At 47.0% G+C, this 71,236-nt stretch overlaps 3 protein-coding genes, 3 non-coding genes and 1 pseudogene across 6 annotated transcripts; 2 read left to right on the forward strand and 5 right to left on the reverse strand.

The window, feature by feature from the left end:
• Window positions 1-11,306: 11,306 nt before the first annotated feature.
• Window positions 11,307-12,294, reverse strand: LOC135873526 (olfactory receptor 52P1-like; annotated as a pseudogene).
• A 6,702-nt stretch (window positions 12,295-18,996) lies between these two features.
• On the forward strand, window positions 18,997-20,067 carry LOC135873535 (olfactory receptor 52P1-like). Its single transcript, XM_065398130.1, has one exon. It carries the CDS (start codon window positions 18,997-18,999, stop codon window positions 20,065-20,067), a length of 1,071 nt encoding a protein of 356 aa, XP_065254202.1.
• Window positions 20,068-24,972: 4,905 nt separating this feature from the next.
• On the reverse strand, window positions 24,973-30,655 carry RPS11 (ribosomal protein S11). Its single transcript, XM_065423530.1, has 5 exons — window positions 30,561-30,655; window positions 29,710-29,841; window positions 29,001-29,076; window positions 27,342-27,471; window positions 24,973-25,144 (listed from the first exon to the last, which is right to left on the reverse strand). The coding sequence occupies exons 1-5, from the start codon at window positions 30,573-30,575 to the stop codon at window positions 25,021-25,023; spliced, it is 477 nt and encodes a 158-aa protein (XP_065279602.1). The 5' UTR covers window positions 30,576-30,655; the 3' UTR covers window positions 24,973-25,020.
• LOC135873159 (small nucleolar RNA SNORD35) lies at window positions 26,347-26,441 on the reverse strand. The gene has a single exon (XR_010561095.1). It is a non-coding gene; the product is annotated as a small nucleolar RNA SNORD35 (small nucleolar RNA).
• Window positions 28,482-28,572, reverse strand: LOC135873160 (small nucleolar RNA SNORD35). The gene has a single exon (XR_010561096.1). It is a non-coding gene; the product is annotated as a small nucleolar RNA SNORD35 (small nucleolar RNA).
• LOC135873161 (small nucleolar RNA SNORD35) lies at window positions 29,255-29,348 on the reverse strand. Its single transcript, XR_010561097.1, has one exon. It is a non-coding gene; the product is annotated as a small nucleolar RNA SNORD35 (small nucleolar RNA).
• Window positions 30,656-58,351: 27,696 nt separating the features above from the next.
• On the forward strand, window positions 58,352-59,344 carry LOC135886286 (olfactory receptor 52E2-like). The gene has a single exon (XM_065414104.1). The coding sequence runs from the start codon at window positions 58,388-58,390 to the stop codon at window positions 59,342-59,344; it is 957 nt and encodes a 318-aa protein (XP_065270176.1). The 5' UTR covers window positions 58,352-58,387.
• The last annotated feature ends 11,892 nt before the right edge of the window (window positions 59,345-71,236 follow it).

The following is a 71,236-nucleotide window of genomic DNA, read 5'->3' on the forward strand; positions in this document are numbered from 1 at the left end:
GAGATCACTTGATCATTGCCTGTTAGGTTCACTCCCTCTGGGGCACCTGGCATTGGCCACTGTCGGTAGACAGGATACTGGGCTAGATGGACCTTTGGTCTGACCCAGTACGGCCGTTCTTATGTTCTTATAAGTGCATTTTACAGATCGGGAAATTGAAGTACAGAGAAGATAACTGACTTGCCAAGTGCACCGAGCAAATCAGTACTAGAGCGCAGAATAGAACCCAGGAGTCCTGACAGTTCCCTGCTCTAACCAGAGCGCCTATTATTATTATGAATTTGTTTTCTAGTACCCAAAAGTCTACCTGGCAGGTGGCAGAAGATGATTACATAATAGTGGTGCATTGGGACTGATTGCTATTTACTGTGCATAACATGATAATTCTACTGTTACCTATTCATCCACCCACCCCCTTTTGACTCATTTTTTGTCTGTTTCTTCTGCCTCTCGTGCCTTATCTTTGTCCCAGAGGGTGAGCCCTTTGAGGCAGGGACTGTGGTTGTGCGGAGCCCAGCCCAGAGGAGGCCTGATCATTGCTTGGCCCCTCTCGGCACTGCTGTAATACAAATAATGACAATAATGCAAGGCTCTTTACAGTACATATAGCAGACAAGGACCCTGCCCTACAGAGCTTGCAGTCTCAGACACCAAACCTGTAAAGACCACAAATAGAGGGGGAAATAGCTGAACTTTGAGGGCCAAATTCAGAAGCCGAGGTGTAAGGCAGTATAAGTCGGATGAGATGTGTAAGTTACACTGCTCAGGCCAAGTAATTCAGGGGCTTAACATTTGCCCACCCACAGTTTGTACAGTAGAGGCTTGAACAGCAGCCAGCTGTCTAAAGGGCTGCCTGGTGGTTTGCATGACTGCCCTGGCAGAGTGCTCTGCAGTTCTTTGCATGCCATTGGTGCAGATGTCACCCACACACCTTCTGGGTGTGGTGCTTTGTCCCATCCAGTGGCACCGAGACCACTTAAAGAGAGTCAAAATGAGTCTGCTCTACCGCCTTAGCTAACAGCAAGTTGGCTTTTAGCTCATGCTGTAGAGACTCATGCACTGAACTCCGGAGGTCCCTGGTTTGACCCTGGATCGGTCTGTCTGCATTACACAGACAGTTCTACCTTTAATTTAATCTGCCCCTTGCATTTCAGAACTTCCCGCCCGGCCTCTGAACGTGCTCAGCCAACCAAGCCTGTCTATGACGCTGGCTAAGTGTGTGTCACATTCCCTTCTAGTGGCTGGCCGGCTGCAGGATAAGAGCCTACTATTGGTCCCGCCTAACAGAGTTACTGCTTCAGTTCAGATGAGAACTGTTCTGATGAGCCAGGCAGGGGGGTGTTATACCTACTTTCCTTTCATCCACACCCCAGTCCTTTTCGGTCTTGTCTACACAGGGGAGTTAATTTGCACTGAGTTTGTTCACACTAAATGGTGCATATTAGATCGTACACACTGACTGTGTGCACATTGTCAACTGTTTTCTTATTCAGTATGTATCGGTGCATCTAGATGGCTGGGCAGCGTAAATGCTCAGCATTCTGGGTGAGTATCCCATGGTGCTTTGCTTCACCGCTGGGCTCTTTTCTCTTTGCACGTTGTGGGATTCATAGCAGCAGTTTGCCAGAAGGGAGTGGAATCCTTAGACCTCCTTCCACCATCCCCCATGGTTGCATGCACGTCTCTAAAAATAGCAAAACCACTAATGAGGGCAATATTTAAATAAACTAACAAAGTTCTGGTGATTAAAAACTGGGGTATAGAGAGATTTAGGGACTCACCCAAGGCCACACAGGATGTTAGTGGCAGAGTCCCAACTAGCGCTCAGGCAGTCCAGGCTCCTAGTCCCTTGTCTATCAATCAGAGCAAGAGACTCTGCGGCTATTTGTGTTGCATTGAAAGAAATATCCTATTCCTATCCTAACTTTACTGTGAGGACAAAAAACAAACAAACAGATAATGTGGTCACATTATATGGTAACACTCTTTGCATTCCACTAGAATCTCAGGAGGACATTAAACAGCAGATGCTAACCACAGAAATGTTTAAATCAACAGCTTCACATAACTTGCCATCAAGAGTTTTAAAAAAGCTGGCTGAGGAGTTCACTGGACCATTAATATTGATTTTCAAGATGTCTTGGAACGCCAGGGAATTTCCAGAAGACTGGAAGAAAGCGAATGTTGTGACAATATTTAAAAAAGGGTAAATGAGATGACTGGGTAATTATAGGCTTATAGGTCTGACATAGATCCCGGGTGAGATAATGGAGCAGCTGATATGGGATTCAACTAATAAAGGAGTTTAATATAATTAATGTCAATCAACATGGGTTTACACAAAACAGATCCTGTCGAACTAACTTGATATCTTTTTTTTTTAGTTTGGCTGATAAAGGTAATAGTGTTAACGCAATAGACTTAGACTTCTGTAAGTCATTTGGCTTGATACTTCATGACATTTTGATTAAAAAACTAGAAAGATATAAAATTAACATGGCACACATCAAGTGACTAAAAATCTGCTGAACAAATAGGTCTCCAAATGTAATGTAAACAGGGAATCATCATCAAATGGGTCTGTTTCTAGTGGAATCCCACAGGGATCAGTTTTTGGCCCTACGCTATTTCACACTTTAATCAATGGCCTGAAAGAAAACCTAAAATTATCACTGATAAAGTTGGCAGATGATACAAAGATTGGGAGAGTGGTAAATAATGAAGAGGTCAGGTCAATGATATAGGCTGATTTGGATCGCTTGGTGAGCTGAGCGCAAGCAAACACTAGATGTAAATGTATATATCTAGTAACACAGCATACAGGCCATACTTACAGGATGTGGGACTCTATGCTGGGAAGCAGTGATTCTGAAAAAGATTTGGGGGTCGTGGTGGATAATCAGCTGAACATGAGCTCCCACTGCAACACTGTGGCCAAAAGGACAAATGTAATTCTCGGATGCATAAATGGGAATCTAGATTAGGAGCAGAAAGGTTATTTTACCTCTGTATTTGGCACTGGTGCAACAGCTGCTGGAATCCTGTGTCCAGTTCTGGTACCACAGTTTAAGCACGATGTCGATACATTGGAAAGGGTTCAGAGCAAAGCCACATGAATGATTAAAGGATTAGAAAACCTGCCTTATAGTGATAGACTTACGGAGCTTGATCTATTTAGCTCAGTGGTTCTCAAACTATGGAGCAGGCTGCGGGAATGTGTCAAGGGAGGAGCAAGCTCTGTGGGGTTTTTTTATAGCTCTGGCTGTCAGCCCAGGGTGGCTGGGGCTCATGCAGAAGAGCCATGCACAACCAGGAGGTGGGGATGAAGGGGACAAACAGAGCCCCACTACCCGGGTTCTGGCTCTTCTCCCCCCAATCACTCACCCCCCAGGTGGTGGAGCTCCAGTTGTCAGCCCCGGGGGGGCAGCAGGAGTGCAGAAGTAAGGGTGGCAATGGAGTACTAAGTCTGCTGTGAAAAATTTCACATTGCCACCCTTACTAAGTGATGCAGCACTGCCTTTGTAACGCGGATGGACCCTGGTCGTCTGCGGGCAGGATCGAACCGGGGACCTCTGGAGCTTAGTGCATGAGCCTCTACAGCATGAGCTAAAAAGTCAACTGTCTGGTAGCTAAAGCTGTAGAGCAGACTCATTAATCTCTCACTGTAAGTGGTCTCGGTACCACTAGATGGGACAGAGCACTGCACCCAGGATGTGTGTGGGTTACACACATCCCCTAGCTGAGGAAGTGCATCCCGAGCTTCAGAGACTTCCCAGTTGAAATCCCGGACGAGCCCCCACTTGTAACGCGAACAGACCCCCGTTGTCAGGATCAAACCTGGGGCCTATGGATCTTAGTGCAGGAGCCTCTACCGCATGAGCTAAAAGCCAGCTGGCTATTAGCTCAGACTGTAGAGCAAAGTCGTTAATCGCTCTCTCTAAGTCTGGCTTCTACTCTCCGCTCTCTAAGTGGCCTCAGTGCCACTAGATGGGACAGAGCACGAGACCCAGGAGGTGTGTGGGTTACACCTTCACAGCTGGGTGCCCAGCCAGCAGCCACTGCTCTCCACTCTGCCTTCACAGCTGGGTAGGAGAATATGTACTTGGGGGATGGGCATGAAGGACTACAGACACAAAGAAGGGGAGCCCGATCAAACGAGTTTGAGAACCACTGATTTAGCTTCTACTTTGAACTGGAACTTCCAATGGTCCCAAAATTTGACTGTCTGTTTGGGTCAAAAAGAGGCAACGTTATTAATCAGCCTGGAAGCTCCTCCGAGCAGGGACTGCGTTCTCTCTCGCATGTGTTTGCGCAGCACATGGCACAAGGGGCACTAAGCCCAGCCGGCACCTTTGTTAATATAAATGTTAAATGATAATGAGCAGGTCAGAAAACGGCTGTGTGTGCCAGGCACTGACACTACATTATGTATCCTGGGTGGGCAAGTGACATGCCCCAAGCTTTGGTCCTAGACGCTGCATTTCCCGAAGGCATTTCCCTCCCCTCTGTAGATCCCTGCCTCTCTAATCACTATCCCCATCCTCCCGAACCCTGCTGAATGCTGGAGAGCTGCCCTGAACCCAAGCGTTTCATGCAATCGACTCACCAGGCTCCTGCCCCAGCCGGGAATGAGGAATCTCTGCCTGCGATCTGTGCGGGGAGCAGCAGGTGGTGAGGAGTCTGCTCTGACCAGGGCTGAGACACAGGGATATTTATACTCCCGCCCTGGGAATCCCAGCAGGTGGCTCAAAGCCAGTAGGGAGCCCCAGGGTCAATATGACTTTAACCCTGACTCAGGTGGTGAAGTGTAGCTGCAAATTAACTGTTTGAGTCTGAACTCCCTTTTCACGACCCGCCTGACTGCTAGATATCTCCTTGGATTATAACATGGAACATGAGGAGCAGGCCCCAGAGTCATCCCAAAGCATTACATCGTGCTGTGCTTCACATCTGACATGATGTAATGTACAAGCTGAAAGTGAGCAGGTGACATTGCCTTCCTCCAGCTGGGCCCACAGAGAGGCTATTGGACCTAATGTTATCATGGCTTGCAGGGGATGTTGTTATTTTTTCACCTTATGTAGTAGAGGCCTGCGATTTGGAGCCAAAGGGTGCCCGGTTCTAGTTTCAGGTCCCCAAGTGTGTAGGTGCAATTGTGTCTGTTATCTGCCGCATGTGATTTTGTTACCATGGGCTTGTTGGTCTGAAGGTTCAGCTTGAAAGAGAATGTTGTTAGGACTCTTTCTGCTTAAGAGACACTGCTGTGAGCGCAGAGATGAGAGAAACAATACAACGGAGACCCAGGGTGGGAAATGGAGCACTGAGGTCTGGACCACGCAAGAAACAAATACAGAGAGGTTGTGCAAAAGGAGCAGAGAGCAATTCTGATGAAAAAGGAAAGAAGCCCAAATCTGGATTCCTAATGTTAGGCATCTAAAACCCGGTAAAAAAGGCCTGGTTGCTGTAAGCTCAAATGTCATACTTCTTACTTTCTCAAATTGAATCAGAAGATGGTGAGTTTATATTTTCTGGAAACAAAATTGCAAAATTAGGTTTGCCCAAAGAATCAAGCTGTTCACAGAGCTTTGAACTCCTTGTAGTTTGTTTATTCCTAGCTCAGATCAGCAGTAAAACACTTCTAACAGCTGTGTAAATGTTTAGCAGAACAGGATTCTAGATGTAGATGTAGAATCACAGAATCATAGAAATGAAGGGATGAAAAGGACCTCAAGAGGTCATCTAGTTCAGCCCCTCGTGCTGAGGCCAAGAAAACCTAGATCATCCCTGACAGGGGTTTGTCCAACCTGCTCTTAAAAACTTCCAGTGACAGGGATTCTACAATCTCCCTTTGAAGCCTATTGCAGGGCTTATCTGCCCTTAGAATTACCAGGTTTTTCTAATATCAAACCTAAATCTCCCTTGCTGCAGATTAAGCCCATTACTAATTGTCCCATCTTCAGTGGACATGGAGACAATTGATCAAAGTCCTCTTTATAACAGCCCTTCACATACTTGAATACTGTTACCTGGTCCTATCTCAGATTTCTTTTCTCAAGATTATATATGCCTGGGTTTGTTTTAACCTTTCTTCACAGGTCAGGTTTATTTAAAACTTTTATCATTTTTGTTGCTCTCCTCTGGAATCTGTCCAATTTGTCCAAATCTTTCTTAAAGTGTGGCTCCCAAAAATGGATGCAATACTCTGGCTGAGGACTCACCAGTGCTGAATAGAGTGGGACAATTACCTCCTGTGGCTTACATACGACACTCCATTAATACCCCGCAGAATGATACTAGCCTTTTTTGCAACTGGGCCACATTATTAACTCATATTAAATTTGTGATCCATTATAGCCTCCTGATCGTTTTCTGCAGTACGACGGCCTAGCCAGTTATTCTCCATTGTGTAGTTGTGCATTTGATTTTTTTTCCTTCCTAAGTTTAGTATTTTGTGCTTCTCTTTATCGAATTTCATCTGGTTGACTTCAGATCAATTCTGTAATGTGTCAAGGTCATTTTGAATTCTAATCCTGTCCTCCAAAGTGCTTGCCACCCCTCCCAGGTTGGTGTTGTCCATAAATTCCAGGAGCACACTCTCCACTCCATTATCCAAGTTATTTATGAAAAAGTTGATTAGTATTGGACCCAAGACAGAACCCTGCAGGACCCTAGTAGATATGTCCTCCCAGTTTGACAGTGAACCATTGTCTTTGAGTGCAGTCTTTCCACCAGTTGGGCACCCACCTTAGAGTAATTTCATCTAGAACACATATCCCTCGTTTGCTTATGAGAATGTCATGTGGATTGTACAGAAGCATCCAGAGGCCCCAAATAAAAAAAGGGGCCCCCTTGTTCTGGAGGCTGTCCAAACATCTAGTCAAAGACAGTCCCTGCCCAGAAGAAGACAAGACAAAGTGTGGGAGGGGAAGTGACGTGCCCGATGTCCTGCAGCCGTTCAGTACCATAGTGAGGAATAGAACCCAGGTCTAGTGCCCTTAGCCACCCTGATTTCCAGCCTCCTTTTTCCTGGTGTCAGTCTTTGGCCTTAACAAATGCAATCTGACCCCCACTCAGCTCCATTCAGAATGCTGCTGCAAAGATCTTTCCCCTAGCCTGTTGCCCTTACCATGTTGCCCGTCTCTGCATCTGTTCACCAGCTCCCACTTCGCTATGGCGTCAAACACAAACTACTTGTCTTCACTTCCGCGGCCCTTCACTGGCTATTCCCACCCAGTGACAGAGATGACAATTTCCTGCAATATCCTTGGAATAAACCATTTAGGTAGCTTTGGAGTCCGTCATATTAGAGGCAAAGTTTCTGTGTGATTGTGGAGTGCGATTGCATGTAACCTCTCTAGGGGGGAGATGGGATGTGGACCCTGGAAAGCGCTATGACTTCAAAGGAGTATATTAAACAATGGCCCAGATAAGAATGGGTTTTGGGGGCAAACAGGGCTGAGTGGTTTTCTGGGGATCTCTACCAGGAGGTGAATGCAGATTTCCCTTTCCTGATTATGTGAAAACCCAGCGTTTTGAAGCTATGCCCTGAGGAGGGGTCCATTGTGTGCTGATTGCCTGATCCCTGAGGCTCAAGGACAAAGGCCCAAGCTGTATAAGGGAAAGATTGAGCTATTCATGGGGTGCGAGTTCTGAGCTAAGGCTGTTAACTGGTAACCCCTTTGTGGGCTTTGAAGTGTGATCAAAGGCTTGGGGGCTGGAGTATGTGATCTTTGATATGCTTATTATTATCATGCCTGGGTTTTTAATGTTTTCTCTGTGACGCTTTCACCTTAAAAATAAATGTGCTTGCTCACAAAGGGCCATTTGGTAACTTGTAACTGCTGGCAATTGTCCCTGTTTATAGCCTTCGAAGAGGAAGCAACGCACAGACGCTGGCCTGTTTTAATTTATGCCCCTTTCTTTTGGATTCACTTAGGCTGGATTTCCATTTCCAAATCACATGCACTGATTCCGTGGGTGCTCTGGGGCTGGAGCACCCATAGGGAAAAAAAGGTGAGTGCTGAGCACACACCGGCAGCCGCCCTGATCAGCACCTCCCCCTCCCTCACAACACTTCCCACCCACAGCTGTTCCGCGGCGTGCAGGAGGTGCTGGGAGGAAGGGGAGGAGCAGGGGCAGGAAGAGGCGGGTGAGGGGGAGGAATGGGGGTGGGAAGAGGCGAAGCAGAGGCTTGGGGGAAGGGGTGGAGAGAGGGTGGGGTCCGGGATCGAGCAGGGGTTGATCACGCACCGGGAACCAAAAAGTCAGTGCCTATATTACAAATGATACTTATTTGGCTTGACTAATCCCTTGAACCTTACCATTTACACACAGTACAACCTGTGGTTTGTCGGCTGAAAGAACTAGCTGATGGGATCTACATATTATACACAGACAAAAGAAACTCCAAACAGTTTCTTTGTCTTGCAGGTTTCCTGATAACATTTAACATGCACAATTTCTAAGAAGAAAAAACAACCCCACAACACCTTCTCTTCTGTTCTTTTATTTGCTTTATGCTTCATTTTCATGGTCCAGTGATGCCCAGTTTGAGATGATGCCTTGTGCCCTTTGGGAGAAGCACTCCCTTTAACAATACATTAATACATGCTTCTCCCACAAGTGTTCCAAGAAGTTCAGTGTGAGGCATGAAATGAATATGGTCACAAAGGCTCTGAATCTGCCTTTTAACGGTGTGGGGGACTAGCTTTGCCAAACACAAATCTCGAACAGCATGGCACTGCAAAGAACCCATCACAAGGCAAAATTAGGGGCCCATCCTGCAACCAGGTCCTCCCGTGTGTATAAGGTGGAGCCCCGACCCCATTGAAGTCAGTGAGTCAATGACAGGACTCCCATTGACTTCGAAAGAGCTAGGACTCCCTTGGCTACTCCCAATGGGACTCCATACGGATGTAACTATACCTCTAAATGTACATCAACTACCCTCAGGTGCTCCACATTTAGCCTTACCTAGTTGGCGAGTTGCTCGCAGTCATCATGGTTGCTTGAGGAGTGGTCTGAAGGAGGAGAGGGTAATAGTCCTGTCGGGTCAGTCAGAAGCCCAGTTCAGGAAAGCGTCCCTATTTGAGGGAACACTTAAGTATGTTTAACTTGATGAACTTGCCCGAATTGCACTAAAATCAGGGGGGCTTAATGACGTGCTTAATCCTGTCATGCGTAGAGAGGAGCTGCAGAATGCACTCACAGAGGGGAAGTGGCCAGTGGTTAGGGCACTTGCCAAGGCCTTTGTTCTCCGCTCTACCACAGGCTTCTTGTGGGATCTTGGGCCAGTCCCTTAGTTAGCCTCTGTGTGTCTCAGTTCCCCACCTGGGATAATAGCCCTGCCCTGCCTCACAGAGGTTTTGAGGACAAGTATGTTGCAGAGCTCAGATATGACAGCAATGGGGCCATACATGTGCTCTCCTGGATCAGTGTCTATCTTAGCAACTGGTTTGGGCAGCACTGTCATGAAAGCGGCCATGGCGCATGAGGAGAGATTAATAAGACTGAGACTTTTCAGCTTGGAAAAGAGACGGCTAAGGAGAGACATGATTGGGGGAGGGATAGCTCAGTGGTTTGAGCATTGGCCTACTAAACCCAGGGTTGTGAGTTCAATCCTTGAGGGGGCCGCTTAGGGATCTGGGGCAAAATCAGTACTTGGTCCTGCTAGTGAAGGCAGGGGGCTGGACTCAATGACCTTTCAAGGTCCCTTCCAGTTGTAGGAGATAGGATATCTCCATTAATTTATAAAATCATGACTGGTGTAGAGAAAGTAGATAGGAAGTGTTGTTTACTACTTCTCATAACACAAGAACTAGGAGTCACTAAATGAAATTAATAGGCAGCAGGTTTAAAACAAACAAAAGGAAGTATTTCTTCACACAACACACAGTCAACCTGTGGAACTCTTTGACAGAGGATGTTGTGAAGGCCAAGACCATAACAGGTTTCAAAAAAGCACTAGATAAATTTATGGAGGATAGGTACATCAATGGCTATTGGCAGGATGGTCAGGGATGGTGTCCCTAGCCTCTGTTTGCCAGAAGCTGGGAATGAGCAACAGGGGATGGATCACTTGATGATTCCCTGTTCTGTTTATTCCCTCTGGGGCACCTGGCATTGGTCACTGTCAGAAGACAGGATACTGGGCTAGATGGACCTTTGGTCTGACCCAGTAGGGCCATTCTTATGTTCTTATGGCTGAGTCGCAGAGGGCTGCTAATGAGCTGCTTCGTTGGTGCAGATGAACCCCAAAGTCCTGCCACCTGCGGCCCCTCGAGAGGCTCTTTAGCAGAGCCAATGGTTGGAAATTGAAGCTAGAGAAATTCAGCCTTGTAATAAGATGCAATTTCCTGAGTAACTGAGACATTGGAGCAGCTTCCTGGGGAGGTGGTGGACCCACCAGCACTTGGAGAATGTAAAACAAGATTTGACGTCTTTCTGAAAGACGTCAGTGCGCCGCAGATGGAGCTGCCTTGCTAAAATGATCAGCTGGCTTGGGTTAAAAATCACACTAGCGTTTGAATGCAGGGTAATGAAATGTTATCCTTATTGTATGAGTGAAGGGCAGAAGACTTGTGCTTAGCCTGTCCTGATTGAGGGGGTTACCCTCAACCAAACCCCTCCCGCTAAGCAAGGGGTAGGGATGCCAAATCCCAGTGAACCAACCAACCAGCCTTTGACCAGTGTTTAATGACAGAGCTGATTAGACTCAGTTGTGAGCCCTTGCTTGTGGTTGGTGATTCTGAGAGCTGTCCTCACGGCTGAGCAGGTCTAGGGGCTAAGCCTTAGATCCTGTGTGGGGACAGTGAAAAACAACACAGACACTACACTGGCCATGAGCTTCCCCGCTGCCTGGGAGTGATGGCAGAGAAGCAGTGGCAGCAGAGAGACAGCAGCAGCAGCTGTGAGCCAGTTGCAGAGGTAGCAGCAGAGGTGTGGCTCAATGCTCCACCCCCACCCTCCTGGGGTAGGAGGTGAACAGCTGTGAACACACCCCTGGGTCTTCACTAACTAGGGGCAGCCAACTGTGGGTGCCGAGCAGCAGAGGGAGAGGGGAGTGATGTGCTAAAGGGACATTCATTCATTGGACTTTCCCATCGCAAGGGGGGAAACTGAGGCAAAAGACACTGCCCAACGCACTGTGGGGTCGGGTTTGCTTATGGCTGCATGTTTTGAACGTGGGTGTGGTGTTTTCCCAAACTCATCCTTGGTTCCCTTTCCCTTTAAATGAAAGTTCTCTATTGAACACACAGACATGCAAGTGGGGCAGTATTGGAGACACAGTGATAACAGTCCAGGCTTTAAGGCTTTGAAGCTATCTTCTTGCCATGGTTGACAATGCTGCTCACCCTGTCACGGATCTTCTTGGTCTTCACGCCATACACCAGTGGATTTACCAAGGGCAGCACCAGGAGGTAGAGGCTGGCCAGCAGCATGTGGCTATAAGGGGGCACGTCTCTGTCGAAGCGGTGGGTCAGGAAGGTGAAGAGGGCAGATGTACATAAAACCAGGAGGGTGCAGAGGTGGGCTGCGCAGGTTGCCAGGACCTTACTGTTCGCCTCACTCAACAAGAGCGTGAAGACAGCCCTTAGGATGATGGAGTAGGAGGCGGCAACAAGTATCATGTCCAGCCCCACCACCAGCAGCGCCACGGAGATACCGTAGACCCGGCCCACTCTGGTGTCCGCACATGCCAGCGTCACCCCGGCTGTGGGCTCGCAGTGGGTGTGTGGGATGACCTGCTGGAAGTAGTAGGGCAGCCTCAAGGGCAGGGAATCACCAGGATCACTCCCCCTGCTGTTGCTGCTACCAACCCCATCTTAACAACAGCTAGGTTGCTGAGGATGGTGGCGTACTGGACCAGGCAGCAGATGGCAACATATCAGTCACAGGCTGTGGCCAAGAGGGTGCCAGACTTGATGATGGGGAAGGTGTGAGTGAAATACATCTGCAGCAGGCAAGTGTTGAAGCTGATCTCCTGGGAGCCCAGTTTGAGGATGCTGAGCATTTTGGGCAGGGTGGAGGTGGTGATCACTGGGTCATTGATGGCCAGCATAGAGAGGAAAAGTACATGGGCGTGCGGAGGCTCACCTCTGTCTTGATGATGAGCAGCATTGTGCAGTTCCCTAGTAGGACCAGGACCCACATGGAGCAGAGCCGGATGGCAATCCAGCAGGGAAAGGTCTCCAGCCCAAGGATGCCAACTAGGATGAAGATGACCTGTTCTAGGTCCATGTCATTGCAGGTCATCAGGAGGCGCTGCTGGGGACGAGTTCCAGTTCCCCGCATCTGGGCACATCGACCTGCACACAGCCCACATCAGGGATGTGGGAAATTATGCTGAGTATCATGAGAAATAATCTGGCAGTGAGTTGGGGCAGCCTAAAAAATCTTCTCCCAAGGAAATCCCCATTGCCACAAATACTTAAAATTAGGGTAGGCAACACACTGGAGGAACAATCAATCACTGGCTTCTGGGAAATGGGCAAGCTGAGCCCTGGTACATGTTTTCCATCTCCATCCAGGAGAGCAACACAAGGATAAGATTTCAGAGTGGTAGCCGCGTTAGTCTGTATCAGCAAAAACAACAAGGAGTCCTTGTGGCACCTTAGAGACTAACAAATTTATTTGGGCATAAGCTTTTGTGGGATAAAACCCACTTCATCAGATGCATGGAGTGGAAAATACAGGAGGGAGGTATAAATACACCGCATATGAAAAGATGGGAGTTGCCTTACCAAGTGGAGGGTCAATGCTAACGAGCCAGTTCAATTAAGGTGGAAGTGGACTATTCTCAACAGTTGACAAGAAGGGGTGGAAATCACTTTTGTGGTGCTAATGAGGCCAATGTAATCAAGGTGGCCCATTTCAAACAGTTGACAAGAAGGTGTGAGTATCAGCAGGGGGAAATTAGTTTTTGTAGTGACCCATCCACTCCTAGTATTTATTCAGGCCTAATTTGATGGTGCCCAGTTTGCAAATTAATTCCAGTTCTGCAGTTTCTCGTTGGAGTCTGTTTTTGAAGTTTTTCTTGTTGAAGAATTGCTATTTGTAAGTCTGTTATTGAGTGTCCAGGGAGACTGAAATGTTCTCCGACTGGTTTTTGAATGTTATAATTTTTGATGTCAGATTTGTGTCCATTTATTCTTTATTCTTTTGTGTAGAGACTGTCCGGTTTGGCCAATGTACATGGCAGAGGGGCATTGCTGGCACATGATGACATATATCACATTGGTAGATGTGCAGGTGAACGAGCCCCTGATGGTGTGGCTAATGTGGTTAGGTCCTATGATGCTGTCCTTTGAATAGATATGCGGACAGAGTTGGCACCGGGGTTTGTTGCAGGGTTTGGTTCCTGCATTAGTGTTTTTGTTGTGTGGTGTGTAGTTGCTGGTGAGTATTTGCTTCAGGTTGCGGGGCTGTCTGTAAGCGAGGACTGGCCTGTTTCCCAAGATCTGTGAGAGTGAGGGATTGTCCTTCAGGATAGGTTGTAGATCCTTGATGATGCACTGGAGAGGTTTTAGTTGAGGGCTGTAGGTGACGGTTAGTGAGAAAAAGGCAGAGACAAACACCTTCAGGATCTCTATCAAGTGCTCTTAAAACTACAATAACCACCTGGTGAAGTGAAAAAACAGACTGACAGAGCCAGAAGGGTACCCAGAAGTCACCTACTACAGAACAGGCCCAACAAAGAAAGTAACAGAACGTCACTAGCTAGGGTGGGGATTGTTTTCTTGTGTGGGTGTGAAGAGTGCCTAGCCCATAGTAAATAATGGAGAATCACTGTTATTATTAGCTATTAGCTGTATAGTGCCTTGGCACACAGTAGTCATTCCAATTTCCGCCAGTAGAGGGCTGTACTGCCCATATGAACTGGCCAACTCATTAATTAATGGACAGGTGATAAGCATCATTCACTGTGTTCTTCTCTTGCAGCAGTATCTTTCTTTCCCCTCCAGGATTTTTACAGCACAGTGTCCCCTATGTAGCAAGAAGATATTTAGGCTTTCCTTGCCTGGGGCCACAGGGTGGGATGTGTGAGTGCATACGTGTTCTTTCTCTGCATGTAGGTACTTACAGACTGTGATCAAATCAACCCTTAACTTTCTCTTTGTTAAGCTAAAAAGATTGGGCACCTGGAGTCTCTCACTGTAAGGCAGATTTTCCAGTGATTAAAATTCTAGTGGCTCTTTGAATCTTCTCCAACTTATCAACATCCTATTTGAATTGTGGACACCAGAACGGGAACCAATATTATAAGTAGTGATAGCACCTGTGCCAAATAAAAGAGGTAGTATAACCTCCTTACTCCTACTTGAGATTCCCTTGTTTATATGTACAAGGACTGACTTGAGTCTTTCATTATCAAGCATGTTTTTCAAGACTTCAAATTACGGATTCCGATGGTTAACTATCCTCACTCTTAAAAAATTCCACCTTATTCTGTCCTGAATTTGTCTAGCTTTAGCATCCAGCCATTGGATTTCCCTACCTTTGTAAATCTGTGCTAGCTCTGCAGTGCAGCCGTGTGTGTCCCATGAGATCTGCACAGACACTGGGGTCCCCAGCATGTACCTAGAGACAGAGTTCCCCATAATTCCCCAAGCCCGGAGCCAATCTCAAGAGGAAGCACTGAGCACTGGGGAGACCTCAGCTGGTGAGGATGTTCCATAGGGATTTCACATGGCAGTTATAAATATCTCTGCTACCGAAGCCCTGTAAAGGGGAGATTTGTCCAGATGGTTTCCTCTAGGAGAAAGGCGTCTGTCGCCCCACAAACACCTTTCCTTCCCTGCTGCTGCCTCAGAGCCTGGTGAGTCCTTTGTACTTGGTTACTCGGCTAGTATTTAATTCACTAATGCTGTGGATTAACTGTGTCTCTGCTGCAGTGTCCAGAGAGGGAACCATTGTTTAGAGGGCAATTTCCCGATCATAAGAGAGACAGAAAACCTCCCAAGGCAAGGGCCGGACTGGTCCCTATTACATATCTTAGTGCATTGACCAGCCTAGTTTAAACTGCCCTGTGTTATATGGATCCCACCACTTCTCCTGGGATATAATCCCACAGCTCGATTGATCCCACTTGCATCAAGTTCTCATTAACTTCAGCTTACATGTTCTCTTCCCTAATTTCACCCTATTCCTCCCAGGCACCTGCCTTGAACCCCTGTAAATAACCCCCCTCCCTCCTTGTTATTTGCACCTAGGTAAGATCCATCTCCATCAGTGGCATTCTGGGTGTCCTAACAATACACCAGGCCAGACTATTGTCTCACTTCCACTGTGTGACCCCTTTGGAGTCAGTGGGTGACATGGTATAATTAAGGACAGAATTCAGCCAATTAATGGGGACAGAAAATCCACCTGGGCTGACACCCAGGGAACTAGCCCCCATGATCACACAGAGAAGACGGTGTGTGTCAGGGGGCGGAAGCCGGGGCTGGGGGTGAGGACTTGCTTTGGTGAGGGTTCTCCTTTTTCTTGGCACTGGATACAGGGAGGGAACTTGCCACTGAGAACAGGCTGTATTACCCTGGCAGCCTCTTTCCTGGTGCCCGGATACATCATACACACCCCTCTCCAGGTCCTTTCAGGAAATCACACTCTGTATTTGAGGCCCTTTGCGGGTGCAGCTGTAAAAGCTGACAGCTGAGAGCCCCAGCAGAGCTGGAGGGGTTGGGCAGGACTGTACCTGCACCCAGGAATGTTACCGGAGGATATTAAACATGGAGCTCCACAATGCACACAGCACATAGCATCATAGAATCGTAGGACTGGAAGGGACATCAAGAGGCCATCTACTCCAGTCCCCTGCATTCATGGCAGGACTAAAGTATTATCTAGACCATCCCTGGCAGGTATATGGCTAACCTGCTTTTAAACATCTCCAGTGATGGAGATTCCACAACCTCTCAGGCAATTTATTCTAGTGCTTAACCACTCTGACAGTTAGGAAGTTTTTCCTAATGTTCAACCTAAACTGCCCTTGCTGCAGTTTAAGCCCATTGCTTCTTGTCCTATCCTCAGAGGTTAAGGAGAACAATTTTACTCCCTCCTCCTTGTAACAACCTTTTATGTACTTGAAAACTGTTATCACATCGCCCCTCAGTCTTCTCTTCTCCAGACTAACCAAATGCAATCCTTTCAATCTCCCCTCATAGATCATGCTTTCTAGAGCTTTAATAATTTTTCTTGCTCTTCTCTGGACTCTCTCCAATTTGTGCACATCCTTCCTGAAATGTGACACCCAGAACTGGACACAATATTCCAGTTGAGGCCTAATCAGTGCAGCATAGAGTGGAAGAATTACTTCTTGTGTCTTGCTTACAACACTCCTGCTAATACATCCCAGAATGATGTTTGCTTTTTTTGCAACAGAGTTACATTGTTGACTGATATTTAGCTTGTGGTCCACTATGATCTCTAGATCCCTTTCTGCGGTACTCCTTCCAAAGCAGTCATTTCCCATTTATTATGTGTACAATTGATTGTTCCTTCCTAAGTGGAGTACTTTGTATTTGTCCTTATTGAATTTCATCCTATTTACTTCAGACCACTTCACCAATTTGTCCAGATCATTTTGAATTTTAATCCTATCCTCCAAAACACTTGCAACCCCTCCCAGTTTGGTATCGTCTCTAAGTGTCCTCTCTAAGACATTATTTAAATCATTGATGAAGATATTGAACAGAACCAGACTCAGAACCAATCCCTGCGGGACCCCACTGGATATGCACAGCTTGACTGTGAACCACTGAGAGCTACTCTGTGGGAATGGTTTTCCAACCAGTTCTGCACCCACCTCATAGTAGCTCCATCTAGGTTGTATTTCCCTAGTTTGTTTATGAGAAGGTCATGGGAAACAGTATCAAAAACCTTACTAAAGTCAAGATATACCACATCTACCACTTCCCTCCACCTACAAGGCTTGTTACTCTGTAAAAGAAAGCTATTAGGTTGGTTTGACATGATTTGTTCTTGACAAATCCACGTTGACTGTTACTTATCACCTTATTATCTTCTAGATGTTTGCAAATTGTTTGCTTGATTAATTGCTCCAGTGTCTTTCCTGGTACTGAAGTGAAGCTGACTGGTCTGTTATTCCCCATGTGATCCTTATTCCCCTTGTCTCACGTCTCATCCCTTCCCTGCCATGTTCTATATAGAAAAGAATAGAGTCATCCCATGCCACACAGTCTGGTCAGTGACACCGCAGTTCTAGAGCAAGATCTCAGCAGGTGTTACCACCCTAAGTAATTCCTCTCCCTGCGTGGGGCTTACTCTATATGACCAGTTACAGACTGTGATCACATCCTCCTTCCATCAGCACTTCACTAAGATGAACAGAATTAGCCTTTTCATTCTGTCTTCAGCTCCCGCCAGTTGCTTCTGACCTCAGTATCCCAGGCACAGTCATGCCAGACTCATATAGAGGAACCATGACCTCTCCTCCCTCTAACTCATTAGCTGTCTGCTGCCAACTGCCAACTATCTCCATCCATCCTCCCACATAACCCTTTGTTAGCTACCAGTTCAGGTTGCTAATCACTGTTCCAAAGCAGAAGAGCCATCACATATATCATTAAAAATAACCCCAAACATGCAATATGCTGCAGTGATATCTGTGCAGTCCCCAGCTGGAGAACTGAGAATGTGCTGAGAATGGAACAGCTTCCGTATTAGGAGAGATTAAAAAAGACTGGGACTTTTCAGCTTGGAAAAGATACGTCTAAGGGGGGATCTGATAGAGGTCTATAAAATCATGACTGGTGTGGAGAAAGTGAATAAGGAAGTGATATTTACTCCTTCTCATAACAGAAGAACTAGGGGTCACCAAGTGAACTTAATAGGCACTGCAGCAGGTCTAAAACAAACAAAAGGAAGCATTTCTTCACACAACATTCAGTCAACCTGTGGAACTCCTTGCCAGAGGATGTTGTGAAGGCCAAGACTATACCAGGGTTCAAAAAAGAATTAGATAAGTTTATAGAGGATAGGTCCATCAATAGCTATTAACCAGGATGGGCAGGGATGATGTCCCTAGTCTCTGTTTGCCAGTAGTTGGGAATGGGCGACAGGGGATGGATCACTTGATTCCCTGTTCTGTTCACTCTCTATGGGACACATACCATTGGCCACTGTCAGAAGACAGGATACTGGACTAGATGGACCTTTGGTCTGACCCAGTGTGGCCGTTCTTATGCTTTATGGAGCATGGGCCGTATAAGTGGGTTTGTATACACATCCTTCAGCCTGTGTTACATTTTACTGTTCATTTCTGCTTCCCACCCAATTCTGAGTTTAATGGCAGGAACTGCTTCCTTGGGCAGAAGCAGGGAAGACATAGCTGGCTGGCTCAATGAGCTCAGGACAGGTATGAGGAGAAAGGGAGAGCCTGCATCAGCAAGCGGGGGCTAATCGAGTAAAGAGCAGAATTAGCCAGGGAGGGGAAGGGGAAGCTGAGAGGGGGCAGAACCCAGGGAGGCCAGGTGAGGTGTGTGTGAGCCCGACAGCACACACGCCTGAGCGCTGAACCCAGCAGGTCTCAGGTAGGAAGCCTGGTGCCAGTGAAGACAGCACCAGCCCAGGCCCCCGTGCCAGGGGAGGGACAGGATTATGTTATGGATATTCATGCAGCGTGGCTCACACTCACTGCAGAGTGACACAGGGGATGGGACCCTGCACATGAATGAGGCTAAGAGCAGGTCTAGCTGCTGGGTTCCTCCAGCATCACCCTCGCTATGATGAACCTCGCTGAGACCATAGAAACTAGGAGACCTGGTGCTGCTGGGCTCAAACTCCTCTGCCCTTATTCTTGCTTCCTCCAGGGACAGCAATGCCAAGTGCACAGGGTGCCGAGAGCAGCACTGGGCAGCGTCCATACAGAACCGGCCTCTCCCTTGGCTCGGTCTCCCCTCCCTGATTTATTGTGTTCTTATTCACAGGCAGTGTGAGCTTCAGTGAACACAGCTGGAGAACCAGGGGCCGGCCATGGCTTCTGCCAACCTGACGTCTTCGAACCCGGCCACATTCCTGCTGCTGGGCATCCCCGGGCTGGAAGACGCTCACGTCTGGATCTCGGTGCCCGTGTGCACGATGTACGTGGTGATCATCGTCGGGAACTGTGCTATTCTCCTCGTCATTGCCACAGAGCCAGACCTGCACCGACCCATGTGCTATTTCCTCTGCATGCTGGCAGCCATCGACCTGGGAGCCTCCACCTGCACCCTGCCGAAATTGCTCTGCATCTTCTGGTTTCAGGCCAGGGAGATCAACGCTGGGGCCTGCCTGGCCCAGATGTTCTTCATTCACTCCCTCTCCATGATGGAGTCGGCTGTGCTGCTGGCCATGGCCCTGGATCGCTACGTGGCCATCTGCGCTCCCTTGCACTACAGCTCTGTCTTCACCGGCCGCCTCGTTGCCAAGCTGGGCGTGGCGGCCGTAGCCAGGGGGACGCTGCTCATGAGCCCCTGCCCCTTTCTGATTAAGTGGCTGTCCTTCTGCCGGACCAACGTCATCCCGCACACCTACTGCGAGCACATGGCTGTGGTGAAGCTGGCCTGTGGAGACACCAGCATTAATCATGCCTACGGCCTCAGCGCAGCGTTGCTAGTCATAGGTGGGGACCTGCTGTTTATCGGTCTTTCCTATTTCCTGATTGTCCGGGCCGTTCTGCGCCTCTCATCCCGGGAGGCCCGGCTTAAGGCCTTTGGTACCTGCAGCTCCCACATCTGTGTCATCCTGATCTCCTACACCCCGGCCCTCTTCTCCTTCTTCACGCACCGCTTTGGCCAGCGTGTGGCTCCCCCTATCCACATCATCCTGGCCAACCTCTACCTCCTGTTCCCACCCATGTTGAACCCCATCGTGTATGGGGTGAGGACCAGGGAGATCCGGGAGCGGGTGCTCAGGGTGATCCTGCGGGACACAGGTACCTCCAAATCTAGGCCGGACTGGGGCTCCCTCCTCCGAAGGCCATCCAGCCAGTTCCCCCAGGCAGAGATTCCTATGCACACGGTGTCCCCTCCTGGGGGCTTTGTCTCAGCGTCTGTAAAGCAATAACCTCCGATGGCTCCCTGATAGTTTGCGCCAGCCAGGAGGGGCCCAGATTCCGGCTGCGAGGCAGGGCAGCCCTGAGTTCTCCCAGCGCTGCAGAGAGTGAACCTGTCTGGGACTCCAGGGGAGAAGCCATTGCCTTTGATTCCCCGCCTGACCCGGAAAGAGCCGCAGGGCCACAGACACAGCATGGGAGACTGTATCCTGGAAAGCAGTGACTGAAAAGGACTTACGAGAGCGTGGGCAAGCAACTCGACATGAGCTCCCGGTGCCATGCTGTGGAACAAAGGGCTAATGTGGCCTTTGGATGTATACATCGCAGAAGCGAGTAGGAGCAGGGAGGTGATTTTTACATCTGTAGGGGGCTTCGGTGATGGATACTGCATCCAGTTCTGGGGTCTGTATTTTACAGAGAGGGTGATGAATTGGAGAGGGGAAGAAAAGAGCCACAAAAATTATTTGAGGGCTGGAGACATGCCTATATAGCGAGAGACTTAAAGAGCTCAGTCTGTTTAGCTTATCAAACAGGAGATTGGGAGGTGACTTGGTTACAGTGTGTAAAGACCTTTCTGGGGAGAAAATCCCAAGTACTAAAGGGCTCTGTAATCTAGCGGAGAAATGGTCCCTTCTGGCCTTAAACTCCATGAATCTATGAAGCAGTGGCCCAGCGTGAATCCACGCCACCTGCTCCATAGGCAAAACACATCACAGCAGGAGGCACTTGGTTCTACCTTCAAAGGGAGACAGCCTGATGCCCCACTCACATGCATGCCAGCCCCAAGCATAACTGCTGATATCCTGATATCCTCTCCCCACTTTCATCACTCTGAATTCACTCGTGTTTGTGACAAAGCGGGAATTTTCTGTAATATTTTTTATGACTCCTATATGTGCCTCAGTTTCCCCTATATGCTGCATGGTTACCTAGGGGATGGAATAGGATTGTTTGTCTTCAAGGCAGGTTGAGACACAGGTGTGAATGGTGCCTAGTTGTCCGGGACTTGGGCCCCATATCAATGGAGCTTTTGGATATGTTTACACAGCAACTAGACACGCACGGCTGGCCCATGCCAGCCGACTCAGGCTTGCAGGGCTGTTTCACTGTCCTCTTCATTTACCTCTTCCCCAATTTTTGCATTTTCTGCAAACTTTATCAGGGATGATTTTATGTTTGCTTCCAGCTCATTGATAAAAGTGTTAAATAGCGTAGGGCTAAGAACTGATCCTTGCTGGACCCCACTAGAAAAATACCTACTCAGTGATGATTTCCCATTACATTTTGAGACCTATTTATTAGCCAGTTTTGAATTAATTGAATGTGTGCCATGTTGATTTTGTATTCTTTTAATTTTTTAATCAAAATATCACACAGCACCAAGTCAACTGCCTTACAGAGGTCTACGTATATTGCATCAACACTATTACCTTTATCAACCGAACAGTTAATCTCATTTAAAAAAAAATCTAGTTTGACAAGATCCATTTTCATAAACCCACATTGACGGGCATTAGTTATGTTACCATCCTTAATATCTTTGTTATCTGAGTCCCATATCAGCCATCCCATTGTTTTGCTTAGGGTCAGTGTCAGGCTGAGACCCTTCTAATTATCCAGGTGTGGCTTTCGGTCACACCAGTTCGTCCAGTTTACAGAGCAGAAGCTATGCTGAGCTGCTGGGCTCTTTAGACCCCCAAGAATGGCTTTGATTGCTGAGGGGAGAGAGCTTTGTCTGCAGCAGCTAGGACTGGATGCAGCCCAAGGCCGGCACATGGAGTGGACAGGCACAGGGCTCCAGCCCAGCTAAAATCCCCTCACTGCAAAAACATTGGGAGAGCTAGCACTGCTGGGCATTCTCTTTCACCTGAGCCAGCCTTGGGGCCCTCAACAATGGATCAGGCATCGGGTCTTTTGTGATAACCGGGCCTACAGATTTATCCTAGTTGTGAGCTCAGCTGTGAAAACTAACTGTTCTTAATATGTTACAATAACCTTTAACAATAAACTGTCATGGAAGAAGGTGCAAAAAGGACTTAATTAATTTCAACAAAAAGGCTTCCTGATATAACTCAAGGGGTGTGTTAAGACTGTGCTTTTTAAACAAAAGTGGGAGACTGGAAATCAACATAGCAAAACTGGTTTATCAGAAATTACACCTAATTGGTGAGCAAAATGATGAATGGATGGACTATTCCCCCCATGATCACTCCCTTTCAGAGTCCTTAAAGAAACAAAAAAGGGAGTTCGGGAGGATAGACACAGGGTCACGTTAACACCCTTGACTCTTTAGGCCCACATAATCCCTCTAAAGCAGTGGTTCCCAAACTGGGGTTCGTGAACCCCTGGGGATTTGTGAAATGTTATAGGGGGTTCCTTGGAAAAAAATCCCTAATGGTGGACAGAGCTGTCCCTAGGGACCGCGGGCAGCACGGGGCCTGCAGCCCAGAGCCCCTGGACTTCCAAGAGCTAAGCAGATCAAAGCAAGTTTATCTATCACACTGAGATTTAAACTTCAAGACTCATAAGAAATGGAAAGGGAGGATATTTTTTGCTGTTTTTAAAATTAAATTGGCAGCTAGTATTGTTTTTAAAATTATGAAGAACAAGTTTAAGCTTTGTTGTAATGTGCGCTGTTTGCCTGGACTGCTCAAGACCGGAATGCTTGTGTAGGAGAAACTCTTTGAGTTGGCTTCTTAAATACCTTCATGCTGCTTTACATCTGATACTCCTTGCTGAAACATAGGAGCCTTGTCTTATAACAGGCTTATTCAAAGTGACACAAGCTACGAAAGTGAGATCTTGGAAGTGTTGCTGTTTTCATAATGTAATTAAAATACTGTAATGAGAAATAATAATTAATAGTGTGTAATAAGCATGTCACAAAAACAAATGTTGTATTTCCAAGTTCATTGCTTTTATAATTTATACTCAAGTAAAGAAGAAAATACCTGGAAATATTCATTTTTAGGAGGGGGTTTGCAAGACTTGACATTTTAGTGAAAGGGGTTCTCAGGTTAAGTTTGTGAACCACTGTTCTAAAAGTAATACAACAGTCTGACTGTGCAATCTTTCCCTTTTCTCTTCCCAGTTTACACCACTCCACCCTCAGGGTGTCTGACCCAATGGTCTACCTGTGACAGAAGCCCAACACCTTTCTCTACCTTTTATGAGAGGCAGTTTATATTACTGGGCTCTTTCCCAGCATGCCTTATCACAGCACACAATTCCCATAGTCCCTCTGGAAACTACAAACCTCCAAATGCCTTAGTTATGTGCGAGGGTCTCCCAACCACTGGACTATAGGCCTCCCTTCTCTCACCCACTAACTAAATATTTATCCAAAGCAGAACAGACATTAGGCTAGAGCAGAGGTGGGCGAACTATGGCCCACGGGACCATCCTGCCCTGCCCTTAAGCTCCCGGATGTGGAGGCTAGGCCCCCCCCCGCAGCCTCAGCTTGCCGTGCCGCCAGCGCTCTGGTCGGCAGGGCTGTGAGCTCCTGTGGGGCAACACGGATGCGAGAACCGCTGGCCTGCCCTGGTACTCCAGACTGCATGGCAGGCGGCACAGCTGCCAGTCCTGGTGCTCTGAGTGGCATGTTAAGGGGCCAGGGAGCAGCTGGATAGGTGTGGGAATACTGAGGGGCCTGTCAGGGGCAGGGGTGTGGATAGGAGCCGGGGCAGTCAGGTGACAGGGAGCCAGAGGGTTGGATAGGGGGTGGGGTCCCAGGGAGGATCAGGGACCAAGGAGCAGGGGGGGTTGGATGGGTCACGGGTTCTGAGGAGGGGCAGCAAGTGAGAAGGGGCCAGACTGTTTAGGGAGGCACAGCCTCCCCTACCCATCCCTGCATAGTTTCAGAACTCTGCTGTGGCCCTCAGGCCAAAAAGTTTGCCCACCCCTGGGCTAGAGAGAGCAAGAGAATGACTAACTCTGATGTGAGCAATAGGAGTAGTCTTGCCTTTCACTGAAGGATGAAATTTTATACGAAGTTTAATCTACAGCCAGTGGCTAGCAGCATTCCAATTTTTGGCAGGGATATGGAGGAACTGGGGAAGTGAGCTTTTAGCATCAATATACAGTAGAATCTCAGTTAAACACCACCTCATTTAGAGCCAGAAGGAGGCAGCCAGGCACCAGCAAAGACAAAAGCAAATACAGTAGTGTTATATGTAAACTACTAAAAAAAAAAATCAAGTATAAAAAAAGATTTGACAAGGCAAGGAACTGTTTATGCTTGTTTCATTTAAATTAAGATTACAAGCAGAATTTTTCTTCTGCATAGTAAAGTTTACAAATGAACATTGACTCAATACAGCTTTGAAACTTTTGAAAGAACCACCATAAAATTCTGTTCAGTTACAAACATTTCAGTTATGAACAACCTCCATTGCCAAGGTGTTTAACTGAGGTTTTACTGTACCTAAAGCACACCCAGCCTTTAAAAAAAAAAAAAAAAGCTTTTTTGATACAAGAAATTTTCATCTTGTTCAGACTTTCACGGAAGACTATGAAAGTCTTGAACTAGCAGGGCTAGGACAGGGAGAAGTGAAGCCTGATTGAAAAAGGAAGTGAATACACTTTTAAAGGCTGTTGATACCTATTTCATTCAAGCACAAAAACACTTTGGAGAAGAGATTCACTAAAAATGGAACATCCCAGCCGGCTGGTACCATGGAGCAAGCAAAGATTTCTATGTGGAAAGTGGAGTCCTATGGGGAAGCCAAAAATCATTCATACCTTCTTTGTACAAAGCCCTCCTCCCCACCTTGTTGAGCACTTAGAACCGAGATGTGCCCATGTAGCACTCCTGGAGATACCTAGGACCCGGAGCAAGGCCACTATCCTTTTCTAGAGTCCTGCAGTCTCATGCCCCTTAGCATGTCATCCCTGCTCATTTCAGATCACAAACTGAACAGATTTTTACAAAAGTTTTATTCATCCTGATCATCCATTTGTCGCCTTTAAAACTTCTGGAACTGCTTCTTGGTGCCAGCAGCCTTTGTGACCTTGAGGACGTTGAATCGGACTGTCTTGCTGAGGGGACGGCATTCCCCCACAGTCACAATATCCCCAATCTGGACATCCCTGGAAAAAAGCACAGCTGCTTTTAGATAGCTAAACAGCAGATTCTTTGCCACCAGAAATTTGTTCCTGCAGCACAGATGTGTGCCAGCACCGCACTGAAGAGACTAAATGCAACTGAGCAAGACAACACTGAGAAACAGGTCTCAAACCTAAAGTATTCAAGGCACCTTCTGTTGTTATTTAAGTGCCAAACAGGTGGCATTTGCTTTCAGTAAGTGAGAGGTTCTCCATCCATTGCTAAACCAGGCCTTTCTAGCCTTTGGTTTTGGCATGTATGAAGCAAGCTCCAATATGCAAGACAGATAGTACACAAAGTTCCCACAGGAGAATATTAATCAGAATTAAAAACAAGTGCTTGAGAACACATCACCCAGGCAAAGACCAGGTGTCTCTTGCAATCCTCACCTAGGTACTTAGGAAAAGCTTCTTGCTTGGTTCTCTGAATTTGGACTGAAATGCTAATCCAGGACCTCCCAGGGACAAGAGGATGAGAGTGTTGTTCAAGCTACAGGACCCCCGCTCCCTACTCTCAGTACATTTACCTTCACATGTCATTAGAAAGGTTCCCTATATTATGCTCTAGTACCTTTCTTCCAAGTATCTCAAAGAGCTTTATAAATACTTATAAAGCTTTACAATCTCCAGAGAGGGAGGCAAGTAATCCCTGGTTACCGAGGGATAAATAAGGAAAAGAGATGAAGTGACTTACTCAAGATCACAGAATAAGTCGGACAGCACCAAGAACGGGGATTCAGTCTTTACACTAAGGGTATGTCTACACTACCTGCCGGATCGGCGGGTAGTGATCGATCCCCGATCACTCTGCCGTTGACTTCGGAACTCCACCATGGCGAGCGGCGGCCGTCGATCCCGTGCCACGAGGACGTGAAGTAAGGGATTCTAAGTCGATCTAAGATACGTCGACTTCAGCTACGCTATTCTCGTAGCTGAAGTTGCGTATCTTAGATCAATCCCCCTCCCCCTCACAGTGTAGACCAGGCCTAAGTTCCCTGTCTTAAGTACTACAAGAAAGCTTCCTCCCAGGAAAACTTGTAAAATCTTTGACATTTACTAACTGGACACACGTCACATGCAGACAGCTCACTTTATAAAACTTCCCTACATATACAGGTTTGAGAGTTTGCTAGAAAGTACCTGCACAGAGAAGCATTTGAGACTAGGGGCAGCCAGACCAGAACATGTTTTATGGTTCAGCATTGCCAGACTGGCATTTTCAGCAGTCCCCCTTCACCACAGGGGGCTCTGCAGACCATCGTGAGTTTAGACATCACCACCACCAAACAGGCTCTAGGTCAGGAGTGGCAAAAGCACAGCCCATGTAGTTTTACAGTGTTGACTCACTTCATTTACCTTTCTAGATACAAGTGCAGTCACCAACTACAATTCTGGGTATCTCGTGCTCCCCCTTTGATCTGAACAGCTTTCTGTTTGGGTTGAGACTGAGCATAGTATAGCACACGCAGCACGTCTCAACTTCGAAGCACGTGCACGCTTTAAAACTTAACACCAAGCTAGCAAGACAGGTAAGTGATTCCCATTTTACCCATAGTAAAATGGAGGTAGAAGATAACCAGCTTGCCCATGGTAGTCTATATCAGAATGGATTAATACAAATACCCTGACTCCTCGTCTTGTGCCCATCATTGCATTCTGGGGCCTGTAGACTGCAGGGCTCCTGTCTGTGTTAGTGAACGGTACAAGTATCAGGGGGTAGCCGTGTTAGTCTGTATCTATAAAAACAACAAGGAGTCTGGTGGCACCTTAAAGACTAAGATTTATTTGGGCATAAGCTTTCGTGGGTAAAAACCTCACTTCTTCCGATGCATAGAGTGAAAGTTACAGATGCAGGCACCCTGATTGAATTGGCCCTGTCAACACTGGTTCTCCACTTGCGAAGTAACTCCCTGCTCTCTCCATGTGTCAGTATATAATGCCTGCATCTGTAACTTTCACTCTATGCATCTGAAGAAGTGAGGTTTTTACCCACGAAAGCTTATGCCCAAATAAATCTGTTCGTCTTTAAGGTGCCACCAGACTCCTTGTTGTTTTTGAATGGTACAGACCGACTATGTCATAACCTATGTACAGTTGATCAGTGCTCAAATTAGTGGTGCTGTGCTCTTCCCTTCAAATCACCACGAGACAGCATAGCCCCCAGTACTACTCCTGTGCTGACCTGAAGCAGGGGGAGAGATGTACGGACATGTTCTTGTGGCGTTTCTCAAAACGGTTGTACTTGCGGATATAGTGTAAGTAATCCCTGCGGATGACGATGGTACGCTGCATCTTCATCTTGGTAACCACACCTGTGGGAATAAGGAGGGTGGAGGGGGAAAGAATGTCAAGCACTCTTAGTTGTGATGTTTAAGCAGAAGTTAACATTTTACTGAGGCCTGGTCTACAAACTTATTCCAGTATAGTTACGCTGGTCACAGTATTTTTTTAATTTAAAACCAACACAGCTTTGCTGGTATCAGCCCTAGTGCAGACACATACCAGTCTAACTGTGCTTATGTCAGTATAATTTTGCTGGTTCAGAGAACGGGTACAATTGCATCCACACTAGAAGGGCTTTGCAAATTTAGCTACACCAGTACAAGTACAATGGCAAAAGCCTCCTAGTATAAATAAGGCCAGAGACTTCCCAAAAGAAGCTCCAGTCTGGAGAGTAAGACTCAGGCAATATAGACTGAGGCAGGGGACCTTCAAGATTATATGGTAAGTTTTCTTATCATGCTATCTTAGAACTCTTACCAATGGTTTATAGTAAAATAAATCCAATACAGTATAGTGCACTTACTCCTTACAAAGCTTAAACCATCAACCTTGATTGTACAGACTGGAGACAGATGAAGAGACTTGTCCCCTACCTTTCCCTGGAATTTTCAATAGGACCCTATACCTAGAGCTATTGATTACGTATCCCCCTGCTTTACCCATCCTCCTTCACACATTAACAAAGGCACAACATGTCCCTTTATCCTACCCTGTATTACATTCAGAAGATGGCAGCTAATTAGTTATTCCTAATATGTGGTACAGATTGAGTAGCTCTCCATAATCCACTGTAGATTAAAAATGGATTACTCCGTATTTAACTTTCAAAGGATGGTATCACATAATTTTGGGCAACATTAGCAAGTTTGTAGCCTCTGCATGTATTTTTCAACAGCAAATGCCCCCTGAAGTTGATCTTCTCCTCACTATCTGAGTCAGTCAATCAAAAACAGTTCTATTTCAGTGTAAAGAGCTTCTCCTAAGATAAGAGGCAGCAGCTCTCTCTAGAAGGATACAGCCACTGTCTCCTGGGTCCTTTTGCCAGGCATCAGCAAAGCCATTTGGCAGTGTCGTCACAGTCCCTTCACCATGAGACTTGGAAGACCATCGTGAGAATAGCATCATTTGCAGCTCAGGACCATAGCAGCAGTGAAAAGGGGAAATAGCAATTAATTTCTAGTAGGGAGCATACAAACCCAAAGGAGGCATTTAGTGTCTTGGGATTTGAGATCCTAAAGAGTGGGCTGCACATTAAAGGCAAGAAATGGCTACCGCCTTTAATAACCCCATATGCTAGGGTCTCCAGTTCCAGCACGCTCAGACTCAAGGACATCTGCAGCCTGCTCTAGTCTATGCAAGTTCCAAACAACCCTGTTTTCCATTAATACGCTCATATGCCTACATTTCGTTTAACTGATAGATCCAGACCCTAAACAGCTCTACTCACACAGGCCTCCAAATGCCATTCCCTGCAGGGTGTTCAGGTAACCAAAAGGTTTTGAAATGTATCCAAAGTAACAATTCTACTCACAGAACAGAAGTGTTTCTTAGTCCTTACCTGACAGGATACGACCACGAATAGAGACATTACCAGTGAACGGGCATTTCTTGTCAATGTAAGTGCCCTCAATGGCCTGAAAACAGAGAAACCAGACATCAGCGCTTTGGAGCTAAAAAGTTAGAGAGTGTGCTGCAGAAATCTACCATCAATGAAAACTTATTGCCCCCGGCCCCCAAAAGCGAATTTGGGTGCTACAACAGGACTGGTACTGTAAGTCTGAGGCACATCGCCTTCTTTATTCCTGTCTGTATGAACTGACATCAGCAAGGCCACTCGGCAACTGTCGTCAAAGCCCCTTCACCTCTGGGACTTGGAAGACCATCGTGAGAAAAAACATCACATGTCAGCAAGGAAAAGAACCACCCTGAAGTTTGCAGAAATTGCTTTTCATAACCTCCTGGGTTATTCACTGGCTGTTAACCTGCTATTTTGACAGAAACAGTCTGGCCATTGACAGTCTGCGGCTGAACTTATCTCTATCCTATTGGATTTTATTCTTCTAGCCCAAACTTAATACCATTTCTATACTAATCTTTTCATGAAGATATTAAAAGGCTTAACGAGTGTTCCTTAAAGCTTCAACCTCTTCCCCCGCCCCTCTCCCCCATACAAAAGGACAAATTCATGAGTCACCCCAAAAAAACAGCAAGCCAGAACTAGGACCAGCTGGGGCTTGGTTCACTTTTATTCACACACAAACTTATACCTCTTTGGGGGTCTTGAAGCCCAGGCCAATGTTCTTGTAGTAACGGGGGAGTTTCTCCTTGCCTCCCTCTCCCAGAAGCACCCGCTTCTTGTTCTGGAAGATGGTAGGCTGTTTCTGATAAGCCCTCTCAGTCTGTTTGGGAAAGACCAAAAACAGCAAAGTTAAGATGAAGAAAATCACAAAAATAATGCACCCACTACAGCCAGCCTGCAGCACGTTCTGAACTGAACCCCTCAATACAGCGGTGTCACACCAGGGGAGTTAAGAGATCCTCTCTAAGCTTATGTGCACACCTACAACGCTACCAGGTCACCACTGTAGTGTGGCCGTGTAGATGATCCACCGCCCCAGATGACACCCGGGAGATGTGGCTCTGCCAATGCACGTCCCCAGTGCAGACCAGCTCGGAGACGCTGGGGACGTTGTACCTGTGGCCTGGTCTACGCTGGAAAGCCAGGCTGGGTGAACTCCCTCGGCCAGGGGAGTGAAAACCCCCCACCCGAGGGGGGCAGTTAAACCTGCCCAAGTCCCTGCGTGGCCAGCGCCAGGCCGACCCGCGTCGCGGGGAGGGTCCCCACTCCAGCAGCGGGGCCCGGGGCCGAGCCGCCAGGCGCGTGGGCAGCGCTCGTCCCGGCGCCTGCTACGTGTCCGTCCCCCCCCCGCCGCAGGGCCGCGCCGGGGGCTCTGCCGCCCCTAGGCCCCGCTCGCCCGGCCAGGCCCCGGCGGGGGGAGGGGTCACACACCGGGCTGCCCCACGCGCCCCAGACCCCAGCAGGCCCCGCTCAAAACGCCCCACCCCCCCGCGCAGGAGCCGAGCAAACCGCTTCCCGCCCCCGGCGCGGAGCCCTGACCTGCGTGTCCGCCATCTTGCACTGCGCGAGGCAAAAGAGGCCGCAGCAGCAGCACGGGGCGGCTTATCCGCCGCCGCGCCGGAAGTGACCTCACTACGCACAGGGAGCGCGGGAGGCGTCCGCTTCGTCCTAGCAGGGGGCGGGGCCTGAGCGGAGGGGCGGGGCTGACTCACACAGGGGCGTAGAGTTTTCACTCCCCCCGCCCCCGGAATATGCGCTAGCCACCCCCGGCAGCCATTGCTCTGTGGGGATAGCCCATTTCCCCACCGCCGGCAGCCATGGCTCTGTGGGGATAGCCCTCTCGCCAGCTCCTGGCAGCCATGGCTCTGTGGGGATAGCCCATTTCCCACCGCCGGCTGCCATTGCTCTGTGGGGATAGACCTCTCGCCAGCTCCTGGCAGCCATTGCTCTGTGGGGATAGCCCATTTCCCACCGCTGGCAGCCATTGCTGGGTGGGGATAGCCCTCTCGCCAGCTCCTGGCTGCCATTGCTCTGTGGGGATAGACCTCTCGCCAGCTCCTGGCAGCCATTGCTTTGTGGGGATAGCCCATTTCCCACCGCTGGCAGCCATTGCTGGGTGGGGATAGCCCTCTCGCCAGCTCCTGGCTGCCATTGCTCTGTGGGGATAGACCTCTCGCCAGCTCCTGGCAGCCATTGCTCTGTGGGGATAGCCCTCTCCCCACCCATGGCATAAGAACATAAGAACGGCCGTACTGGGTCAGACCAAAGGTCCATCTAGCCCAGTATCCTGTCTACCGACAGTGGCCAATGCCAGGTGCCCCAGAGAGAGTGAGCCTAACAGGTAATGATCAAGTGATCTCTCTCCTGCCATCCATCTCCACCCTCTGACAAACAGGCTAGGGACTAGGGTGACCAGACAGGAAATGTGAAAAATCAGGCCAGGGGGTGGGGGCTAATAGGAGCCTATATAAGAAAAAGACCTGAAAATTGGGACTGTCCCTATAAAATCGGGACATCTGGTCACCCTACTAGGGACACCATTCCTTACCCATCCTGGCTAATAGCCATTAATGGACTTAACCTCCATGAATTTATCCAGTTATCTTTTAAACCCTGTTATAGTCCTAGCCTTCATAACCTCCTCAGGCAAGGAGTTCCACAAGTTGACTGTGCGCTGTGTGAAGAAGAACTTCCTTTTATTTGTTTTAAACCTACTGCCCATTAATTTCATTTGGTGGCCTCTAGTTCTTGTATTATGGGAACAAGTAAATAACTTTTCCTTATTCACTTTCTCCACATCATTCATGATTTTATATACCTCTATCATATCCCACCTTAGTCTCCTCTTTTCCATTGCTCTGTGGGGATAGCCCTCTCCCTACCCCCGGCAGCCATTGCTTTGTGGGGATAGCCCTCTCGCAACCCCCGACAGCCATTGCTTTGTGGGGATAGCCCTCTCGCCACCCCTGGCAGCCATTGTGCGGATACACTGTTCTGCAAATGGATGAGTTCTTTCACAGGTGCCGCAGGCTGCCAGTAGCTTCTTGCCCTGAGGCCAGTGCTGGTGCAAGAGAAAAACGAGCAATGCATAGGTGAGATGGTGGGTTTTGCCACCAGCTCTGCGAAGAGGTCGGGTTTCATTAATGGCTGTAGCTTCAGAGCCAGCCCCCCAGATCCCAAATCGCCGCTGGCAATAGACAGAGACTGCAGTGATCATGTGAGGTGCAGGGGGTGGGGCATTTTCAGGCCTAGCTGAGGAGACCAGAGGGGAGCTGGGCAGTTTCTGAGTTTATTATTTTAAAAGAGACAATTCCTGAGGCGGGAAAGTCAGGAGAGCGAGGATGGCAGCAGCTCACCCGGAACAGACCTGCCTGGGCCCCAGCAGCCTCCTCCCCAACACCAGCGAGACAGAAGCAGTGTTGGTGGCTCTGGTTGGGCTGCTGAGATGAGGGGAGAGGGGCCCCATTAGCATTAAATTAGGTTCACTGCAGGGAAAATGTTGCCCTTACCCCAACGCACGTGATTATTTCAATCATATACAAAAATATGGCTCTGCCGGCTGGCTGCTGAGTGGGGGGGGGGGGGGGCTGCCTCACCCTCTCCTAACCTCTGGGGTTGGGGAACAGCCATATTATCCCTATTCATCCTCCCACCCACTCTCCTGCATGCCACACAGTTCACGCCCCTCCCCCCGTGGTCCCCAAGTCTCCTGTCACACCTGCCCACACTTTTTCACTCCATTTTCCCCTCAGACTCTCCTTGGCTTCCCCCTTCTGCCCCCCACGCTTCCCTGTCCAGATTTTAAACCAGAGCGCCCAGAGCAGGGGTGGCCAACCTGAGCCAAAGAGCCACAGTAATACGTCAGCAGCCCCCCATCAGCTCCCTCCCCGCTCCCAACACCTCCTGCCCACCGGGAGCCCCGCGGATCAGCACCTCCCCCTCCCTCCCCGCACCTCCTGATCAGCTGTTCCGTGGCGTGCAGGAGGCTCTGGGGGGGGGGAGGAGCGAGGGCACGGCAGGCTCAGGGGAGGGGGCGGGAAGGGGTGGAATGGGGCCAGGGCCTGTGGCAGAGCCAGGGGTTGAGCAGTGAGCACCCCCCGGCACATCAGAAAGTTGGCGCCTGTAGCTCCAGCCCCAGAGTCGGTGCCTATACAAGGAACCGCATATTAACTCCTGAAGAGCCACATGTGGCTCCGTAGCCACAGATTGGCCACGCATGGCCCAGAGAGTGGCTATTTTCCCTGAAGGCAGCATGGCTTCAATGCCATTTGGAAATAATGGTAGACAGCAGCCATCTTCATTAGGGGCAGCCTCTTGCGAACTGTCAGCCATTTATGGAAAAATTGGGAGATTTCTGCTGCCAGAAAGTCATGAGATGATGAAGTGGGTTTTAGCCCACGAAAGCTTATGCCCAAATAAATTTGTTAGTCTCTAAGGTGCCACAAGGACGCCTCGTTTTTGCTGATACAGACTAACACGGCTACCCCTCTGAAACATGAGATGATGAGTAGCTTTAAAAATACCCAGCTCATTCACCAACCTCACAATGAACGTGAGCAGCTTGGGGCACAAAGGAGCTGGGTAAATTCAAGTTCTCTGCAGCGGTCTTCATTCCCCAGCAATAGTTCTTGTTGCCCCTCATGCTCAAGATTGACTAAACTTTTCACTCCAGCCCACTGTGCATAGGGCCCTGTTGTGAGATGTTCCCTTCAGGACTCCAGACCCTGGTCTGTATGGAGCCGGTCGTGCCTGGAAACAAAATCCTGAGAGGGCAGAACTTGGAGGGAGGGGATGGCTTTTCTGCAGCCCAAACCTCCTGCTGTTGATCCCCCCGACAGCAGAGTCAATGCAATGTTTTCTAAAGCACTCAGGTACCCAAGACACTTAGTTCCTCCCCCCTCCTTCTTCTTCTGCAGGTGGGGAAGGGATGGCTGGAGGGAGGGGACACTGCTCCAGTGGGGCATTTTCAGGGAGATGCTGATGGGTGTGTCCAGTGAGGAGAGGAGTGGGGTGTGAAAACTTGCTGGGGCCTGTTTGAAATGGAGCCTGATGTTAGATACAGGTCATTGTGGGTTGGGAGGTGGAATTCCCTGAGCTTTGAAACAGGAAACCTCCCCTCTGGAGTAGAAAGAGAGAGCCTGAGACATGAGGCCTGGTGGTATAAGAGGCCCGGTATGAGGCCTGAACTAACGTAGTGGTCAAGCTTTGCTAATATAAAGCAAAGTTAGCAAAAGTCACGCTGTAAGCAGAAGTCAAGCTCTGCCTGTGTAACCTGGCAAGAACAGAGCAGGTATTGCAAAAACACACACATTCCTAAGAAGTGCTAGGCACAGGATACTCATGTCAAACATTCCAGAGAGGTGGTACCAGAACACCCCGATACCAAGTATGGTAAAAACACACTCCCCAAAGATGATGCTAGGACACACCCCGTCAGAGGGCCAGTACGTAACTTGTTTGTATCCGTGTATTAAGAGGGGTCTCAGAGGGAGTGGCTTTGGCTGGCCTAGGGGGGAACAGAAAGTCTCGCTGTTCACTGAGCTGGTCCATTGTCACAGGCATTCATGTGTTAGTGTACCTGTAACCACTGAACTGGAGCATTAGCATGGTGCTTCATCCACAACAAACCTGGCTGGGTACCTTCACTACAAACCAAGTCTTGTGGTCTTATTGTGCAGTTTGATTGAGGTTTGCTTTGACGGCTATCTGTGCAGAGCCGGGACAGCACACAGAAAGAGCACACACACGCAGCCAACGACTGACTACACCCTCCAAAGGACCCAGGGACCGTTACCTGAGATCCAGTGCTTCATTCTGTGGGAGCAGTGACTTCTGGATGTGTCTCCAGCCTTAGGAGGGTGAATAACTGTGTCACCAGGAAGCATCTGACCATGTCCCTCAGCTCTGCCAAGGCCAAAAGGTAGGCTTGGAGAGGAAGACAAAGGAATGAAACTGCAGGGAGGAATTCTGTTAGTGCAAAAAGTATTCTTGGTGCCATCGAATTACAGTAATAATGAGGGGAGAGAAACTGAGCTGTGCAGGGACATGAGGGGAGTGTGGGTTTGGAATAAGGGACACCCTGGGAAGGAGGGGCCAATAGGGAGATAGAATCATAGAATATCAGGGTTGGAAGGGACCTCAGGAGGTCATCTAGTCCAACCCCCTGCTCCAAGAAGGACCAATTCCCAACTAAATAATCCCAGCCAGGGCTTTGTCAAGCCTGACCTTAAAAACCTCTAAGGAAGGAGATTCCACCACCTCCCTAGGTAACCCATTCCAGTGCTTCACCACCCTCCTAGTGAAAAAGGTTTTCCTAATATCCAACCTAAACCTCCCCCGCTGCAACTTGAGACCATCACTCCTTGTTCTGTCATCAGGTACCACTGAGAACAGTCTAGATCCATCTTCTTTGGAACCCCCTTTCAGGTAGTTGAAAGCAGCTATCAAATCCCCCCTCATTCTTCTCTTCTGCAGATTAAACAATCCCAGTTCCCTCAGCCTCTCCTCATAAGTCATGTGCTCCAGCCCCCAATCATTTTTGTTGCCCTCCGTTGGACTCTTTCCAATTTTTCCACATCCTTCTTGTAGTGTGGGGAAACAGAGATGACTCTGACCTGTGATTTAAGTGAAGTACTGTATTCCTTTCAATAAGGAGCACAAGATAAGGGAGAACAGACTTGAAGTGTCATCCCAACACATCTGAAATGCAGTTTATGGTGAATCCTGCAAGCATCAAGCTGACTATGTGGGGAAAAGGCACAAACCATTTTGGGTATGTCGGCACTGCAGTGTGGACATGGACTGTGACAGACGTTTAAGCCCGACTCCCCAGACTTCCACACGCAATGCTTGCTGACATGCACCTGCCCCTCTTCAGAATATGGGTTCACTGGCTCACCCAGGGTTATGGGTATGAGCCTGCTTTCCGCTGTAGCACATGACCAGGCGACTTTGCAGTGAGGCTGTAGCTAAAGCTTTTGTTGTCAGGTTCATGTTCAGATTGCCTGACAATGCCATCCCACAATTCCTTGGGCCTGTGCATTCCAGCCCTTCTACCTCCCATGAACCGGAAACAACTTCTTGGTTCAAATACAGCCCCTTGGTAATTAACCCTTCATTTCCCATTTACTGCATGATTTTACAAACAGCTATGCCTGGCTTGTGGAAAAAGCAGAGAAGATGCCCACCGCCCAGCACACTGCTAGCTGGCCAGAAGAACACACCAGGATTCTGGTCTACATGTGGTGTGAGGACAACAAGATCCATGGCTTTAGCAGGAGCTCCAAAAACCTGCATTTATATAAAATATCACCAAGAGGCTGGTAGAGTTGGGGCTCCATTGGGCACAGTGTCCAGTGCAGGGAGAGGATCAAATACCACAAGACCTCCCACCTCAAAGCAAAGGATGGAACTCCCCGTTATTTTCCACTCAACATTAAGCTATTCCAACGCAGAAGAAAAATAAGAAGAGCCACAGGAGGCCAATGTGGCTGCACAAGGAGCTTTTTAGCTCTTTCAAAACCAAAAGAGATACATACAGGAAATGAAAGAGGGTGCACGTCACCAAGGAATTATATATGGGAATAGCATGAGCATGTAGGGAAAAATCAGGAAGGCCAAGGCAAAGAATGAGTTACAGCTGGCAAGAAATGTTAGAGACAACAAGAAGGCGTTCTACCAATATGTCAGACAAAAAAGAAAGATCAGAGATGGTGTGGGTCTGCTGCTCAATGAAGGTGAGCTGGTAACATTTATGAATATGTTGAGTAGGACTGGTCCCAGAACAGACCCCTGGGGGACACCACTATTTACCTCTCTCCATTCTGAAAACTGACCATTTATACCTACCCTTTGTTTCCTATTTTTTTAATGAGTTACCAATCCATGAGAGCACCTTTCCTCTTATCTCGTAGCAGCTTACTTTGCCTAAGAGCCTTTGGTGAGGGACCTTGTCAAAGGCTTTCTGAAGATCTAAGTACACTATATCCACTGGATCCCCTTGGTCCACATGCTTGTTGACCCCCTCAAAGAATTCTAGTAGATTGGTAAGGCATGATTTCCCTTTACTAAAACCATGTTGACTCTTCCTCAACAAATTATGTTCATCTATATGTCTGATAACACTGGTCTACAATTTTTGAGAAGTCGTCTGCTTCAGAGATAAAATGTGCTATTTATTATGTATTTTGATGTGCTGAATTCAAATATGACAATTAAAACAACTGATTGGCTACTGTTTCTAAGATATTTAAGTTTTTACATTTTATGTCTATGTATATTGTGTAGATAGTAGAGTTTTAATCATAAATTGTAAACCTAGGTCTTTTCATGTGTTTATGGTTGCTTTACATGATAATATTTCACCTGTCCTGTTTATGTAACACTTTAAAAATCAGCAAAAGGGTTATATAAATAAAGTTTATTATGAAACAAAAGGCAAAAAACTATTATGTACATAGTTTAGTCCTATTCAGTGTCTACTCGGCGCTTCTTGGCTTGTCTCTTTTATTCATTAAATGGAGCATCTCTTGTCACTGTCCAGCAATAGTCTGCAAGCATTGATGGGCTCCATTTGCCCTGATAGCGTTTCTCCATTGTTGCAATGTCCTGGTGAAATCGCTCGCCGTGCTCGTCGCTCACTGCTCCGCAGTTCGGTGGAAAAAAATCTAGATGAGAGTGCAAAAAATGTATCTTTAGTGACATGTTGCAACCAAGGCTTTTGTATGCCTTGAAGAGGTTTTCCACCAACAACCTGTAGTTGTCTGCCTTGTTGTTTCTGAGAAAATTTATTGCCACTAACTGGAAGGCTTTCCATGCCGTCTTTTCCTTGCCACGCAGTGCATGGTCAAATGCATCATCTCGAAGAAGTTCACGAATCTGAGGACCAACAAAGACACCTTCCTTTATCTTAGCTTCACTTAACCTTGGAAATTTTCCACGGAGGTACTTGAAAGCTGCTTGTGTTTTGTCAATGGCCTTGACAAAGTTCTTCATCAGACCCAGCTTGATGTGTAAGGGTGGTAACAAAATCTTCCTTGATTCAACAAGTGGTGGATGCTGAACACTTTTCCTCCCAGGCTCCAATGACTGTCGGAGTGGCCAATCTTTCTTGATGTAGTGGGAATCTCTTGCACGACTATCCCATTTGCAGAGAAAACAGCAGTACTTTGTGTATCCAGTCTGCAGACCAAGCAAGAGAGCAACAACCTTCAAATCGCCACAAAGCTGCCACTGATGTTGGTCATAGTTTATGCACCTCAAAAGTTGTTTCATGTTGTCATAGGTTTCCTTCATATGGACTGCATGACCAACTGGAATTGAGGGCAAAACTTTGCCATTATGCAGTAAAACAGCTTTAAGACTCGTCTTCGATGAATCAATGAACAGTCTCCACTCATCTGGATCGTGAACAATGTTGAGGGCTGCCATCACACCATCGATGTTGTTGCAGGCTACAAGATCACCTTCCATGAAGAAGAATGGGACAAGATCCTTTTGACGGTCACGGAACATGGAAACCCTAACATCACCTGCCAGGAGATTCCACTGCTGTAGTCTGGAGCCCAACAGCTCTGCCTTACTCTTGGGTAGTTCCAAATCCCTGACAAGGTCATTCAGTTCACCTTGTGTTATGAGGTGTGGTTCAGAGGAGGAGGATGGGAGAAAATGTGGGTCCTGTAACATTGATGGTTCAGGACCAGAAGTTTCATCCTCTTCCTCTTCCTCGTCTGACTCAAGTGAGAATGATTCTGGTGCATCAGGAACCGTCAATCCTTCTCCGTGGGATACTGGGCGTATAGCTGATGGAATGTTTGGATAATGCACAGTCCACTTTTTCTTCTTTGACACACCTTTCCCAACTGGAGGCACCACGCAGAAGTAACAGTTGCTGGTATGATCTGTTGGCTCTCTCCAAATCATTGGCACTGCAAAAGGCATAGATTTCCTTTTCCTGTTCAACCACTGGCGAAGATTTGTTGCACAAGTGTTGCAGCATATGTGTGGGGCCCACCTCTTGTCCTGATCTCCAATTTTGCAGCCAAAATAAAGGTGATAGGCTTTCTTAACCATAGTGGTTATACTGCGCTTTTGTGATGCAAAAGTCACTTCACCACAAACATAGCAGAAGTTATCTGCACTGTTCACACAAGTACGAGGCACCTCTGCTCACTTTGGCTAAACAGAAATGTGTCCCTTTGCAAAATCAAACACTGACAAATAAGAGAGCACGACACTGTATGATTTCTAGAGCTGATATAGGGCAATTTGTTCAGCAGAGTGATGTAAGCTTCGTTATGATTGCATCATCCATGACTTCTAGGAATAACATGATGCAATTCATATCATGTATGACGCAATACCAGCTTCAGATTGCATCATTCATTGTTTTGCCTAAAAAGCAAGTACTGTCCAAACCCAGTCATAGATTTATTCATAGATCCAGTCAAAGATGTATTTTAGTCATTTCTGGTTTAAATTGAGATCCCTTCCCTTTATAACTCACTTATCCTCCGCCATTCCCAAGTCAAGGGTCGTATATACTGACCCAATAGCATATCTTGAAAACTAGAGCCAATCAACAATTTTAAGCATCATTTTCGTTCTCAGTGACCCAGAATTAGTAAAGTTTGACTACATTTATTTCAGAAGCATTTTGGCTGTAGAGCAGTGTAATATTGTTCTTTATTATAGTTTCAACCTATTAGCCCGGTAGTGAAATCAGACTTACAAGCCTGTAATTGCCGGCATCACCTCTGGAGCCCTTTTTAAAAATTGGCATCGCATTAGCTATCCTCCAGTCATCTGGTACAGAAGCTGATTTAAATGATAGGTTACAGACTACAGTTAGTAGTTCTGCAATTTCACATTTGAGGTCCTTCAGAACTCATAGGTGAATACCATCTGGTCATGGAGACTTATTGCTGTTTAATTTATCAATTTGTCCCAAAACCTCCTATAATGATACCTCGATCTGGAACAGTTCCTCACATTTGTCACCTAAAAAGAATGGCTCAGGTTTGGGAATCTCCCTCTCATCCTCAGCTGTGAAGACTGATGCAAAGAATTCATTTAGTTTCTCTGCAATGGCCTTATCGTCCTTGAGTGCTCCTTCAGCACCTTGATCGTCCAGTGGCCTCATTGGTTGTTTAGCAGGCTTCCTGCTTCTGATGTACTTAAAAAAAAAATTTGCTATTGCTTTTTGAGTCTTTGGCTAACTGTTCCTCAGATTCTTTTTTGACCTTTCTAATTGTCTTTTTACTCTTCATTTGCCAGGGTTTATGCTCTTTTCTATTTTGCTCACTAGGATTTAACTTCCACTTTTTAAAGGATGCCTTTTTGCCTCTCACTGCTTCTTTTACTTTGTTGTTTAGTCACAGCGACTCTTTTTTGGTTCTCTTACTATGTTTTTTAATTTGGGGTATACATTCAAGTTGATCCTCTATTATGTTGTGTAACAGGGTCATGACCCGCCCCTCTTCCTGGGGCCCACTTGCTCTCCCCAATAAGGCTCAGAGAGGCTTCACGGTTGTGCAACACCCATGTCTTTATTTACTTAAGGTTATCCCACCACCAGTGTCCATCTATATACAAGCTTTACAGGCAGAGTCAGCCTTCAGCTAGGAGGCCTCCAGCTCCCGCCCTGACTGACTGACTTCTCCCTGGCTTCCCCCTGCCTTCTGGCTCCCTCCCAGCCTTTATAGCCCTTGGCTTGTCAGGCCAGCAGGTGTTGCCAATCCTCAGGCCGGCATCAGGCCTTTTCCATCAGCCCCAATCTGCTTCCCTTCATTGGAGCTGACCTGTCAGGGGCTAATTAGGTGCTATTGCATCAGCACCCTGCTACATGGTGCCTTTAAAAAGTTTCCACGCACCTGGCAGATATTTCACTTTTGGCACTGTACCCTCTAATTTCTGTGTAACTAATCTCATTTTTGTGTAGTTCCCCTTTCTGAAATTAAATGCTACAGTGTTGGGCTGCTGTGGTGTTTTTCCTGCCACAGGGATATTAAATTTAATTATATTAAGTTCACTATTACCAAGCGGTCCAGCTATATTCACCTCTTGGACCAGATCCTGTGCTCCACTTAGGACTAAATCAAGAATTGCCTCTCCTCTGGTGGGTTCCAGGGCTAGCTGCTCCAAGAAGCAGTCATTTAAGATGTCAAGAAACTTTATCTCTGCATCCCGTCCTGAGATGACATGTACCCAGTCAATATGGGGATAGTTGAAATCTCCCATTATTATTATTGAGTTTTTTTATTTTAATAGCCTCTCTAATCTCCCTGAGCATTTTACAGTCACTATCACCATCCTGGTCAGGTGGTCGGTAATATATCCCTACTGCTATATTATTATTATTAGAGCATGGAATTTCTATTTACAGAGATTCTATGGTACAGTTTGATTCATTTACAATGTTTACTTCATTTGATTCTACGCTTTCTTTCACATATAATGCCACTCCCCCACCAGCACAACCTGTTCTGTCCTCCCGATATATTTTGTACCCTGGTATTACTGTGTTCCATTGATTATCCTCATTCCACCAAGTTTCTGTGATGCCTATTATATCAATACCCTCATTTAATACAAGGCACTCTAGTTCACCCATTTTATTATTTAGACTTCTAGCACTGGTATATAAGCACTTTAAAAACTTGTCTCCTTTTAGCTGTCTGCCATTACACGATGTAATTGAATGGGACTCTTTTTTTATTTGACTGTTTCTGATCAAACCCTGCCTGTATTTTATCATTTTCCATCCTCTTGTCCTCACTAGGTGCAACTTCACTGGGCTGGTCACCTCATATGTATAGATGATATGTGACTCTCCACAGCCATATTTTATGGACAGTTGAAAATGGGAGCATGAATGCTGGGAGGCCAATGGAAACGATACAAGGACAGTCTCAAAGCTTTCAACGAAATAGAGTTCCTACAAGACTGTACAGGGGTTAGCAGGAGCTGTGAGGAGCGTGAGGGGGAGTATAGGGGTGCAGAACTGCACGCCCCTATTCCTCCATTGACTGGGGTAGGTCCAGAAACACACAGTGTGTGGGGCAGAGTGTGCACTATCCAGATTACAGTGGAGCAGGGTCCTGAAATAGGCAGGAATGCTGCATGAGATTAAAAAGCACAGCTGTACCTCTAGGTCCTCATATGACCCTCATCACTGTTGGTCCCCTTCTAGGAACCTCACAATTAAAGGATTTTTATCCTCAAAACCCTATGAGGAAGGGAAGTGCTACCCCTATTTTACAGAGGGGAAAATGAGGCAAAGAGTAAATTATGAGAGGACACGTCCAAGGTCACACAGGACATCTGTGTTCAAGTCAGGAATTGACCAGGTCTGTTGAGTTCCAGGCCAGAGCATGAACTTCTAGACCAGTGGTTTCCAAACTTTTTTGATCACGCACCCCTATCTGTAAAAAATTTTTGGAGCACGCACCCCCAGCTCTACCATTTTTGCCGAAGGGAAAAAAAAAAAACGCTCCTCATGCCGCACACCCCCAAGGATCTCCTCTTGCGCACCCCACTTTGCAGACCACTGCTCTAGACCATAGTGGGAGTGTAAGGGGTTGGACTCATCCCTGCAGCACCTCCTGCTGGTCATCCTAAGGGAATTAGCTCTCCCAGCATCCGGAGCACCCTCTGCAGGCCGGTGATCCACCTTACTGCTGGCCCCATGTCCCTTCCAGGACGCCAGTGCCCCATTTACCTGGGGTGCTGCCCTTCTGGCAGTAACCCCTTACAGCCCCAGGGTCTCCTCCTCCCAGGGGAACCCCCACCCACTATCCCCACTTCACCTCAGTGTTCGGCTACTGTCAGTCCCCATCTAGCCCCCCACTCACTGGGGCAGACTGCAGTGTAAGCCACTCATCATAGGCAAAGGAGGTTCGGACCTGCTGCCTCTGCCTACCCATGGGCTACCCCTGCAACCCCAGTACCTAATAGGCCTTACCAGGGCTGCAGTCTGGGGCTTTCCTAGGCCAGAGCTCCCCGTCTCCCTAGATTATGGTAACCACCTTCTCTGTATGCGAAGCAGGAACCAATCCTATTCATCATATTCATAAATGATTTGGAAAAAGGGGTAAACAGTGAGGTGGCAAAATTTGCAGATGATACAAAATTACTAAAGATAGTAAGACCCAGGCAGACTGTGAAGAGCTACAAAAGGATGTCTCAAAACTGGGTGACTGGGCAACAAAATGGCAGATGAAATTCAATGTTGATAAATGCAAAGTAATGCACATTGGAAAACCTAATCTCAACTATACCTATAAAATGATGGGGTCTAAATTAGCTGTTACCACTCAAGAAAGAGATCCTAGAGTCATTGTGGATAATTCTCTGAAAACATCCACTCAATGTGCAGCAGCAGTCCAAAAAGCTAACAGTGTTGGGAATGATTAGGAAAGGGATAGATAATAAGACAGAAAATATCATGTTGACTCTTACATAAATCCATGGTATGCCGACATCATGAATACTGCATGCAGATCCGAACAGCCCATCTCAAAAAGGATGTGTTGGAATTGGGAAAGGCAATGAGTTCCACGGTTTGTGTGTTGTGTGTAGTACTTCCTTTCCTTTGTTTTAAACCTGCTGCCTATTCATTTCCTTGAGTGACCCCTGGTTCTTGTGTTATGTGAAGGAGTATACAAGACTTCCATATTCACTTTCTCCACACCAGTCATGATTTGATAGACTTCTATCATATCTCATCTCAATTGTGTCTTTTGCAAGTTGAAAAGTCCCAGTCTGTTTAATCTCTCCTTAGATGGAAGCTGTTCCATGCCCCTAATCAGTTTTGTTGCCCTTCTCTGTACCTTTTCCAATTCTAATATTTTTTTTTTGAGATGAGGCGACCAGAACTCCGCGCAATATTCATGTTGTGGTATGTATATAGTGGCATCATAATATTTTCTGTCTTCTTATCTATCCCTTTCCTAATGGTTCCTAACATTGTTAGTTTTTTGATGGCTGCTGCACACTGAGCGGATGTTTTCAGAAAACTATCTATAATGACCCCTAGATCTCTTTCTTCAGCTAATTTACACCCTATTGTTTGATTCATAGATTCATAGATTCTAGGACTGGAAGGGACCTCGAGAGGGCATCGAGTCCAGTCCCCTGCCCGCATGGCAGGACCAAATACTGTCTAGACCATCCCTGATAGACATTTATCTAACCTACTCTTAAATATCTCCAGAGATGGAGATTCCACAACCTCCCTAGGCAATTTATTCCAGTGTTTAACCAACCTGACAGTAAGGAACTTTTTCCTAATGTCCAACCTAGACCTCCCTTGCTGCAGTTTAAGCCCATTGCTTCTTGTTCTATCCTCAGAGGCTAAGGTGAACAAGTTTTCTCCCTCCTCCTTATGACACCCTTTTAGATACCTGAAAACTGCTATCATGTCCCCTCTCAGTCTTCTCTTTTCCAAACTAAACAAACCCAATTCTTTCAGCCTTCCTTCATAGGTCATGTTCTCAAGACCTTTAATCATTCTTGTTGCTCTTCTCTGGACCCTTTCCAATTTCTCCACATCTTTCTTGAAATGCGGTGCCCAGAACTGGACACAATACTCCAGCTGAGGCCTAACCAGAGCAGAGTAGAGCGGAAGAATGACTTCTCGTGTCTTGCTCACAACACACCTGTTAATACATCCCAGAATCATGTTTGCTTTTTTTGCAACAGCATCACACTGTTGACTCATATTTAGCTTGTTGTCCAGTATAACCCCTAGATCCCTTTCTGCCGTACTCCTTCCTAGACAGTCTCTTCCCATTCTGTATGTGTGAAACTGATTTTTTCTTCCTAAGTGGAGCAATGATATTGATGTGTATAGTTGGGATTATATCTGCTAATGTGCTTTACTGTTATGCTTTGTATCTTTTAAAAGTCTAGGAGGGGATCCACCTCATAACCTCAATGTGACAGTGCGCCCCATATTCTTCATAGTTGTATGATTATGATATAATTGTGACATAATTATGATACATGCTGTACAAGATACAAGTCAAGTGTCAAGTGTCATTGGAAAGGTTATGATTTGCTGAAAAGGACTATCCTATTTGTGCGCATGTATCATTTTTGTATGTGAAGTTATGAATATTGACTATGTATCTGTATTTCAAATGGAGCTACACTTGGATGACACCCACTAGTCAAAATGCTTCCAGTCTAGACAGTGGGTTGTGAAGGGCCTATTCAGGGTAATGGGCCATTAGGTGAAACAATAGCCTTAGGAGAAGCTTATCCCCCACCTGGTGAACCTTCCTGAGAATGCTCCAGGCAGCCTATGGATAATGGCTGCTATGACTCAGCAGCGCATGCCAGAGCATGTGACCAGATCACATGACACTGAACTCCATTTTGGGTACGTGTATTTTTCTATAAACTGGACGGGGAAGTATTTTTGGAACACAAGATTCCTGCCATATGTTAAAGCTATAGAAGGTGGGGTGTGACAACATTTAGTGGCTTCCCTCCCCACACAAGAGAACACCTGGAAACACCCGAGGAACAAAGACCGAACTGGGGGAAGTGCTGGTCCCAGGCTAAAAGGATTTCTAGCCTGTGTATGGAAACCTGGTGGACTCCTTAGATCACCAGCCAGGGTGAGAAATTGCTAATTCATATCCAGTCTATCTTAGTTTGTGGATTTCTTTATTTGCTAGGTACTCTGCTTTGATCATTTTGCTATAACTTAAAATCCACCTTTCTGTAGTTAAAATTGTATTTTGCTTTATCTAAACCAGTGATCCTTCGAGTGAAGTGCCTGGGGAAAATCTCAGTTTGGTTAACACAGGCTTGTGGCATAATCTTCCCACATCAAGGGGAGGGCAAACTCTATTAATTAGTTTACATTGTACAGATCCCTGTGCAGTGCAAGACAGTATCATTTTGGTTTATCTTCCAGTGGGGGCCGTGAGATTGGATCTGAGAAATTGGCTGATGTTTCCAGTTTGTACTTGGGTGGGTGAGGTAAACCCTCAGGTACCTCAGTTGGGTGTGTGGCGCCATCTGCTGTCGTGGTGGGTGATAACAGGGCCTGGAGAGGCTGAATCACCAGCAAAGCAGTTTGAAAAAGGGCCAGCCCAGCTGGTGGTTAGAGGGTGCAGCAGTTCCCACAGCTCCCAGACTGCAGCTCAGGGGTGACAGCCCATCACAATCATACCCTCCAGAGCCCAAATTAGGCCCCCAGGCACCTGTGATGCAGCCATGGGGGAGGGACTGTAGCCTGAACAAATGAACCAGATATAGGAGTTATTTGATTCCTTTACCACCGTGTTCTCACCCCAGCAGGGCACACCTACCTAAAATATCACCATACTGAAATGGCCCCAGGGCAACAGATCAGGGAAACTCCGTGGCTTATCCCTTGTAAAATGTGGGATACCATGTGAGATGAACTGCAGGTCATTTTGGTCCTCGGAGTGATGAAGGAATCCTACAGTGAGTGGAGAAGTCCCAGTGTGCTAGTTCTGATGCAGGATAGCACAACCCATTTCTGCATCGATTTCTGAGAGACCAAAACAGTATTGAAATTTGATGCTTACCCGATGCAGATAGTAGATGAACTACTCGAACATTTTGGAGTGGCCAGATATATATCCATTTTCGACCTCACAAAGAATACTGGCAAATACCGTTGATGCCAGAATCCTGTCAGAAGAAAGCCTTTTCCATGTCCTTTGGCCTGTCTCAATTCAGGATCATATCATTTGGCTTCCACAGAGTGGCAGTGACTTCTCAGAGGCTAATGGGCTGAATATTACAACTACACGGGCGGTATGCAGCGACATGCTGCTATGATCAATTGAAAATGGTTTTTGGTCCCATACCTTATGGCATCATTTCCCACACATAGTGCAGATAGCTGTACATTACACAAAGGAAAGAAAGCCACCCTCAATCGCTAGGCTGTGTAGTAGGAAGAGGGTCTGAAACATAATCCCTTGTAGCAAAGGCCTGGTGTGAGGCCTGAGGCCTAGGCTAAAGTAGTCAACACTTTGCAGCTCTAAAGCAAAGTTAAATTGTGAGCAAGGCGCAGGCCCGGCTCACAGAATCTGGCAAGAACAGGGCTGATATTACAGAAACACATACTCCTAAGTAGTGCTAGGCATGAGAATATATAGGCAAACTAGGGCTGTCAGTTAATCACAGTTAACTCACGCGATTAACTCAAAAAATTTAATCGCAATAAAAAAATTAATCTTGGTGGTTAATGGATGAATGGTGGTTGAAGCATGAAGGGGCATATGAATGTTTAGCATATCTGGCATGTAAATACCTTGCAATGCCAACTACAACAGTGCCATGCGAACACCTGTCTTCACTTTCAGGTGACATTGTAAACAAGAAGCAGGCAGCATTATCTCCTGAAATTGTAACCAACCTTGTATGTCTGAGGGTATGTCTACACTACGGGATTAATCCGAATTTATATAATTCAAATTTAGGAAACCGATTTTATAAATTCGAATGTATTCGGCCACACTACGCACATTAATTCGGTGGTGTGCGTCCAAGCTACCGTACTAGCATCGATTTCCAGAGCGTTGCATTGTGGGTAGCTTTCCCATAGCTATCCCATAGTTCCCGCAGTCTCCACCCCCCTTGGAATTCTGGGTTGAGACCCCAGTGCATGATGGGGCAAAAAACATTGTCGCAGGTGGTTCTGGGTACAGCCTCCCCCTCCCTCCCTGAAAGCAACGGCAGACAACCATTTCGCGCCTTTTTTCCTGAGTGAACTCTGCAGACTCCATACCGCAGCAAGCATGGACCCCGCTCAGCTCCAGAACGCAGTCATGAACATTGTAAACACCTCGCGCGTTCTCGTGGAGTTTATGCTTACCCAGGACCAGAAAAAAGAGGCGAGGAGGAGGAGGCGGCGACTGCAGCGCAGCGACAAGCGTGATGAGGACATGGACATGGACCGTGAATTCTCTCAGACCGCGGGCCCCGGTGCTTTGGAGATTATGATGTTAATGGGCCAGGTTATAGGCTTGGAACGCCAATTCTGGGCCCGGGAAACAAGCACAGACTGGTGGGACCGCATAGTGTTGCAGGTGTGGGATGATTCCCAGTGGCTGAGAAACTTTCGCATGCCTAAGGGCACTTTCATGGAACTTTGTGAATTGCTTTCCCCTGCCCTGAAGCGCCAGAATACCAAGATGAGAGCAGCCCTCACAGTTGAGAAGCGAGTGGCGATAGCCCTGTGGAAGCTTGCAACGCCAGACAGCTACCGGTCAGTCGGTAATCAATTTGGAGTGGGCAAATCTACTGTGGGGGCTGCTGTGATGCAAGTAGCCAAAGCAATCATGGAGGTGCTGCTACGACTCTGTGACTCTGGGAAATGTGCAGGTCATAGTGGATGGCTTTGCTGCAATGGGATTCCCTAACTGTGGTGGGGTGATAGATGGAACCCATATTCCTATCTTGGCACCGGAGCACCAGGGTACCCACTACATAAACCGCAAGGGGTACTTTTCAATGGTGCTGCAAGCACTTGTGGATCACAAGGGACGTTTCACCAACATCCATGTGGGCTGGCCGGGAAGGGTTCATGACGCTCGCGTCTTCAGGAACACCAATCTGTTTAAACGGCTGCAGCAAGGGACTTACTTTCCGGACCAGAAAATAACCGTTGGGGATGTTGAAATGCCAATTGTTATTCTTGGGGACCCAGCCTACCCCTTAATGCCATGGTTCATGAAGCCATACACAGGCAGCCTGGACAGGAGTCAGGAGTTGTTCAACTACAGGCTGAGCAAGTGCAGAATGGTGGTAGAATGTGCATTTGGCCGTTTAAAAGGTCGCTGGCGATCCTTACTGACTCGCTCAGACCTCAGCCAAACCAATATCCCCATTGTTATTACTGCTTGCTGTGTGCTCCACAATCTCTGTGAGAGCAAGGGGGAGACCTTTATGGCAGGGTGGGAGGCTGAGGCAAATCGCCTGGCTGCTGATTACGCGCAGCCAGACACCAGGGTGATTAGAAGAGCACACCAGGAAGCGCTGCACATTAGGGAAGCTTTGAAAACCAGTTTCATGACTGGCCAGGCTACAGTGTGAAATTTCTGTTTGTTTATCCTTCATGAAAACCCGCCCCCTTTATTGACTCATTCTCTGTAAGGAACCCACCCTCCCCCTTCCCCCAGCTTGCTTTCAAAGGAAATAAAGTCACTATTGTTTAAAAATCATTTATTCTTTATTAATTGATTATAAAAAGAGGGAGAGAACCTGAGTGGGGTTTGGGAGGAGGATCAGCTGGAAGGAAAAGCCCACTAAAAAAAGGTTAAAAAAGTGGCAGCCTTTTGCTTGGGCTGTCCACTGGGGTGGAATGGGAGGGTGTACGGAGCCTCCCCCCCCCCCGTGTTCTTACACATCTGGGTGAGGAGGCTATGGAACATGGTGAGGAGGTAGGGGGGTTATACAGGGGATGTAGCGGCACTCTGTTCTCCAGCAGCCGTTCCTGAAGCTCCACCAGACGCCGGAGCATGTCTGTTTGCTCACGCAGCAGCCCCAGTGTTGCATCCTGCCTCCTCTGATCTTCCTGACGCCACCTCTCATCTCGAGCATCTCTCCTCTCCTCACGTTGGTCCCTTCTGTCCTCACGTTGGTCCCTCATGTCCTCACGTTGGTCCCTCCTGTCCTCACGTTCACTGGCTTCTTTCCTATACTTGCAAACCGTGTCCTTCCACTCATTCAGATGAGCTCTTTCACTCCTGGTGGATTGCATGATTTCTGCAAACATCTCGTCTCGCGTCTTCTTTTTCCGACGCCTTATCTGGGATAGCCTTCGGGAAGGAGGAGGGAGGCTTGAAACATTTGCAGCTGCTGGAGGGAGTGAAAAAAGGAGAGAATTTTTTTAAAAGATACATTTTTCAGAACAATGCTTATACTCTTTCACGGTGAATACTATTCATATTACATAGCACATGTGATTTCTGTGCAAGGTCGCATTTTGCCTCTTAATATTGAGTGCCTGTGGCTTTGCTGCTAGAGATCACAGACGCAGGTCCGGGCAACAGAATTCAGCTTGCATGCTGCCATGGTAAGCCACTGTCTTTAGGCTTCTGCGCCCTGCTTTCCCACATACCAAGCAAAACCCATTGTGCTGCAGTTTTCCTGTTAACCTTCAGCAGCAGAAAACAAGCTAACACCCACCCACCATCCAATTCTCTGGGATGAGTGCTTTATCCCTCCCCCCACCGCGTGGCTGGTATCACGGAAGATCCCTGCAGGAACCAAACTAACACCCCCCCCAACCCGCCATGAATTCTCTGGGATGAGTGCTTTATCCCTCCCCCCACCGCGTGGCTGGTATCAGGGAAGATCCCTGCTAGCAAAACGCGAAAAGCTCTGGGCCAATCCTCACCCCCCCCTTTGCACTTGGCTAAATGCAGGGAAGGATTTCTTTTCAGCCACAGGCAAACAGCCCAGTAGGAACGGCCACCTCTGTCCCCTTAATTAAATTCCCATATTTCAACCAGGTTACCCTAAGCGATATCACTCTCCTGAGGATTACACAGCAAGATAAAGAACGGATGTTGCTTGAATGCCAGCAAACACCAGGACCATACGCTGCCAGGCTTTGTCATGCAATGATACCAGATTACTTGCTACTAGCATGGCGTGGTCAAGTGTCCTACCATGGAGGACGGAATAAGGCTGCACTGCCCAGAAACCTTGTGGCAAGGCTTTTGGAGTACCTCCAGGAGAGCTTCATGGAGATGTCCCTGGAGGATTTCCGCTCCATCCCCAGACATGTTAACAGACTTTTCCAGTAGCTGTACTGGCTGCGAATGCATCCCAAGTGCTCAGGGCAAATTAATCATTAAAAATGCTTGCTTTTAAACCATGTTTTATATTTTAAAAGGTAAACTCACCTGAGGTCCCTTCCATGGGGTCATGGTCTTGGGTACTGGCTTGGGAGGCTTGGGAGGGTACTTCAGTCAGGGTGAGAAACAGATCCTGGCTGTTGGGGAGAACGGAGAGCTGGGTGCTCTCTGCCAGCTCGTCCTCCTCCTCCTCCTCTTCCCCTTCCGCGGAATCATCAGGTGTACCTGATGAGATTATCCCCATCTCGGAATCCACAGTCAGAGGTGGGGTAGTGGTGGCGGCCCCCCCTAGAAATGCATTTAGCTCGGCGTAGAAGCGGCATGTCCGCGGCTCTGACCCGGAGCGACCGTTTGCCTCCTTTGCTTTTTGATAGGTTTGTCTGAGCTCCTTGACTTTCACGCGGCACTGATCTGAGTCCCTATTGTGGCCTCTCTCCATCATGCCCTTGGAAATTTTTTCAAAAGTTTTGGCATTTCGTCTTTTCGAACGAAGTTCTGCTAGCACTGAATCCTCTCCCCATATAGCGATCAAATCCAGTACCTCCTGTACGGTCCATGCTGGTGCTCTTTTTCGATTATCAGCCTGCATGGTTACCTGTGCTGATGAGCTCTCTGTGGTCACCTGTGCTCTCCACGCTGTGCAAACAGGAAATGAAATTCAAATGTTCCCGGGACTTTTCCTGTCCACCTGGCCAGCGCATCCGAGTTCAGATTGCTGTCCAGAGCGGTCACAATGGTGCACTGTGGGATAGCTCCTGGAGGCCAATAACATCGAATTGCGGCCACACTAACCTTAATTCGGATTGACAAAACCGATTTAGACGCTACTCCTCTCGTCGAGGAGGAGTACAGAAATCGAATTAAAGGGCTCTTTAATTCGAATTAAATGGCTTCGTTGTGTAGACGGGTCCAGCGTTAATTCGATTTAAAGCAGCTAAATCCGAATTAAAGTCGTAGTGTAGACCAGGCCTGAGTGATTGGCTGACCAAGAAGTAGGACTGAGTGGACTTGTAGGCGCTAAAGTTTTACATTGTTTTATTTTTGAATGCAGTTTTTTTTACATAAGTCTACATTTGCAAGTTCAACTTTCATGATAAAGAGATTGTACTACACTACTTGTATGAGGTGAATTGAAAAAATACATTTTTTTATTTTTACAGTGCAAATATTTGTAATAAAAAATTAATATAAAGTGAGCACTGTACACTTTGTATTCTGTGTTGTAATTGAAATTAATATATTTTAAAATGTAGTAAACATCCAAAATAAATGGTATTCTATTGTTGTTTAATAGCACGATTAATTGTGATTAATTTTTTTAATTGCTTGACAGCCCTAATGAAAACACATTCCAGAAAGTTGGTACCAGAACACCCTGATACCAAACACATTCCCCAAAGATAACAGGAACACGCTGACACATCTTAAGGATAAGGTCAGGACGACAGCATAATGGACCAACCTGTACAAGGTAATGGATGGCCCCAAGATATGTCAATGGGTGTCACCCCAATATTTCAGAGGGAGGCACCCTGATACATCAGAAGTAATACATAACTTGTTTGTATATGTGTATAAAGATCTATCTCAAAGGCAATGCCTTTGTCTGAACGAGGGGAGACTAGAAAGTCTCACCATTCACTGACGCAGTCCATTATCACGGGCATACATGTGTATCTGTAACCATTGAGCTGGGTCATTAGCACCTTGTCTCATCAGCCATAAACCTGACTAAGGCCCTTCGCTGAAAACCGAGTCTGTGGATTTATTGGGCAGTACAATCAGAGTCTGCTGTACAGGCTATCTGGCCAGAATCAGTACAGCACGCAGAAAGAACACACACACACAGCCAAACATCTCTCAACAGGCTGAACAGTTTGGAAGACTCAGTTTGCCCTAACAATCTGAACCCCTGTTATCAGCGAATCATTGCTTCACTCCCGGGGGAGACTCTCACGCTGAAGTTCTCCAGGGCCTATTTTCTGCTCTTTCTGTTGCTCATGGAGCTGAGGGAATTGTATGCGAGTCCTGGCCAACCTGAGAGTCTGCAGGGACTGTTCAGGGGAATCATAAAGGTCGCTGCCCAGCACGCTGACACTCAGACATGTGAGATTCATACGCTGATTCTCAGGGCTCTGCCTTCCTGTCGCCATAAGGAGATTTCCTCTCTGCTGAGCAGGATTTCGGTGAGTTGCCTGTTGCTGCATTAAAGTTAGTGTTAAGGGCTCAGGACGAGATCCAGTGTTCAAGTCAAGAACCATTTGAACAGGAATTCACTAGCATGCTGACTTGAACTGTTTAATATTGTGAGAAACTCTAAGGGATTTACCTGGTAAAACTGGAACTACCGATGTACTGGAAACAGTTTAGACAAATATTTGTTTTTAAAAGCAGTTCCTTGTCTCTTACTGTGTCCTATCTGTCTCAGTAGCTTCCTTTTGGGGGGGGCGGGGGGGCTGTGTGGTTTTTCCTCTGGTTCGCTTATGTTTTCCAGTTCAGCAACTTCACTGCACTGTTAGGTAGAACAGCCAAAGACTCTGTAGGGGGAATCTGTGGTACCAGAGGGTTCACAACCAGAATGGGCCCCAGACTGGCCAGATTCTGCTCACACATTCTGCTATCAGTGGGTCACTCCAGATGGACACTGGCCTCATTTAGAGCGAAATCAGGGCCACTATGTTTTGAAATCCCCATCTTTCATTCCCGGTCTCAGAATGCCACATACATTAGCGGTTTCCTTCAGATTCTTTCAGCACCATAACAGAATAGCACTCTCTGTAGCAGGACCCGAAGCCATGATTTGCACAGTCAGGAGCTGAAATTTAAACACTAAGGGTCCCATGGAGAGCAATGGCAAAACTCCCAAGATGGCCAGGAGTTCTCCCTAAGTCCACATGTAGGGACATAAAAAAATGGCCTGATTTACACTCTCCATGAGCCTCCAGTGACTTCAACTGGAGTCATCCCATGGCATCTAAGGACAGGTGAGCTCATTTAGACGAAAGAACTGACAGGAGAGTTGCTGAAATCTCAGATTCACAGGCTAAGAGCTTCAGAACAATCAGGATAATTTTTTTCAGGGAGGGAGAGGGATCTGCTTTCTCTGTACCCCTGCATCTTTGGGTCTGGAGAGGATGAGTAGCACCAAAAGGCAGTAAAAATAAAAACATGTTTCTGGCTTAGAGGAAACCAGGCAAAGTTGGAAATCTCACTGGGGGAGGTCCAGGAATGCAGTGTGTGTGTGGGGGGGGGGGGGGCGGGGGAAGGGGGGAAGTAGTCATGCAGTATCCAGATCACAGTAGCGTGGAGTCCTGAAGCCAGGTGAAATAGGCAATGGACATCCTGCCTAATGCACAGACCAAAGAGGCGTCACAAGGCCTCCTGGGATGAGGGAGGTGTCTCAGACTGAAATGTAACGTGGACCACACTGTAGCAGACTGTCTCTGATACCATTCCCCATCCAGACCATCCCTCGTCCCATGAGTAATCCCGCTACAACCTCGTGGCAATGTCAGCAATTGCCAACACAGAAAAGAAGCTTGAGGAAGGTATGTCCAGGTATCCCACGGGCAGCAATATGTTAAAGGTTTGTATCATTTTGAGGAAGAGTTACTCACGCTGGCTCCTTTTAGTCTCCATGTCCTCTCTCCCTCCCACTGGGTCTGTCCCTCTCTTCTTCCCTGCACAAGTTGATCTGCTGCTGGGGTTCCCTTTGCCCCCAGAAAGGCAGTTCAGGCTGATCTCCCCTTTTTCCCCGGTGCAGGCAGACACTGAGCTTAACTTAGTCTGAGGAGATATTTGTGTGAGCTGTCCCTGTAGGGTATGGCACCAGGTTTTCGTCCTGGCTGAAGAGTAACACTTTGTGACAGGGCAGGATATTCTGGGTGTGGGCGATCTACTTAGAGAAGTGGCCAGTACTGGGGGTTGTGGGGGCAGGCAGGAGGTGTACAGGGACAGGCAGGCAGCACTAGGGGTTGTGGGGGCACGGAGCGGTAGGTACATGGACAGGAAGGCAGCGCTGATGAAAGTATTTTTCCTTTGTGATTCTTGGTCCTAGGCCAGCGCTGAGTCCTTTCCTGGCCCCAAGTGCATTTGGAGAGGTCTCAGGGTCTCTTTCCCCTGGCAAGCCTCAGAACAACAGCCTGGGTGTCACAACATTTTCTCACTTTTGTTTCCAATTGTTGTTGAATGTTATTTGCATAACTTCAGGCATTTCAGTGGCACAAAGAACTAGTGATCTTTGCACCTTAGCTGCTTCAACCTCCCATCATATTCTGGACCCCTGTCTGTAGTCTCCTTCCCCATCCCAGGCTGCCTTGATTTCAACAGCACGCTGGTCGCCAGTGTGTTTTCCATGCTCCCCAATCATTCATGACTCCCACAAGCTCCAAGCGGACCCACACTCCTCAGAGCACTTCCTCTGCAAGGGGTGAGGTGCTTCCCATCACACCTGCTCCCTTGGCTAAAAGGGAGATCAGTGACTGTGTCTCACTGGTGAGAAATCTCACACATGAGTAGCAAATGCCAAGGCACCTGTGCTGCTTCTCTCGTTACACCCTTACACACTGCATGGTGCTTCAAGAACTGCTACAAGGAACAGCTCGCAAGCTAAGAAATATGCACATTATATAGTGAGAGCGGGAAACTCTGGGACATGTGAGAGCCTAGCAAAATACAGATGCCATGTGCAGGAGCCACTGTCATTCAGAGAGTGGGCTACTGTGACACAGACTTAAAACCAGGATGCTCTGGGATCATTTGCTTGCCATCTCTGTTAGTCATTAATGGTGAGGGTGGTACATTCATCCTCAGTGTGGAGATTTTATGGGGTAAAGTCATTATTTTTCTCACCTAAAACTTTCATTCATTCAGTGCCTCACGGGATCCCTCAGCCTCATGAAATACACACTTAGTGTAACATTTTCAAGGCACCTTCAGTAAGCTCAGGCATGAGCTTTCAGGCAAAATACCTTCAGCTGACTCATGGGGACATTTTTGTAGATTCCAAGGCCATAAGGGACCATTGTGATCATCTAGTCTATATAACACAAGCCTGAGATTTCCCCCAAAATTATTCCTAGAGCAGATCTTTTAGAGAAACATCCATCTTGATTTATAAAGTGATGAAGAATCCTCCAAGACCCTTGGTAAATTGTTCCAATGGTTACTCTCACCGTTTAAAAAAATTATGCCACATTTCCACTCAGAATTTCTTTAACTTCAACTTCCAGCCATTGGCTCCTGTTACACCTCTGTATGCTAGACTGAAAAGACTATTATTAAATATTTGTTCCCCATGTAGGCACTTATCGACTGTTATCACATCACCCCTTAAGCATCTTTGTTAAACTAAATAGATTGAGATCTTTGAGTTTATCACTATAAGGCAGCTTTTCTAATCTTTTACTAATTCTTGTGATTCTTCTCTGAACCCTCTGCAGTGTATTAACATACATTTTAAATCGTGGACACTAGAACTGCGCACAGGATTCCAGCAGTAGTCGCATCAGTGCCAAATAGAAAGGTAAAATAACTTCTCTACCTCACCTTGACATTCCCCTGGTTATCATCCCAGGATCATATAGCTCTTTTGGCCACATGGTCACACTGGAAGTTCATGTTTAGTGAGTTCATATCCCCAAATCTTCTTCAGAATCATTGTGCTTCCCACAATAGTTCCCCAACATGTAAGCATAACCTACATTCTTTGTTCCCTTATATAGATATTGACATAGCTATGTTATTGTTTGCTTTGCCCCAGTTTACCAACCAGTCCAGATTGCTCTGAATCAGTGACCTGTCCTCTACATTATTTACAATCCCCCAATGTTTGTGTCATCTGCAAACTTCATTGATATTCAGGAATGAGAAGGGTTAGCAACTGAGATGCTGACACATTTCTCTGCTTACCCATGTCAGTTAACCCCTGTAACTTATGTCTCAGACAAAGCTGGGTGCCCGCAAGAAAGTGTCTCACCAAAAGAAATAAGGGAAGCAACAGAGGTGCAGGCCTGTAGCCCTAAATACGAAGACCCTTGTGGCTTTCATAACCATTCTGTTGAGCGCCATGTCATAGCCCAGCATGATAATGTCTGTTTCCATGGGGGAAACTTGTCTCCATTCCAGCATAGGAATGGCATTGTGAATCAGACCTATGGTCCATCTAGTCCAGTGTCCTCTGTCTTACAGTATCAGGGGGGTAGCCATGTTAGTCTGGATCTGTAAAAGCAGCAAAGAGTCCTGTGGCACCTTATAGACTAACAGACATATTGGAGCATGAGCTTTCGTGGGTGAATACCCACTTTGTCGGATGCATGTTCACCCACAAAAGCTCATGCTCCAATATGTCTGTTAGTCTATAAGGTGCCACAGGACTCTTTGCTGTCTTACAGTGACAGCCCCAGGTGTTGCAGAAGAAGGTGTAAGAAACCCAGCAGTGGGTGGATGGGGGGGGATGACTTAACCATCCTGAGAGTGGCACCCTAATGCCTAACAGCTAGAGATTGGCTTGTGCCCTGAAACACATGGGCATACAGACTTTCTAAAATATTTATTTAGCTGTAACTATTGTAACTGGACAGTCTCACTATCCATGTAAATGTCCAAACCCTTCCTGATTCTTACGTGGCTCATGGCCTCAACTACCTCTTTTGGCACTGAGTTCCTCAGTCTAATTAGGCATAGAGTGAAGAAAGCATTCTTTTTTTATCTGTTTTGAATTTGCCACATTTCAGTTTAAACGAATGTCCACTTGATTCCGTGCTATGAGACAGGGAGATTGTCAATCTATTCTCTACCATTCAGGTTTTTATAGAATTTTCTCATGTCCCCTCTTCTTCCTCTCCTTTGTAAGGTAACAATCCCAGTCTTTTCAACCTTTCTCTGTATGAGAGTTTCTTTGGGTCCTTGATCCTTCTCGTTGCCCTTGCCTGAACCCCTGTAGTTCTGCATTATCCTATGTGAGAAGGGCGCCCAGTGCTACACAGAAGAGTCCAGACGAGGGTGAAACATTGACTGATCTCATGACACTGTATTTTCTGTATGATTCCCCATCCCACTCCTCCTGGATCCCAATGTTTTACTTAGTTTCTGTCCAGGCATGCACTTTGAGCAGGGTTTCTCTGAGCTATGTACTATAACGCCCAGATTAATGTCCTGAGTTCATACAGTTAAATTAGAACCTTGTTAGGTGTTTGAGGAGTTCAAGCTTTTCCCTCCAATGGGCATGCATGTTGCAGTTATTGACATGAAAGTTCATCTGTCGTCATGCTGCCCATTCACCTGGCTTGGTGATATCCCTCTGAGGACTTGTCTGGACTTGACTATGACGTAAATAATCTGGTACTATCTGCAAATGTTGCCACCGCACTGCTCACCCCCTTTTCTAGATTGATAATAACTATAAAATATTTAACCTACTATTTGTTATAAATTGTGTAACCCCCCTCGCTGTGCTTCTCTCCCTTCACAGGCACCTTGAGCATTTCTGAGCCTGATCGACACATCCACCACCTCATGGCAGCTTTCAACCTCACCCCCTCTGACCCTTCAACATTCATCCTAATGGGCATCCCTGGCCTGGAATCTGCCTATGTCTGGATTTCCATCCCATTCTCTACACTCTACATTATCGGCCTGTTGGGAAATTTCATGGTTCTGTTTGTCGTGGGCAAAGAGCAGACCCTGCACAAGCCAATGTACCTGTTGCTCTGCATGCTGGCACTCACAGAAATCGGCACATCTACCTCCGTTGTGCTGAAGGCACTTGGTATATTTTGGTTTAATATGAAAGGTATTACTTTGGGTGGCTGTCTCACCCAAATGTTCTTCTTTCATGCAGGTACTGTGATGCACTCAGCCATCCTCGTGACAATGGCCTTTGATCGCTATGTTGCCATTTGTAACCCTCTGAGATATGCCACCATCCTCACCAATGCACGAATAGCTAAGCTAGGGCTAGTGGGTTTGATAAGAGCTGTTCTCTTCGTTCTGCCCCTGCCCCTGCTCCTGAGCAGGCTGCCATTCTGTGCCAACCGCATTATCCCCCATACTTACTGCGACCACATGGCTGTGGCAAAAATGTCGTGTGGGGACATCACAGTCAACAGGATGTACGGCTTGGTAATACCATTTGTAGTCAACGTGTTAGACCTGACACTCATTGGCCTCTCCTATGGTCTGATCATCAGGGCTGTCCTCAGAATCTCCTCCAAGAAAGCCCACCAGAAAGCCCTCAACACCTGCACAGCTCACATCTGTGTGATGCTGATGTCCTATCCTTCCTTCTTCTTCTCCACTCTGACACACCGGTTCAGTCAGGGCATCGCTCCCCATGTTCACATCATCTTGGCCAACCTCTACTTCCTCCTCCCCACCATGCTGAACCCTATCATTTATGGTGTCAAAAACAAAGAGCTTCTTGAGAAACTGGGCAAATACACCTGCAGAATGTGCTCGCCTGGGGACCACTGACTTTAATCCTGTGTGACAAGAGGGGGAAAGAATACTTCTTCATTAATCAAGGGCACTCTGTCCCACTTTGGCTGACCTCAACATTGTGGAAGTTTGCAGTCTGAGAAGCTCTTCAAACCTAACATCACTCCATCACCAAGCACTGCTCTCTCCGTTGCTGAGTTCCCTCTCTCTGACCATCACCTGATCTCTTTCAACATCACCCATCAGCCCCCATCTCTGCACATCCTGTCACTCGTCCTTTCCGTGACTTCCAGACCACCAGAAGATTCTTCAGCTTACTGAAGCAAGGTGACTTTCCATTAGACCCTTTGTGACCAGCTTTCTTGATCAGTTTGATGAACTGAAGCTACGCTTTCTGATAGCCAAAGACAAAGAAAGCAACTACAGTGCTGAACTTCTTTGTCATATATACAGTGATCCGGTGACCTAAATTTGCCTCATTTTCCTTCATCCAATCTTTCAGGAAATCAGGAGGGTAAACCAATTTTTTCATTGGAAAGTGCTAATACAGGAAAGCTGCTGCAGGAATTGAGGACATTCTACTAGAGCTTATTGGCGAGTTGTGAAACTGTGTGTTTTTGAGAACTGGACTGTGTACCCTGTATTTGAGGGGTGTGTATCCCAGAGAGTGATCAAGCCAATTGCAACCATATGATGTGCACTCAGCCACTATGAATTAATAAAATAGAACATTACATAGTATAGGGTTAATTGAAAAGCAGGCTTTTAAATGCAAGGTCAAAATCTAGCTGGCAGTTTCCGTTAATCAGAATGGGAGGAGTGGACAGACAAATAGATAAGTGAGAATCAAAGCAGATAAGTGGATGAAAACCTTCAGTCTGGATGCCTTTGATATTGGACGTTTATTGAAAGTTAGGAAAAGTGATGATCAAGTAGGGGTCACTATGACCTATGTTTTTTGTAGAAGTTATACAAGTTTAGCTAATACAGTGTAGTTTGGAGGAGTCCTCTGAAGCCATCTTGAAAGACTTTTTTCCTGACACCCTTTCTCCCCAGCTGGTGAGCAACTGGCCACTGAGAACATGCTGCTAATTACTCAATACCATTCCAGCTGTTAGGTAAATATCTGGGATGTTCTAAACCTATTCCTTATGTCTGTGTGCACTTAAATCTAATAAACTGCAGTGTTAGACAAGAGCGTGCTTACTTTCATTTAATCCTTGATCAGACAGAATTGCTGTCTTCCCATTGTCCTGTCAACACTGGTTCTCCACTTGCGAAGTAGCTCCCTGCTCTCCATGTGTCAGTATCTGTAACTTTCACTCTATGCACCTGAAGAAGTGAGGTTTTTACCCACGAAAGCTTATGCCCAAATAAATCTGTTAGTCTTTAAGGTGCCACCAGACTCCTTGTTGTCTTCCCATTGATTTATTCCTGACACTGCCTGGTGTGAAATAGTTAAGTTGCCCATGCTGGGGTTCTGAAAACAGACTGCTGTCTTGAACTACGACATCGCCTTGGAGTCAAATAACACCATTTTGTGCAATCGATTTTGGAGTCTCTTTTAGTTGGAACTTTTAAAATACACAGTAATCATTCCCATTGTCCAAGATGTCAGAAGTAGTTGTCGAGATTTCATGTTGGAGTTTGTGAAACATATGAAACAGAGACTGCCATCAAATGTCCAGGTGACTGAATCACTTGCAGTACTAAGTCCTTCATGACCTATATTGATTCACTGGCCTCATACTTAGAACAACCAAGTATAGTAACTCCTCACTTTAAGTCGTCCCGGTTAACCTTGTTTCGTTGTTATGTTGCTGATCAATTAGGGAACATGCTCATTTAAAGTTGTGCAATGCTCCACTCTTGCGTTGTTTGCCTATCTGCTTTTTCCACAGCTGGCAGCCTCCCTACGCTCCCCCCTCCCCACAGCACCTCCTGCCCGCTGGCAGACCCCGCAGATCAGCGCCTTCCCCCTCCTCCTGCCCACGGCAATCAGCTGGCTTGCGGCATTTCAGGGGCAGGAGGGGGGGAGGGGGAGGAGCGAGGACTCAGCGTGCAGGCTCCCCCTCCCTCCCCTGCCTCCCAAATGCTGCAAGCCAGCTGATTGCCCTGGGCAGGAGGCAGGGGGGGAGGGAGGGGAAGCCTGCGCACCCAGTCCTCGCTCTTCCCCCCTCCCTTCTGCCCCCTAAACACCACAAGCCAGCTGATTGCCCCAGGCAGGAGGGAGGGGGGAGGAGCAAGGACTCAGCATGCAGGCTCCCCCTCCCTCCTCTGCCTCCTGCTGGCAGCAATCAGCTGTCTTAGAAGGGAGGGGAGGGAGGGGGAGGAGCGAGGATGCAGCCTGGGAAGTAAAGGGGGGAGGGGGTGAAGAGGCAGGTCAAGGATGGGGGCTTGGGGGAAGAGGTGAGTGGGCGGGCTGAGGGTTGAGCCCCTGCCCCCCCCGCCCCTGGTGCTTGCAGAGTAGGGGAAGCTGCCGCTGCTGTGCAACGTGCTTCTCTTAGCCTACAGCACCTTCAGCCTCCTTGCCTGCCTCATCTCCAGTGCCAGTGGGCTGTGCCTGTGTGGGGTAAGGCAGGGGCACCTCCCAACTATAGGACTGTACTGTATGTACCGTATGTTTGTAAACACACAGCATGTGCACACTACTCCCCCGCAGCGTAGTATTAAATTGCTTGTTTAAAATGGTTTAAAATTTATATAATGCCTTTTGTCTGGCAAAAAAAAAAAAAAAAAATCCTGGAACCTAACCCCCCCTATTTACATTAATTCTTATGGGGAAATTGTATTCGCTTAACATTGTTTCACTTAAAGTCACATTTTTCAGGAACATAACTACAACGTTAAGTGAGACGTTACTGTAGAGCGGTTTGGGGTTGAAAGCCTTGAACACATGGATGCCCCTGGGGATGAAGATTTTAGTGAACTTGGCTTGTTTGCTCTTTCATTGCTGTTGCTGCCTTTTAGCAACGCTGCAGTTGAAAGATTTTTCTCAGATGAACTTTATAATTACAACCCGTTGTCCCAGACATCAAAAGTAGGTGTTGAGATTTCATGTTGGAGTTTGTGAAACAGATGAAACAGGGATTGCCATGAAATGTCCAGGTGATTTAAGCACTTGTAGTACTAACTCCCTCACAACCTAGATAGGCTTCTGTCTCATTTTTGCCATTGTTTTGTGGAGACCTTGGACAGTTGGAGCAGCAGGGGAGAGTTTTGCCTATAGTTCACTGGCCTCATACTCAGAACAACCAAGTAGAGCAGTTTTGGATTGAAGATCTTGAACACATGAATGCCACTGGGGACAAAGACTTTAGTGAACTTGGCTTGTTTGCTTTTTCATTGCTGTTGCTACCTTTTAGCCATACTAAAATTGAAAGACTGTTTTCTCAGATGAACTTGATGAAAACAAAAGTGGGCAATAAGATTCAAGAGGAACAATTAGAAAACATTCTCCATGTTAGGACGTACATGCAGTGACAAAAAATCTGTTGTGAAGAGTTTGCACCAATGAAAGAAATGATTGCACTGGTCACTGCTGATAGGTATGAACAACAACAGAAGAATTCTGCCTCCGAAGAAGACAACAAGGATGAAATGTTGACTTTTAGAGACTAACAGTAACAAACTAATTCAACTCAAAATATGGACATTGACTACTATCATTGAATGCAATCAAAAATAAATAATATAATAATGTTATTTTTGTTTTTACACTACCTATGTTTTGGGCACCTTTTTGGCTATTTTTATTACCGTTATTCACCATTTTCTGTTTGAAATACCTGCCAACCCTCAATCGGGATACAAGTACCAGCGTTGGGGGGTTGATTTTGAAATTGATTGACATCTCATAGCTTTGTCGCTGATGTGAACAAACTCCTGCTGGGGCTTGTAGCTTTATTTAAAAAGAAAAAAATCAAATCTGTACAAGTTATCTAACAAAAGCTTTCATTTGTTACTTGATGTATAGACCAATGTGTTACTAAAAAAACCCCTTTGTTTCAAGGAATAGATGGGGCTACTCTTAGGTTAGTTTTTAAGTGATTTGGGGCTATTAATGCAGTAGAAATCTGGCAAACGTGAGCAGCACCTCAAGCTGGGCTGGAGGCAGAGCAGCAGCAGCCAGAAACACAAGGGCCAGAGTGCCAGAAGAGCCAGTATTGGGCTGGCTGCAGACCAGAGCAGGGAGCTGGATCGGCACAGCTACGCCAACGGGCAGCCAGGGCTGAACTACAGCAGGGAGCTGCGTAGCCAGAGCCAGGATAGCAGATTCCGTCTGTGCCACAAGTCACCCGGCAGCAGATCACAGTGAGCAGCTGGGGAGAGCAAGGTGGGGCCATGGGCAGAGAGCTCAGCACAGGGAAACATCACCAGACAAGAGGTCCTTGAAGGCTGGACTCAGAGAGGGACATGAATATGATGGGAGGGCAAATGCTTGGGAGAAGAGTCTTGCCAGCTAAAGCCTGAGGGCATTTGTCCACTGCCAGAGCAGGTGTCTGACCCGCGGTATCACTACAGCAAAACCAGGGCCTGGGCAGGAGGCCTGGGAAGATTCATAGATTCATAGATTCTAGGACTGGAAGGGACCTCGAGAGGTCATCGAGTCCAGTCCCCTGCCCACATGGCAGGACCAAATACTGTCTAGACCATCCCTGATAGACATTTATCTAACCTACTCTTAAATATCTCCAGAGATGGAGATTCCACAACCTCCCTAGGCAATTTATTCCAGTGTTTAACCACCCTGACAGTTAGGAACTTTTTCCTAATGTCCAACCTAGACCTCCCTTGCTGCAGTTTAAGCCCATTGCTTCTTGTTCTATCCTTAGAGGCTAAGGTGAACAAGTTTTCTCCCTCCTCCTTATGACACCCTTTTAGATACCTGAAAACTGCTATCATGTCCCCTCTCAGTCTTCTCTTTTCCAAACTAAACAAACCCAATGCTTTCAGCCTTCCTTCATAGGTCATGTTCTCAAGACCTTTAATCATTCTTGTTGCTCTTCTCTGGACCCTTTCCAATTTCTCCACATCTTTCTTGAAATGCGGTGCCCAGAACTGGACACAATACTCCAGCTGAGGCCTAACAAGAGCAGAGTAGAGCGGAAGAATGACTTCTCGTGTCTTGCTCACAACACACCTGTTAATACATCCCAGAATCATGTTTGCTTTTTTTGCAACAGCATCACACTGTTGACTCATATTTAGCTTGTGGTCCACTATAACCCCTAGATCCCTTTCTGCCGTACTCCTTCCTAGACAGTTTCCCATTCTGTATGTGTGAAACTGATTTTTTCTTCCTAAGTGGAGCACTTTGCATTTGTCTTTGTTAAACTTCATCCTGTTTAACTCAGACCATTTCTCCAATTTGTCCAGATCATTTTGAATTATGACCCTGTCCTCCAAAGCAGTTGCAATCCCTCCCAGTTTGGTATCATCCGCAAACTTAATAAGCGTACTTTCTATGCCAATATCTAAGTCGTTAATGAAGATATTGAACAGAGCCGGTCCCAAAACAGACCCCTGCGGAACCCCACTCGTTATGCCTTTCCAGCAGGATTGGGAACCATTAATAACAACTCTCTGAGTACGGTTATCCAGCCAGTTATGCACCCACCTTATAGTAGCCCCATCTAAATTGTATTTGCCTAGTTTGTCGATAAGAATATCATGCGAGACCGTATCAAATGCCTTACTAAAGTCTAGGTATACCACATCCACAGCTTCTCCCTTATCCACAAGACTCGTTATCCTATCAAAGAAAGCTATCAGATTGGTTTGACATGATTTGTTCTTTACAAATCCATGCTGGCTGTTCCCTATCACCTTACCACCTTCCAAGTGTTTGCAGATGATTTCCTTAATTACTTGCTCCATTATCTTCCCTGGCACAGAAGTTAAACTAACTGGTCTGTAGTTTCCTGGGTTGTTTTTATTTCCCTTTTTATAGATGGGCACTATATTTGCCCTTTTCCAGTCTTCTGGAATCTCTCCCGTCTCCCATGATTTTCCAAAGATAATAGCTAGAGGCTCAGATACCTCCTCTATTAGCTCCTTGAGTATTCTAGGATGCATTTCATCAGGCCCTGGTGACTTGCAGGCATCTAACTTTTCTAAGTGATTTTTAACTTGTTCTTTTTTTATTTTATCTGCTAAACCTACCCCCTTCCCATTAGCATTCACTATGTTAGGCATTCCTTCAGACTTCTCGGTGAAGACCGAAACAAAGAAGTCATTAAGCATCTCTGCCATTTCCAAGTTTCCTGTTACTGTTTCTCCCTCTTCACTAAGCAGTGGGCCTACCCTGTCTTTGGTCTTCCTCTTGCTTCTAATGTATTGATAAAAAGTCTTCTTGTTCCCCTTTATTCCCGTAGCTAGTTTGAGCTCATTTTGTGCCTTTGCCTTTCTAATCTTGCCCCTGCATTCCTGTGTTGTTTGCCTATATTCATCCTTTGTAATCTGTCCTAGTTTCCATTTTTTGTATGACTCCTTTTTATTTTTTAGATCATGCAAGATCTCGTGGTTAAGCCAAGGTGGTCTTTTGCCATATTTCCTATCTTTCCTAACCAGCGGAATAGCTTGCTTTTGGGCCCTTAATAGTGTCCCTTTGAAAAACTGCCAACTCTCCTCAGTTGTTTTTCCCCTCAGTCTTGATTCCCATGGGACCTTACCTACCAGCTCTCTGAGCTTACCAAAATCCGCCTTCCTGAAATCCATTGTCTCTATTTTGCTGTTCTCCCTTCTACCCTTCCTTAGAATTGCAAACTCTATGATTTCATGATTTCATGAAGTGAGACTGCAAACTCTCCTTAGGTCCCAGAGACATCTGTTTGTCATGACCCCATGCCCACAGAGCAGGTTCCTCGTTTCCTTGAACCTTTCCCATTTTTCTTACAGTTCCTGTTTAATAAATTATATTTGGTTTGAACTTAATATAGTGATCAGTGGGTCAGGGTAGCGTACAGTGTGAAGAGAGTACCCCAGAGTGGGGACACCCTAGCCCCTGTCCTAAGTGACCACAATGAGACTTGGGGTTCAGCCTCCCAGGAGTCCTGGACCCAGCTGTGTTGCCCACACAGGACTCTGCCGCACAGGAGAGTGGAAGGGGAGTCCTTGAGGTCAGGCAGGCCTCTGCGTAAAGGGAGTTGGAGCGGGGACTCAGTCACTTTTGCTAGCCAATTCCCCTAGGATAATACAGAAACCAGGAAAGTTCTCCACAATAGTTCCCCACTTACATTAGGGATCTGGGACAAACAGATGGGTTGGATTTTAATGACATGTAAAGAGATGTGTAAATTGTGAAATCTTCACATAAACAATAAAAGCTGAAATGTTTACCTGTGGGGAGCACACTTTCTGTGTAAGGTGAATGTAATGTCACTGCATGAGATGGCTTCCCAGACACTAGTAAAACCTTTTTCCTGTACTATTTTATGATGGGGTTTGAGCAGTAACCTGACATTGTTTATTTGGCCTCTTGAACATATTTCATAGTAAACGAAAGCTTGGTCAAGCAATTGACTACACAATTGATCAACAACCAGTATGAATCACTCCTTCTCCCAGATTCAGTATTTAGACACAATGAAGGCACCGACGGAAATAATTCTCCTGAGCAAAAATGCCATTGAAGTTTACGGGCCTTCAGCATTAAAGAAATTAATGGAAAATTTTAGGGTTTTTTTTTCATTGTGCTCCAAAGAAAGATTCTGGAAACGGTAAATGCAGTTTCAAAACTGCTACGATCCAGAGACACAGATGTATATAAAGCAGCAGTATTATTTCCCAAAGGCACTGAATTTGTAGCTACATTTCAAATTGAGTTCAAAGAAGCCAAATGTTCAGCAAGTAAATTATCAGGAAAATGGGGCAGACAAATCAAGTCTGAAGAGAAGTGCTTGAGAAAGGCAAAAGTCAGGGGAGCTGCTCATTTTATGGCAGACCAGGGAGGAGAGCAGACCTGTCTCCGGCAGCTCCAGGGGAGATGAGCTGAGGGAAGGTAGAATCTCCCCCTGAACAATTGCCCAACGGGCCTGCTGCAGGGACACCCTGAGAGGGAAGCATTCATCTCTCATATGAATGCTGGGGTTGATTGATCTCCATTACTTATTTTTGGACTACCCCAGCCCTTGGACTGAGCTGACCCTCGGAGGTTAGGCCATACCACAGGAGGAGGCAGTTGCTGCCTGAGAAGAAAGAAGAATGACACACTGCTTTACCCCAGATAGAGACCTTCAGACATTCATAGGGAGGTGGTAGGAAGTGGCCTGGGGTGGGGGGGGGCACCTTACATAGGCGGTGGATATAATAGGTCAGGGGAGAATAAACCTCCCCTGCCGAGTAGCTCCCGACCCACTGCCTTTGAGAGAGTGGATGCCTGGGCCGTGGTGGCCCCACCTGCTCTCTGCCCCCGATTCCCCCTCCTGCTTTTCCCCTGTGGCTGCACCTGAGGTCCACCTCTTTGTATCCCTGCTCCAACCCTCCTCGAAGGCCCCCCACTCCTTCTCACTGAATCCTTCCTCTCTTCCCCCAAGAGGCCCCCACAGCCCACCACTCTCCTTGTCTCTCCCCTTCTCCACCGTGCCCGTAGTGCCTCCCAGGCACTGAGGCGTTCGCCGAGTCCCAACTCTATCCTTCCCTCCACCTTCTCCTCCGTGCCCCCCCACTCCCAGCTTGCTGAGTCCCTCCTCTCCTCCACACCCCTTCTCCCATGGCCCCTTGCCCACTGCCTCCTGAGTCCCTCCTCTCCTACACCCCGACCTCCCCTCCCCTGAGGCTCCTACCACCTGCCGTCCACCAGTGAATAACAGAACCACATTTAAAAGTTGGCCTTGGCCTCCTGGCCCGCCGTGTTTCAGCCCCCTTATCTGAGATGCTCCAGCATCAGCAGGCATAACAGCAGGAGGAGTCCCACAGCTGGTCCAGGTATAGGAGCCAGACAGCAACCAAAGAGCAGAAGCATGCAAATTCCATAGGCAATTAAGTGGCTCAAAGTCCAAAGAAGGAGAGAAAGTGAACCAGCGACACTAGAACAAGCAAAGTTGTGTCTCGGCCTTTCTCATTTACATCTGAATATTAAAAGACATTTTAATTTTTAGAGTAAAGTGAGCAGGCAGATGCAGTTTTCTGCTTTCCTTGCAGACAGGTTTGAGAGACCCTGCATTCACCGAAAATGGAGTAAGGGACTGGAGAAATATAGGAAAAAAGCTTCAGAAACATATACAATCTGCCATAGACAAGCAGTGTTCTGAAAGATGGCAGTTTTTTTCAAACAGTCAAAAGAAGCGGGCTTTATAGTGGCACAGTTGTCAAATTCTCACAGGATGGTGTTATTTGAAAACAGACAATGCTGCAAAAATCACCAATGTACTGATTTACCTGGCTAACCAAGGAATTGCAGTGTGGGGCAGGATGAGAGAGAAGAATCAGCAAAATGTGGACATTTTCTGGAATTATTCAATTTGTTTTCACAATATGATGAAGCATTCGCAAAAAAAAAAAAAAAAAAAAAAAACCACAACAAGAAAAAGAAACAAACAAAAGAAGAATGGTTTTTGAATCTCACAAGCCACTCAACTCAAAACGAGCTTTTACAAATCGCTGCTAATATTGTGAAAAGCAAAATCATTCTGAAAGTTCAGGAGAATGGGTTTTGTACTGTTCTTGTTGACGAAGCACGCACTTCTAAACAGGAAGAAATGACAGTCTGAGAGACACAGGAAATCTGGAAATGAGGGAATGATTTCTAGAATTTGTTCATTGCTCTGAGCGAGGGGATGCTGGCGCCAGCTATCGCAACATTAAGTAGTTCTAACAAGCATCCGGGACTGCAAACATGCCGGTCGTAGCACAGTGTTACGATGGGGCCACTGTCATGGCAGGTCATGTAAGTGGAGTACAGGAAAAAATGCTGCAAAATCACCCCACTGCTCTATATACACACTGTGTAGCTCATAAATTAAATTTGGTTTTAGTTGAGGCCTGTAAAGTAAACAAGAGAACAGCAGGATTTTTTTACACTATAGAGGGCTTGTTTACCTTCTTTTCACAGCCTGGCAAACACCATGCTTACTTAGAGGACCAGAAGATGCATGGACTGAAAGTGGAATTCAAACTTAGGCCTGGTCCCCACTAAGCCCCCACTTCGGACTAAGGTACGCAAATTCAGCTACGTTAATAACGTAGCTGAATTCGAAGTACCTTAGTCCGAACTTACCGTGGGTCCAGACGCTGCAGGCAGGCTCCCCCGTCGATGCCGCGTACTCCTCTCGCCGAGCTGGAGTACCGGCGTCGACGGCGAGCACTTCCGGGATCGATTTATCGCGTCTAAACCAGACGCGATAAATCGATCCCAGAACATCGATTGCCTGCCGCCGGACCCTCTGGTAAGTGTAGACGTACCCATAGATTATCAGGGTTGGAAGGGACCTCAGGAGGTCATTTAGTCCAACCCCCTGCTCAAAGCAGGACCAATCCCTAGACAGATCAGATTTTTGCCCTAGATCCCTAAATGGCCCCCTCAAGGATTGAACTCATAACCCTAGATTTAGTAGGCCAACACTCAAACCACTGAGCTATCTTGTCTAGTTTAAGTGACTTGAGATGGGCATGCAGATGGGAAAATGCATCTGCTGTACAAAACTCCATGAGCGCACTTCTCAGCAGTTTGTAGGGACTGTCAGAGCCTCCCTACCAAAGATTTATTGAAGCATTTGGTTTATTGAAGAATGGGCAGAAAATAGATTTTTGGGTGTGCTTGATGGTTTTTTACCATGTTCTTAGTATGACTCAAGTAGCACACAAAGCTCTGCAGACACAAGACATGACACTTTCTCAGGCCTGCCGTGTACGGCAGAGAACTGTCAAAGCATTAGAGAGTATGTGAACCAGCGCTAAGTGGGATGTTCTTTGGGAGAAAGCTCAAAAAGTTCTGTCAGCTGCATGATGTCCCTGTTACCCCGGCACAGAGGAAGAGTATGTTCACAAATGACCTGTGGAAAAAAACCCATCCTTCCTTGACTGTTCAGTTACTAAAAACACACTCGGACAATGAGAATATCAGCCAGATAAAAATGAGAGTTCTAAAGGAAAATGGGGCAGACAGCTGTATTTTTCTGTGTCGGATGCACTGTTAAGTGTATGTAATCGCAGGTTTTCATCCCAGTCAATGGACATAACTAAAAGTGTAGATGCAGGGCTAACATGTGATCCAGAGGGCATTGATGGACTGCTCAGTGAATATTCAAGTGCCCTTTCAATCAGTTCGACACTTGCTCACATAGAGATGGAGAGACTCGCAGTGCGGCGGCAGTGGGGTCTCGGGAGAGGGGGGATGGAGGGACTCGGCAAACAGCAGGTGGAGAGGCCATGGGGGGAGGGGGTTGGAGGAAAGGAGGGACTCAGTGGCGGGCAGTAGGGGTGCTGGGGGAGGGAGATGGAGAGATTCGGTGAGTGGCGGGTGGGAGGTGGAGCAGGGGGTGGGGCTACAGTCTGGGGCCGGGGGAGCTTCTGGCGCTTGGGCCAGCCTCCCTATATGCCAGAGGCACTCGCCACCCATGACGCCTTATCATCCTTGTCTGTCAGAGCACTGATAGACCTCAAGGAGCCTGGTGTCAAAGCCCAGTGGAGTGGGGGGGCCCTGGCTCCCCTACCAACAACCCCCCTGCACATTACAGGCCTACGTCCTGACCACTGGGTGGCATTCCCCTGCCAACCAACCCTGAGTGATGGCTGTCACAAGGTGAAATACTTGCTGACTCAGAAAGTTTTTTTCAAAGTTAAAACATTTTACAGATGTCTCGATATAATAAGTGCACAGCTTTCCAATCACTTTTAAAGCTGACAGGTAGATGCTGATCAATTCAGCACCATTCAGCCAAATGCACTTAATTCTGCAAGTGCCAAGGATCAGTATGAAGGAGCTGA

Source organism: Emys orbicularis, chromosome 1, assembly GCF_028017835.1.
Source record: "Emys orbicularis isolate rEmyOrb1 chromosome 1, rEmyOrb1.hap1, whole genome shotgun sequence".
NCBI classification, from domain to species: Eukaryota; Metazoa; Chordata; order Testudines; family Emydidae; genus Emys; species Emys orbicularis.

Coding starts and splice junctions, on each gene's coding strand:
- LOC135886286 (XM_065414104.1), top strand. CDS start 58,388: ATGGCAGCTTTCAACCTCACCCCCTCTGACCCTTCAACATTCATCCTA.
- LOC135873535 (XM_065398130.1), top strand. CDS start 18,997: ATGGCTTCTGCCAACCTGACGTCTTCGAACCCGGCCACATTCCTGCTG.
- RPS11 (XM_065423530.1), bottom strand. Junction 29,077..29,709: donor GCTTCAAGACCCCCAAAGAG/GTATAAGTTTGT, acceptor CTCTGTTTTCAG/GCCATTGAGGGCACTTACAT. Junction 27,472..29,000: donor TCGTGGTCGTATCCTGTCAG/GTAAGGACTAAG, acceptor TTATTCCCACAG/GTGTGGTTACCAAGATGAAG.